Consider the following 72089-nt stretch of genomic DNA (forward strand, 5'->3'; position numbering starts at 1 on the left):
ACAGTGGTGCAATCAAAGTTGATGCATGGAAACATAATTCAAACAAATCTATTGATACAGCTAACAAGGATTTGCAAATCTATACAGACCCCTTTCCCCCACATTTGACAAATTTCATCTTTGCATCAAATCCTTCTTTGGATGATGGTCCATTTGTGAACATGGTCACCATCACTCCTATTGCTCACCTCCTAGTTAGAAGGGAAAGGTGTCTGATGTGTCCTTGTCTTTCACCCCTCTAGATTCTTCGTATTGTGGAGAGCCTACTCCTTTATACATCCCTTCCAAACTGTCACATATGTGATGGTTGACCTATCATGCAGAGTCAATGTCATTACGAAGGAGACTCTATTAGTAAACGTCTAGCATAGGCTTGGGTATGATGAGTGTCAAGCAACCCTAAGGATGTATGATGACTTTTCCATCCCTCCTTTGGGTAGTATCACCTTGACAGTCCTTGTGGGACCCAAGGTTGTATCCTCTACATTTGTGATCATTCTTGAATTGGACCTCTTTCGGGCTAAACTAGGCATTCCCTGGTTGATTGATATGGAGGTGGTCTCGTCTGTAATTCATAAATGTCTTAAGTTTCCCCATGAGGGTTCGGTGCATGTCATCCAGGACATTGGATATCGACCCTTGTTATCTCACGGGGACTTTTTGTTAGATCATTTTTGGTCTACTCTGGTGGGGCCCATGCTTCCCCATGATGATTTGATGTTTTGTGCATATTATCATTACAAGATGGGGGAGTCGGCTCCTAAATCAACGTAGCCTAGTTTTTTGCCGTCTCTTTCTGCATTGACCTTTGCTCCAGCTATTTCGGTGTTGGATTGGATGGTTCCTCATGTCCCCTCATTATAGGGGGATGAGGCTAAGCCTTCTCCTTTGAGTAGACCTTTGCATCCACCTAGGATTGCACAACCTGTAGTGGTGTCTTTCGTTCCTATGACTACACCTAGTGCAAACAAGGGAAATGCACCTATGTTGTTAAAGTTTATGGCCCACCCTCCTTTTGAGCTCCCGATCATGGCTAATATTTTTTGGCCCTCTCATTATGAGAAAGGGAAGCGTTCCTCTCATGCTCATTCGTTATCGCTCACTCCTACTTCGCAGCCTGTGTCGGCACCCTCTGTTCCCCCGATTGCTCCTCGAGAGAAGTGGGGTAGGGCGCTCGTTGTTGTGGATGTGGTACCTATTTCGATTGCACCTCCTGTTTCATTGGTTGGGCCTTCTTCTATCCTTGACATTGTTCTAGAGGCCTCTCCAATGGGGCATGATTCTCTTGAATCGTCTTGGGCTTCCATTGGTGGCCTTTATCTTCATCTTAATCAGTGTTCGCGTGAGCGTAAACGCTATTGACGGGCCATGGCTCGAGAGTGTGATGTTGCTTTGTAGGTTGCATCTATGACACCCAACTTTGTCGCATCAACTTCTACTTCATTCAATATTCCTATTTGTGCATCTTCTTCAGTGTAGTGTTTCTTCCAGCTACTTCGAGGCCTCTCCATGAACCTCCCTCTAAATGGGTGTAGGTTTTTATTGCTCCTTTGTTAGAGCCACCCCTCATCACCTCTTTGCTAAACATACCTCCACTCACTCAACCCATTGATATGTTGTATACGCAGGTGGTGTCTAGCGCAGCTTTGTCTGCTCCCCCTATGTCATAGCCACTTCAGCATCCAATCTTTCCAAGAGTCCTTCAGCCTACTACAGTTGACAGGAGACCCGCTTCTCCTATGTGACCTAAATGCAAGCTTGATTAGGGCCATGTTCCCAAGTTTCGATGATGAAAATTTTCGTAGGTATGTTCCTGATGTAGGAGCATCCCCGGTTCTTGGCAATCTTGCATCAACAAAAAACATTTTCTTTTTCTGTTTGTTTTCTGTTCAGTTGAATTTGTAGTTTTAACATTTCTTTTTGCAGTTCTTTGCATTTTCTCACCAGATCTTGCAGAGTTGGATTTTGTTCAAGGACATGTTCATCTACCTTATCCTAAGTCCACGAGATGTTTGGATTCCTTTCTAGCAATTTATCGCTTCCGAAATCTGAGACAGTTTTCTGGCGAACACTGGAACCACCTGGACCTATTTTTCTATTGGCAAATCTTGCAGATCATTTCCTTAGCTTGTGGAGCTTCAGTTCATTGTTTCCAACATTCCTTGGCATGTGGCTGACCTTCCCTTAGGTCCACATTTCATTCTATGAATTTTCCTGAAGGATCTCTTTGGCAAAGGCTGACCTGTTTGTTTTACATGTTTCATCTTGTTCATCGGCTATTGTTTCATCTTGGTCTGATACAGATCACTCTTGATCATATACATCAATGCAATTAAGTATTTATAAATCAGTTCTCAAAACATAGAAGATAAATCTTAAGGCTAGGAGGTTTAAAGTTGGCTCACATTGTTGCCTGAGCCTAGATACTGTATTTGAGCATGTATGTAATCAAGCTTGTGTGTTGAATCTTGTGAGCCTGCATGTTGCCGACAGTTTGTAATTGATTTTCATGATACAATAAAGTGTGTTTTGCATTTGCATTGTGTTGTTTCTACTATATAACTCTTGTTGCACGATCCAGACTATTCTCTTTGAGGACTCTCATGCTGTGATTGCAACAAGTGGTATCAAAGCGAGTTTTTGTTCTGGAGATTGCGTTGTCCTGTAATATTTTTTTGTAGGTTGGAAGATTGAGGATTCAGCCTATAGTTGTAGAGGACAGGGGTAAAGGTGGCCTGAAGAAATGCTAGAGGTGTTGGAGCACGTGGAAATAGAGACCCTGTTGTGATGGAAATGTTGAGATGAATTGTAGCCCAATTGGAAGCTCTTGAAACAGCTCAGAGAAGAGGTCGACATGTTGAAGATGTGAGTGATGAAGAAGAAGAGGAGGTAGCTAGAGAGCAAGGAGTAAATCCACCAGCGAACAATCTAGATGAAGAAAGGTTTATAAGAGCTTTGTCAAGAGCAAACACTAGACCACATTTTAGTCCATCGGATTACGATGACACATTAGATTCTGATGAATTGCTAGATTGGATCACAAAGATGGATAAATATTTTACTTTTAAAGACACAACTGAAGATAAGACGGTAAGATATGCTTGCACTAAGTTGAAAGGACATGCATCATTTTGGTGGGAACATTTGCAAGTATACATGCAGAGAAGAGGTAAAGAGAAGATAAAATCTTGGGAGTGGATGGTCAACGAGCTGAAATCAAAGTTTATGCCAACTGATTATCAAATGAATCCATTTTGGAAGCTGCAGAACCTAAAGAAGAAGGAATCTAGTGTGAAGGAGTATACCGAAGCATTCTACAAGTTGAATATCAGACCTAAACATACTGATGATGAGATTGAACAAGTTGCTAGGTATTTGAATGGGTTGCGGATGTCTATATAGGATGAACTATGTCTAATCAAGTTATAAAGTGTTGAAGAATCTTATCAATATGCCCTAAAGGTAGAGGAGAAGTTGAACAAAAGACATGAATAGAAGCAAAGAGGTAGAGGAGGAAGGTTTTCCAAAGGAAGATTTCAAGGAGGAAGAACCTATACCAGAGGAAGAGGACCCTATGATGATCAGAAAAAAAAACAAGGAAGTTAGCAAAGATGGTATTTCATACCGAAAGGATGACAAAAACTTTTACTGAAAGAAAGAATATGATGGTTACTAGAATGAGGGTTATGGAAAAGAAGACATAAGACATGATAAGAGAATGTTTAGAGGAACTTGCTTTAAGTGTGGAGGAGGATATCATCCTTTTGAATGTAGGAAGGAAGAGAGCAGTGGAAGAATAACATTGGTAGAAGAAGACCATACTAGATCGACTAATAAACTGGAAAATGGAGAACTATTGGTGATGAGGAGAGATTTGTGCCATACCAGAGATGATGAAGATCCCTTGCAGAGGAGGAATTTGTTCAAGATGAGATGTAAGGTATCCAGTAAGTGTTGTAAAGTTATAATTGATAGTGGTAGTTCAGATAATCTTGTTACAAAGGAAATGGTGAGTAAACTAAATTTGGAGAGATTGAAGCACCCTAAAACCTATCAAATAGAATAGATCCAGGATGATCATAAGATAGTAGTAAGTGAGAAATGTTTGGTAAAATTGAAAGATAGCATGGATCCAGGATGATCATAAGATACTAGTATGTGAGCAATGTTTGGTCTTATCATGATGAAGTTTTGTGTGCTATTAATGCCAATGGATGTGCTATATTTTGTTGGGTGGACCTTGGTAGTATGATAGACAAGCAATACATGATGGAAGGAAAAATATATACACTATTGTTGCAAATGGGATGAAGCAAACCATGTTACCCTTGGAAGAGCCTCTTAAGAGTGAAGTTTGTACCAGTGCGAGGATTTGTTTGACAGATGGACGAATATTCCTATATGGGATGAGACATGATAATGTATGTTTTGCCTTGATTCCTAAAAAGACTGAAGATCCTATTGGTTCTCACAATTGGAATAGTAACTGGGTTTTGAAACCTCAACTCAGGGAGTGGACATCCTTACTGAGCAACTACCTCTCATGTGGAAAAGATTCATTTACTTTATCGACCAAGGTCGTGAACTTGAAATGGATCGACATTGTATGCACATTAAGCTCAAGTTGAAGCCATTCTATCCTACTGCAGGAAAAGGAAATTTCTAAAAGAAATAAGTAGAAACATAATGACTTAACAATTTATCAAAACTCACAATTGAAAGCAGCTTAAGCAACTGCTACTAATGACAATGTTTTGGTTAGCGGATAGGAACTACTTTGTCTGCTTTGGTTGCAAGAACTATTTCCAGTGGCTGCAAGAATAGTTGAATACCAAAACAACAACTATAACAAAATGAAAACTAACTAACAAATGCACAGGAACTACTCACCAAGTGGCCCCCCTTGAGTGAGTATATCCAAAAATCAGATAACAATTGATAAGCTCAAAATACCATAATCTTATTTATTTCAAGTTGATTTCAATATACATAAGTTTGGAAACCATAATAGTACTAACTCTATGGTCACTTTGTCTACCCCTGTGAGGAGGTAGAAACCTCTATTTATAACAAAAACTTATAACAAACTTCCAATTGATCAGCCCACGTCCCAAAGGAATAGGTGAGCAGGATTTATTACATCAAAAGAAGAAGTCAAAGCATAAATATAGAACAAACAACTATCCTACTGCTGAGAAAATATAACACAACCTCCTTTCCTAGATTTATGCTTCATAAAGAACAATTATGAATGCTCCACTTAATCGCTTTGTTGAAGAAGCGGTCAATTGGTTATGAGCTCCTTCAACATTGCTCCACTTTGACTGGGTTTGCATCCATTGACATGATGACATGTCTCTTTAACCGCCAACTTAGTCATCCTCTCATCTTGGTTGTCCCTGCATCATGGTGTTAATGTGCACAAAAACATGCATATCTATTGATGCTAACATAACATAAATTAAATCATATTTTATGATTAATTCAGATAATTTGCATAGTTTGACTGTATAAAGATCATCAGATAACAACCTTAGGTCTAGGATAAATTAGATCCAATAATACTAAAAATACATCAACCAAGGGAGTTCTACGACCTAAACATTGTCCAAACATATGACCAAAACGAGAGTTTTTATGACAAAATCTGACAAAATGGAGCAATTATTTTGTCTCATCGGATCTGGAGCATGAAGAAGAAAAACCAGAGGAGATAAGGAAGTTGCTGACAAAGTATGAAGACATAATTTCAGATAATGCACCCCATGGATTACCACTTGTGAGAAGTATTAGTCATTGAATGGACCTGATTCCCAGAGCCAGATTGCCTAATAAAGTGGCACACCAGATGACACCGGTAGAAAATGAGGAATTGAATAGAAAGTGCAGGAATTGTTGAAGAAATGATTGATCAGAGAAAGTTTGAGCCCTTGTGCAGTGCCAACAATATTAGCACTTAAGAAGAATGGAGAATGGAGGATGTGTATTGATTCTAGAACGATAAACAAAATCATAGCGAAGTACATATTTCCCTTGCCTAGGATAGATGACATAATGGATTGTTTGAGTGGAGCCAAATACTACACAAAGATAGACTTGAAGAGTGGATATCATCATATCATAATCGGACAAGGAGATGAGTGGAAGACAACATTCAAGACAAATGAAGGATTGTATGAATGGTTGGTGATGTCTTTTGGATTGACTAATGCACCGAGTACTTTCATGAGGTTAATGAATGAGGTATTGAAGAAATTATTGGGGAAGTTTGTTATTGTGTATTTGGATGACATTTTGATATTCAGTAAGACAAAAGAAGAGCATATGTTGCATTTGAGACAAGTTTTGCAGAAGTTGAGAGAAGAGAAGTTGTTGATAAACATTAAGAAGTGTAGTTTCATGAAGGAGGAGTTAGTCTATTTGGGATTTGTGATATCTGTGGATGGATTGAAGATGGACCCTAAGAAGGTAAGAGCAATTGTTGAATGGCCTACACCGGACAGCATTGGAGAAGTAAGATCATTTCATGGATTGGCTAGTTTCTACCAGAAGTTCATTTGAAATTTCAGTTCAGTTTGTATCTCTATCAAAGAAGTAATGAGAGGAGATAGGAAGGATTTCAAGTGGACATTTGGAGCAAATAAGAGTTTTGATTTGTTGAAGTAGAAGGTGATAGAGCAGCTCGTGTTGGCTTTACCATATTTTAGCAAAGTATTTCAAGTGGACTGTGATGCAAGTGGGAATGTAATTGGAGCAGTGCTAAGTCAAGAGGGTAGACCAGTAGCTTATTTTAGTGAGAAATTAAATTATGCAAGAAGGAGATATTCTATGTATGATCAGGAATTTTATGATATATTTCAAGCATTGAAGAAGTGGAGACATTATTTGTTGCCTAAGGATTTTGTGTTGTATACTGATCATTAGGCTTTGCAATATTTGAACAGTCAGAGTAAGCTGAATCAGAGACACATGAGATGGGTAGAGTTATTACAGAGTTATAACTTTTTTTTGAAGCACAAAAGTGGAAAATCAAATAAAGTTGTTGATTGTTTGAGTAGAAGGAGGAACCTGTTGACAGAGATGAGAGTGAAAGTATTAGGTTTTGACAAATTGAAGAACTTGTATGAGGATGACCCGGATTTTAAAAACCTTGGAAAGCTTGTAAGGAATCGGTTATGGTGGATGGAATTAAGTGAATTGACTATTTCATTCAAGATGAGATGTTGTTCAGAGGAGTTCAATATTGTATACCTAAGAGTTCCAAGAGAGAGAGTTTGGTAAAAGAGAAGCATAGTGGAGGATTAGCCACACACTTTGGTGTTGATAAGACAGTAGCTTTGGTAAGTGATAATTACTTTTGGCCTCATATTCATAAGGATGTCAGGAAATTTGTTTAGAGTTGTAGGATTTGTCAACTTGCAAAAGGAAGCAATCAAAAAACTGGATTGTATAAGCCTTTGACAGTTCCAGAGAGACCTTGGGAAGACATAAGCATGGAATTCATACTTGGATTACCTAAGACACAAAGAGGAAATGATTCCATATTTTTGGTGGTGGATAGATTCTCGAAGATGGCACATTTCATACCCTGTAAGAAGACAATAGATGCAGTGCATATAGTTGACCTATTTTTCAAAGAGGTGGTGAGATTATATGGATTACCTAAGAGCATAGTTTCTGACAGAGATAGTAAATTTGATGAATATTTTTGGAGGATACTTTGGAAGAAGATGAAGACAAATTTGAGGTTCAGTGCTAATTTTCATCCATAGACTGATGGATAGACAAAAATAGTGAATAGAAGTTTGGGAAACTTGTCGAGATGCTTAGTTGGAGAGAAAACTAGAAGTTGGGACTTGATCCTTGCACAAGCAAATTTTTCCTATAACAATTCAGTGAACATGAGTACCGAAAGAACACCTTTTAATATTGTTAATGGAATACACCCTAGAGGCATATCAGAGTTGAGAGACATCAGTAATGAAGACAGGAGGAAGGCAGAAGAAGAAGAATTTGCAGACCATATGAAGATGTTGCATACTCAGGTTAAACAACATTTGGAAGATATGAATAGTAAGTATAAGGAGAAAGTAGATGAGAAGAGGAGACACAAGGAATTCAAAATTGGAGATGAAGTGATGGTGTATCTAAGAAAAGAAATATTTCCCATTGGAACCTATAGCAAGTTAAAGATGAGGAAGTTTGGACCTTGTAAGATCTTGACGAAACTTAGTTCCAGAAATGCATATGATGTGGAGTTACTTGATACTTTGGATATTTCACCTAAATTCAACATTGAAGACCTACATTAGTACCATGAGGCAGAATTCAGCGAGGACAGTGTAGAAAACTTAGAGAAACAGATACCTCGGAAGGCACTGACTTAGATTCAAGACATTTTGGCTATAGTATTGGGCATACCACCTAGAGCAACCAGTACAAAGAGAATCTTTTGAAATGAAAGGATAAAACAGTTGAAGATTCATCATGAATTTCTCAGGAAGAGGTAGCCCATATTAGTTTTCTGCTAGCCCCGACAAAGTGAGGGACTCAATTTTCAAACAACCCTAGATGTCTAATGTAGGAGCATCCCTGGTTCTTGGCAATCTTGCATCAACTAAAAACATTTTCTTTTTAAATTTGTTTTCTGTTCAGTTCAATTTGCAGTTTCAACATTTCTTTCTGCGGTTCTTTGCATTTGCTCATCGGATCTTGCAGAGTTGGATTTCATTCGAGGACATGTTCATCTACCTTATGTTCAGTCTATGGGACATTTGGATTCTTTTCTGACAATTTATCGCTTCCGAAATCTGAGACAGTTTTTTGGCTTAGAATGCTGAAACCGTCTGGACCTATTTTGCTATTGGTGAATCTTGCAGATCATTTCCTTAGCTTGAAAAGATTTAGTTCGTTATTTCTAACATTCCTTGGTGTGTGGCCGACCTTTCCTTAGGTCCGCACTTCATTCTATAAATTTTTCAGAAGGATCTCTTTGGCAGAGGATGACTTGGTTGTTTTACACATTTCATCTTGTTAATCAGATATTGTTTCATCTTGGGCCGACGTGGATCACTCTTGATCATATAAATAAATAATTTTAAGCATTTAGAAACCAGTTCTTAGAACATTAAATATAAATCTTAAGAAGAGGAGGTCTAGAGTTGGCTCGCATTCTTGCTTGAGCCCGTATACTGTATTTGAGCATGTATATAATCAGGCCTGTGTGTCGAATCTTGTGAGTGGTAGTTTGTAATTTATTTGCATGATAAAATAAATTTTGTTCTGCATTTACCTCCATCACATTGTGTTTTTTCTACTATGTAACTCTTATTACACGGTCCAGACTGTTGTCTTTGATGACTCTGTTGTCATGACTACATTAGTTCCTTACCCTCTTTTGTGCCTGTTTCAGTGCTTGTTGGATTTCTTGTTTCTATATGTGTGATTGAGAAGGCACTGCCTTCTCTTGAGTTTGTCACTACCCCTCTTCTGGAGGGCAGCATCCCTATCCTTGTTTCTTCCTCTCCAAGTTAGTCACCCGCTTCCTCTACAGAGGCTTGCATGTTTGACTCCTTAGAGGACATCCCAACTTGTCTATGATCTTCACATGATCGTGACCCTTGCCTCCTCCAAGCTTGTGGATGTAGTTGTCGCTGCTACTTCATCCCGTGCTCTTATTGTTGGTGAGGCACCCACTGAAGACCTTGCAGTGGTCCTTCTCTGAGATCATCCTCCTTCTCCCTATGATCTAGATTGGGAGGATGGTGATCTCCTCAGGGATGACCTTTAGGATTTTTATTTTTAATCTCCATATGTTTGCTTGTGTGTTTGATTGTGTTCCCTTGTGCTTGTGGTATATGTTTGTTCCCTCCTAAAGGACCCAGGTTGCTCAGTAGGTGCTTGGATACAGTAGGTTGATTTTCTTTATCTGTTGTGCTCTCCTAGAGGACTCAGGTTACTCTCTAGGTGGTCAGATATAGGAGATTTTATATCGTCTATCTTCTTCTATTTGTCTCTCTATTTCTTCTATCTATAGTATCTTGATTTTCGACATTCAGGAATGATGCAAAGCGTTAGGGGCCTTTTGCACCTTCTTCCATGTTTACCCAAATTTTATTTTATCTTTGTCTTCATGTGCTCTTCTTCAGATTCAAAAAAATTGGCGCTATGACGATATACCCATCTCGCAGTTGTATTACATATCTTTTATCACTACTATGGGTTATGATGTCAGACTATCAGATCCCCCTATCCTCTTGCATTTCATTGTCGATGTTGTGGACATTTATGTGTCACCACCTTATGGTGGCACTCCATAGAAACATCTTGCCATGTTAAAATGCCACAACTGCTCTTCTCCTGAGAATGACATGCCTTTCATGCATATCATTCTAAGGGGGGTCCATCATATCTGCATTCCTGCATAGTTTGCATTTATCATTTTAGCTACTTGCATCCCTTTTTCTTGTCAATCGCTTTTTCATAGGTGGGGGCCAAACCACTCGATCTTTTTCACCTAAATGGGGGCCAAACCATTTGATCTCTCTTTTTTTCGCCTTGGTAGGGGCCAATCTACTACTTACCAAATTTATCTATGATCGCCCATCGCATGGATATCTAGCGTATCGCTACCCATACTGGCAAAAATCTTTAATCGCCATATCACATGGCTATCTAGCATATCGCTACCCATGTTGGCAACTATCTCGCCCTATCATATGGTCATCCATACTGGAAAACATTGTTGCCCTATCGTATGGCTATCTAGCATAACACACTTTGTTATCCATACTAGTGCATCTTACATGGCAGCCACTTATCTTGTATCCTTTCGTAACTAGGGGCTTTCCTCCAAAGTGAGGCTCATTTCTGTTAGGCTATCTTATCCAAAATCTATCTTTTATCTTGCCATTCAACATGTTAGACTACAACTAACATGTTTGCAATGTATCAGTTAGCAATGTTTATGCCAAATCTTAGGTTCATCTTGTTGGGGGAAACCTTGTTTGATCAACAAATATATGCCTTCCTATCGTGAATCTCTTCTTTAGCTTCCTCTACTTTAGCTTCACATCTCTTAGCAAAGACATGCTCGCTAACGTGGGGGAAAAATGTGATATAAAAAATTACACCCTATGCAACTCAACGTAATAAATGGTGCCTTCCTCCACATCATTGAAGGTCGTGTATCGTCATCTTTGTCCTCTTGTCCACCAAGATCGCCTTGTCAGCTTAAAAACCAAAATTCTACCAACTATGTTGACCTATCACCTTTGGGACCTTAGCGCGGAGTGAAGACATCCACGTGGTACTCTAGTGTCACGTGAATCTGACAGTCCGCAGGTGGTCATTTGAGCATTACACCTACACCTAGAAGGAATTGTAGCACCCCTACATGCACCCACCAACATCAGTTTGCCTTCCAGGGCCTATATCTCTCCCATTTGAAGGCAATTTGGGGATCTTTTGGCATTTTGAGATTACTTCTTGCAGGTTGGAGCTCTTGGCAATATTCTTGAACGATAATCATAGGTTTTTTAGCAACCTACAATCCAACATTATTGTAATATTTTGAGCAGCACATAACACCATCTCCACAAATCCTAGAAGGGGGTTTATCTTGCCTTTCTCTTGATTCGTTGTGTGTTTGCATACATTTATTTCAAACCTATAAGCATTTCTATATTATCTTTCTCAGTATGTTTTTCCTCGTGGCTCTATTTTGGTTGCCCATGGCAGTAGAAACACCAAAATGGGGGTTTGACTTGGGTAGGCTCCAAAACACAATCCCCAATATTTTCTCTCGTGTGTGTGTAGGTTGTTGATTGTGGGGAGTTCGGCTAGCTGGAAGCTTCACAACTTGGACCCTTTGTGTGTTTATTTCTCACCTTTTACCTTGTTCTTTCATCTTATTTTGTTGTTGGTATTCACGTAATAGTCATTTCTTAGTTAGTTTTAACTTCTAGATAATTTCACAGACGTCAAAGTCTTTATGTATGGTTCTCTTCTTTATGTCTAGACAAGACGCTAGTGCAGCACGCTAAAGTCCCTTCCGCACGCGTTTTTCCTGTTCACAGAGAGTTGTTTGAATCATATGGGAGCTCGTCTGGTCTGCGATTTGATTATTTTGTTGTTTGATATCCCCTGGCCCGTCTTAGCACCAATTCGAGTGAGGTATCAAAGAGTGGATTTGTTCTCTAGGATTCATCATCCTTAAGGTAGCAAATTTTCTTTATTACAGGTGTTACCCTACCTCAAGGGTTTACTTTATTTTTGCATATATTAGATATTAGGGCATCTTGGCCCACAAACATCCTTTGTGTTATGTGAGATCTATCTGTTGTATTATCTTATTTCCAATTTTATACATGTGGATATTATCACCTTTTGACGTGACGTATGAGAGAGCTAATACAACTATGTGGTTGATGGAAAAAAGCGCTCATTATTCTCTCCTTTTTCCCTTTTAGTTTCAATCTAATAATATGTTAGAGATATACTTGGTATGAAGATATAAGTTTGTATTGAGACAATAATAATTTTTTTAGTTGTATATGTTCTATGGTATAGATCAAGTAGTTCTAATTACTACCTTGTAGTAATTCTATATTTCAAAGTATTATTTGAGAAGAGGAATTTGTTCATGATTATAACCCCACTTATAATGACAAAATAAGTTGTATTGTATATTTTTATGAATATAAAAAGAATGTGCATGCATGTATGTTGCAATAGCAAGTATCATTTTTATGTTGTTAAGTTATTGTAAATGATTGTTGATTACATTTTGTATAATCTGTCATAACCCCCCTTTGCCATTTTGATTTGCTACTACTATTTCTATTACTATTATATCATTTTGTGGTTATGTTAGAAATGAATTATTGAATATGGATGAAAGAGCTATTATAATAAAAAGATTAAATAATGAACACACACATACACACTTGAAAATATAACTTCATGAAAATTATTTAATTTCTAAATTTCAAATAAGCACATGTCGTAGGAAAAATTTGGAAGCTTCTAGAGGGAATCTTCACTCTCCATTTTCTTGCATGTAACTCCCCCATTTAGTGATCAATCAATTTTGCATGAAGATAATTTAGGAAAAAGAATCATTTCTTTCAATTAATTATCTTGATAGTCGAATTGAGGGATCTTTTCTATATAATGTATGCAAGTTCTCGAAAAGAGGGAATTGATTTATTTTTGAAGAAAAATTTCTCAAGTTTCTTGTTGAAAGTAGTAGGATTTCTTTTGTAGTCACATTTCATTTATAGAATTGTTAAGTAGTTGTTTTGAAGAATTTTCACCAAGTTGCAAGGAAGGATCAAGGAAGACTAGCTTGGAGATTTGGAGAGGTTACAACATCAAACTTTGTCGATCTAGGTTCTCTTCTATTGCTTTCCTTAATTTTTCATGTGAAATAATTTATTTTTTTAATTATGAAGAATATAGCTTCTATCCTTCTTTTAGATCCTCATTTATATAAAAGTTTTTAGAATTTGTTTTAAAACAAAGTTAAACTCTTTTTTATTAATTTGGGATAAATGCTATAATACATATCTTTATTATATATTTAATTTTCTTAGAAAAGAAAAAAGATAAAAATCAGATTCTTGTTGTCTTTTGCTTTCAAATATATATATATATTTTTTATTAAGAGTGCAAAAATCTTTTCGGGAATAGACTCTTTTCTCTATGATTGTATGATGTTCTTTATTTGACTATTTTCTGTGAATTAAACTTAACTCTCTTGGAATATGAGATTGATCATTTGAGTGAAATTTTTAAATCAATCTTACTCTTATGTGAAAATCTCATCTCTCTATGTTTATCACCTGTGGATTGAAGTTATTTTTCCTGTAAATAAATCCATTTCTCCTCTCTGAATGTAGATTTGATTAAATCTTAAATCCCCATCATTCCCCTCTATGATCAGTCTTACCTTCCTGTGAATGTATACTACTCTTTTGAGAAAGAATTTCATTTGTATTCATTATTCCTTGTGAGTTGAATAAAACAAATTTTCTCCCCCTATGAAGATGACAATATATATTTAGTTGATTTCTTCCTGAGAAAACCTTATTTGTCTTGATCCCAAGCGTATCGTGAAGATTCATTCTTTCAAACACTTTCTCAAACAATATATATATATATATATATATATATATATATACACTTCCTCTCTGTCTTTATGAAATTCTGTGAAATATATAACTTGCAATAAGCTTCCTCTCTATCTCTGTGAAATCTTCCTTTCTGTAAAAGAAAATTTTAAGTTGGAATGAAATCGTTGTTGCATTGCGTGAGAGGAAGGTGAGGTGGTGGGGGCCGAAGCTATTCTGGCTCCAAAACAGACCTTTCATACAACGTGATAGCGACGTGTTAGTCAATCACAACCATTTATTGCAAAATCGACAGTGTAAAACGCGCGACTAACACGCGTGTTAGTCAATCCGTACTATCATTTTAAAGTCAAAATAGACACGTCTAGTGGTGGGCACGTGGGACCCCACCCACCCCACTCCCTGCAGCCTCTGCTAGTGCAGTGACCCATAGGGGGTATGGGGTGAGCGGGGGCCCACAGGCCCACCCCCCAGTCCCTCTCCCTCAACCCTTAACTACCACTTTAAAAGCGGTGATATAATTTTTAAATTTTTTATTTTATATATATATATTTAAAAAATTTATTTATACCAAGTTTTAATTATAAAATGATTATTTTTTTTATAATTATATAATTAGATAAAAATAATTGTGTTAATAGATTTAGATTTATTTTAATAATATATAAATGATTATTAATTCTAGGTTATTAGGGGTTTAATTTATTCAAAAGAATGAAGTAATTTTTTGAAGAGACTTTTTTTTGGATTTGTATAATAATAATAATAAAATATAGATTGTGTTATAATACAAACCTAAATTATTTGGGGAATTTATACTTTCAATTGATTGAAGTTATTATTGAAGAAGCAATTAAATTTGTTAGTTGATTTGTGACTAGTTTTTATAGTTAGTCTCCTCCAAATGGCTTAAGATGTATCAGTCTAGCTAATCAACAATTAAGTTAATTTAATGATAAAATTTTCTAATGTCCTTAGGAACATTCCTTCCAAGAGATCACGTTTAGAATCATAGCCTCCTTAACCAATCGATAATTCAAGGAAACGGTTCAATATTTAAATTTCAAGTTACCCTCATTTAAGGAAACAATCATTTGTTATTCCTAAGTTACACATTTATTTTCTCCAAGCAAGTTACTCCTTTATTATTATTATGCAAATTGAGGAATTAGATGCAATAATCCTTCTCATTCTGATGGATAGTCTTCAAAATAGTGAATGAATGCTTATTTGTTTTTAATGTTACCCTACTTTCATGGAATTACTTATTTACATTTGTTGTAATAAGTTAATGATTATTTTGACTATTTCTTTCATAAGTTGTTATAAGCTTAGTAATGTTAAGCTCTCATTAGTACTTAGATAGATAACTAAACAAGAGGTGAAGGAAACAAAAACCTAGCAGCGTTTGGTATATATGGTGCCTTTGGGTCACACTTACAAGTAATATTGTTGTGTTGAACTACTGCACTTAACACCTAATAAAGCTACATCAACGGCGTTTGTGGCATCATCCCTATAAATGTCACATGGAAGTTAAAATACAAGGGGTGGGTAACCCCCCCTGGATTGATAATCTAATAAGATAATCTTTAAATGAATTTATATCCGCTTAGTTAAACCTTAGAAAACCCCTTTAGGGTTGGTTGAGTGAAATTCTTTTAAAACTTAGCTTAATCTTGAAGATTGTTGACGATTGATAATTGGGTCAAGGGTGTCGCTTATGATATGAATTAGGACCTAGTTGTTTTAGGCCACAAGCAATGGGCCACCTTGAGCCTTTGCTTAAAGCTACCATCGTGGGTAGCAACCACAAATAAACTATTTGGGAAATTGACCCTAGAAAGAGATGCATACCCACCGAAACAGTTTACATTAAACCATAGATTAGAAAACAGAACTACATACTTTACGCCTTGATCCCGTGCCGAAATAGGTATGTAGGTAGTCTAGGGATGAAGTTTTCCCTAGTACTCAAGCATTCGGGGATGGGGTCTAGGATTTTGGTTAAGACAAGAAGATGGTTTGTGAAGTCTCCTAATTGAAAGTTAAGGGAAATAAGGAAAAAGAAATTTAATGCATACTCAGAAGGAATCTTGTATGGATTCGCTTAACTTCTAGAGGCTTTAGGCCAAATTTTGAGGTGGAATTCAAGCTTGCATTATGTTATTTTTTATTTTCTCCTAAGGATAGCGACCTCGTTGCACTCCTAGTAGAGGAGTGTAGTTATTAGTGAGTGACTCAGGACCCAGATGGTCCCGATAAGTCTAAGTCTTTGGCCAGAGCACCTCCTATCCCAAGTTGGATAGATGCCTACCCTGTTTGGGTAGATGCCTATCCTATATTGGATAGATGAAACCTCCTTTCCCATATGGACAGATGCCTAACCCGTATGGTTAGATGTTCATCTCGGATGGATGAATGCCTAATCCAATTGGATCTATGCCCAGAGTATGCGATTGAATCAAACACAAATGATTAAATAAATGAATATATATTAAATAAATAAAAATAGTCAAAAATTCTTGGGTTATGTAGAGTGGGTTATTACATGTGGTATCAAAGTGAAGGTTCAAATATAGGCCTTGATCTTACTTCAACTTACACAACTGAGGGCATTTCTTGTAATGGTAGAGATTAAATTGTTAAATCTTAAATCAAGAACTAACTATATAATTTAAATTTCAGGTAAACCCTAGATGGCTAGAGGAAGAGGAAGAGGAAGAGGAAGAGGAAGAGGAAGAGGCAAGGGAAATGGAATTGCATGCTACCACTAGGAGTCAAAGGGAACCTAACCATGAAGAAAACCATGAAGAAAACCATGAAGAAAACCATGAGGAAAACCATGAAGGAAACCATCAACAAAACCAAGGGAATAACGAAGATGGGGTCGAAGCTATAATCAACTTGCTAACTGAACAAAGGGATAAGATCAAGTTCTTGGAGCAATCAATGCAGGACCATAGGACAAGGCGGAATGACATCAAAAATAGAAGTGGAATTGAAAATGGGAATCCTAGCAACAATCGAGGGAATGCAATAGACAATAGGAGGGAAAACAACATGTTGGAGCTTTCTAAGGATTTGAAGAAAATCACCCCACATAAGTTTGATGGGAAGCAAATTGGTGAAGGAGCTGAAAATTGGTTAAATGAAATGGAAAAGTAATTCTAACTAAGGGACTTTAGCAAAACAACCAAGGTCTTATGGGGTTCTTATCAACTCACAGGGGAGGAAACTAGTTGGTGAACTAACACAAAGGAGCAAAATGGGTATAGCAGGGATATTATCACATGGGATAAATTTGTTCACCATTTTCATAAAAGGTGGTTACCACAATTGTTCTTTGATGAGAAGGCTGTAGAATTCCATAATATTTGACAAGGGTCCTTATCAATCCAACAATATTGGGATAAGTTCGCTAAATTGCTTAAGTATGTACCTATGTACCAGAAGGACGAAGAAGGTCAAACTAGGAAGTTCATTTTGGGACTGAATACCAACATAGGGGCACTAGAGGTCGACATGCATGGACCCAAAAACATGAACAAATTACTTGAAAAGTTCCTAAGGCAGGAGAGAAAGATTCAAGCCCTAACAACAACAAGACAAAACTATAATCGGAACTACTCATTTAAAAGGAAGCAGGAATTCAAGGGGAACACCAACTTCAATAAAAGTCAAAGGAATAATTCTTCCGAAAGGAGGCCACCCCCTAATCAATATCAGAGGAATGGAAATAATAACAATAATAATAGGGGCAATTATAACATGATGATCAACACAACAGGATAACTTATCCACCAAGGACCAATGAAACAAGGAATGATCCTCCTAGGAATCAAGTTAGGAGGGGACCACCAGGAGGGTGTTTTATGTGTGGAGGAAACCATTTTACTAGAGAATTCCCAAGAATGCAAGATCGGATAAGGGCCAATCAACCACAACAAGGACCTCAACAAAGGATTCATGCAGCAGTTAGGAATCGAAGAACAATATTTCAGAATGTTCCTGTGGAAACTACAAGTACACTATTTGAACAACCAATCTCAATTCTAATTGACACTGAGTCATCTGAATATTTCATTTCACCTGAATTAGTTAGTAAATCTGCATTAAGAGTTAAACAAATGGAGTCATCATGGACGATTCAATATGGGGATAACGCAAATAGGGAAGTAACTAAGTGTTTGTCAAAAGCAAGGGTACAATTTTCTGAGTTTGAAACAAGGGTAGATCTCTATGTGGCACCCCTAGGGTTATATGATGTAATTATTGGAATGAGTTGGCTAACAGATCATCAAGCTAGTGTAGATTGCTATAACAAAGTGGTTGAGTGTTTGGATGATAGGGAAAAAAGGGTCAAAATCCAAGGAAAGTTTAAACCCATTAAAATAGAAACCATATCAGCCATGTAATTAAAGAAGGAAAGAAGAAGAGGAGGCCTAATCTATATGGTTGGAATTGACGAAGGAGAAGAGGAAAATACCCCAACCTTTGAAAATACCCCATTCTTACAAGAATTCAAGGATGTATTTCCAGAAGAATTATCGGGCTTACCCCCTAAGAGGAAGTTTGAATTTTCTATCGACATACTACCCGAAGCTAAACCAGTATCAAGGGCACCTTACCGAATGAAAACAACTGAATTACAAGAACTCAAAATGCAATTGGAGGAACTCTTAGCTAAGCGATTAATAAGGCCAAATGTATCACCATGGGGAGAGCCAGTCTTATTTGTTAAGAAGAAGGATGGGACCTTAAGACTATGCATTGACTATAGGATGTCGAATAAGGTTACAACAAAGAATAGGTATCCCTTACCTCAAATAGAAGATATTATTGACCGAATGAAAGGAGTGGTAGTGTTTTTGAAGATAGACCCCCGATCAGGATATCATCAACTCAGAATTAAAGAGGAGGACATTTTGAAGACAACTTTCAAGACTAGATATGGGCATTATGAATTCACAGTGGTACCTTTTGGTGTAACCAATGCCCCAACTGCATTTATGAACCTAATCAATAGTGTACTTCATGACTACTTGGACAAATTTGTCTTGGTATTTTTGGATGAAATCTTGATTTACTCTAGAAATGAGGAGGAACATTTAGTGCACCTACAAATAGTTTTGCAAAGGTTGAGGGGACATAAGTTATATGGGAAACTATCAAAATGTGCCTTCTTCGAAGAAAAGATTCACTACCTTGGGCATATCATATCAAAGGAAGGGATAGCAGTTGATCTAGATAAGATAAAGGAAATAGTAGAATGGTTGATCCCTAAGAATGTTTCAGAGGTAAGAAGCTTTATGGGGCTAACAGGGTACTATAGAAGGTTTGTGGAAGGATTCTCTAAGATAGATAACCCTATTACATCATTGCAAAGGAAAGGTAAAAAGTTTGTATGGACAGAGCAAAGTGATAAGGAATTTCAAATTTTAAAAGAGATACTAACTACAACACTTATCTTAAGGGTTCCGGATCCAAATGGACACTTCACAGTTGTAACAAATGCTTCTACTGAAGGTTTAGGAGGAGTACTTATCCAAGATGAAGGGGTAGTGGCTTACAAATATAGGAATTTGAAGACTCATGAAGTTAACTATGTACCACATGACTTCGAGTTAGCAGCAATTGTGCATGCCCTACAAAAATGGAGACACTTCCTACTTGGGAAGCCCTTTGAGTTTAAATTAGATAATCAAGGGCTAAAGAACATTTTTACCCAACCCCACTTAAATGTTAGACAATGAAGGTGGTTAGAATTTCTAAGTGAATATGATTTTGAAATTGAATATATTAAGGGGAAGGAAAATAGGGTGGTAGATGCTTTGAGTGGGAGGAGGCACTTAATGGCTATAGCAACATTCAAAACTACTTTTAAGAAGCAAGTAATGGATGAGCAAGAACATGACCCATGGTATGAGCAAGTCAAATTAACTTTAGAATATGATCCAACAGATCCTAAGGTTTAAGGGTATACGTTAGATGAAGAAGGGTTGCTAAGGTACATTAACAGAATCTATGTTCCAAATTCGAGGGACTTAAGGAAGGTAGTCTTATCTATGGCCCATAATACCCCTTACTCAGGGCACCCAGGGATTAATAAACTTTATGGAGACCTAAAGAAGCTATACTTTTGGCAAGGAATGAAAAATGCCATAGTTAAATGCGTGGCTAAATGTTTGGAATTTCAAAGGGTAAAAGCAGAGTATAGACATCCAGCTGGACTATTACAGTTACATGATGTACCTCAACACAAGTGACAAGTTATTAGTATGGACTTTGTGCAAGGGTTTCCCATGTCACCTTCTAGGCATGATACGATAATGGTGGTAATTGACAAACTCACTAAGGTGGCACACTTTATACCAGGGAATTTGTCGGATGATGCACCTACTTTGGCAAGGCGCTTTGTTAAGGAAATATTTAGGTTGCATGGGATGCCAGAGAAAATTATATCAGATAGAGATGCTAGATTCACTCAAAGGTTTTGGACAACTCTTCAATTAGCTTTGGGAGCTCAGCTAAATTTTAGTATTGCATACCATCCTGAAACTGACGGTCAAACAAAAAGGACAAATCAAATTTTGGAAGACCTACTTTGCATGTACTGCATGGACCAACAAAAGAAATGGGAAGAGTACCTACCTCTAGTAGAGTTCACTTACAATAACACATTTCAAACATCCTTGGGAATGACACCATTTGAAGCATTGTATGGTAGGCCATGTCGAACACCTTTGAGTTGGGACAGTCTTGAGGATAGAGTAATAATTGGCTCAAATATGTTCAAGGAAATGGAAAGGAAAACTAAGGAAATTAGGCAAAGATTGAAGGAAGCCTCAGATAGGCAGAAAAGTTATGCAGACAAGAACAGGACACCAAGGGAGTTTGAGGTGGGAGAGAAAGTCTTCCTAAGGGTTAGGCCACACAAGAGTTCCATAAGGTTTGGTAAAAAGACTAAGCTTGCACCTCGTTATGTTGGACCTTTTGAGATCTTGGAAAGGATTAATCCAGTTGCGTATCGGTTGGCCTTACCTCCCCAATTGAGCCGAATCTATGATGTCTTCCATGTATCTCTTCTTAAAAAGTATGTGCCTGATGAGAAACATATCTTGAATTGGGATGCCTTACAAGTCCAGGAAATGGGGAGAATAATGATAGAGCCATTCAGAATCTTGGAGAGGGGCTAGTACCAATTGTGCAACAAAGAGATTGATCAGTGCAAAGTACAATGGAATCGGTATGACGAAAATAATGCTATATGGGAAGATACTAGTGAAATGCAACAGTTGTTTCCTTTTTTGTTTTAGACTAATCATGAGCTATAGAATTTTTTATGGTTATATTGAATAAGTGCATCAGGATGATGCACAATTTAAGGTGGGGAGGATGTCATAACCCCCCTTTGCCATTTTGATTTGCTATTACTATTATATCATTTTGTGGTTATGTTAGAAATGAATTATTGAATATGGATGAAAGAGCTATTATAATAAAAAGATTAAATAATGAACACACACATACACAATTGAAAATATAATTTAATGAAAATTATTTAATTTCTCAATTTCAAATAAGCACATGTCGTAGGAGAAATTTGGAAGCTTCTAGAGGGAATCTTCACTCTCCATTTTCTTGCATGTAACTCCCCCATTTAGTGATCAGTCAATTTTGCATGAAGATTATTTAGGAAAAAGAATCATTTCTTTCAATTAATTCTCTTGATAGTGAAATTGAGGGATCTTTTCTATATAATGTATGCAAGTTTTTGAAAAGAGGGAGTTGATTTATTTTTGAAGAAAAATTTCTCAAGTTTCTTGTTGAAAGTAGTAGGATTTATTTTGTAGTCACATTTCATTTGTAGAATTGTTAAGTAGTTGTTTTGAAGAATTTTCACCAAGTTGCAAGGAAGGATCAAGGAAGACTAGCATGGAGATTTGAAGAGGTTTCAACATCAAACTTCGTCCATCCAGGTCCTCTTCTATCGCTTTCCTTAATTTTTCATGTGAAATAATTTATTTATTTTATTATGAAGAATATAGTTTCTATCCTTCTTTTAGATCTTCATTTATATAAAAGTTTTTAGAATTTGTTTTAAAACAAAGTTAAACTCTTTTTTTAATTAATTTGGGATAAATGTTGTAATACATATCTTTATTATATATTTAATTTTCTTAGAAAAGAAAAAAGATAAAAATCAGATTCTTGTTGTCTTTTTGCTTTAAAAAATAATAATTATTTATTAAGAGTGCAAAAATCTTTTCGGGAATAAACTCTTTTCTCTTGATTGTATGATGTTCTTTATTTGTGAATTAAACTTAACTCTCTCGGAATGTGAGATTGATCATTTGAGTGAAATTTTTAAATCAATCTTACTCTTATGTGAAAATCTCATCTCTCTGTGTTTATCACTTGTGGATTGAAGTTATTTTTCCTTAATTATTTTTCCTATAAATAAATCCATTTCTCCTCTTTGAATGTAGATTTGATTAAATATTAAATCCCTATCATTCCCCTCTATGATTAGTCTTACCTTCCTGTGAATGTATACTGCTCTTTTGAGAAAGAATTTCATTTGTATTCATTATTCCTTGTGAGTTGAATAAAGCAAATTTTCTCCCCCTGCGAAGATGACAGTATATATTTAGTTGATTTCTTCCTGAGAAAACCTTATTTGTCTTGATCCCAAGTGTATCGTGAAGATTCATTCTTTCAAACACTTTCTCAAACTATATATATATATACTATAAACTTCCTCTCTGTCTCTACGAAATTCTGTGAAATCTCTCTCTGTGAAATATATAACTTGCAATAAGCTTCATTTCTGTCTCTGTGAAATCTCCTTTTCTGTAAAAAAAAATTGCCCTTAAATCTCTCTTGGAATCGTTCTGTGAAGAAGCCCCTCTCTAAAAAAAAGTGTGTCCTCACTGTGTAAATTGTTTCCCTAATTTGATTAACTCTTGAATAATCTATAAATTTATATTATTATCATTATGAATACTTTAATTAAGCCCAAATTATTTTGGATATGTGATAACATAACTATGTATTTATTTTCTTTTATTAATATGGGGAGCTATCCCCACCACTGATAGCACTTACCAAAAAAAAATAAAAATTTAAGCCTAGATTAAATCTATTTTTATAATATAAATATAAACATATATAGATAGATAGATAGATAGTCTGACTTCGGCGTTATAAATTGCAATAAAAAAATTCAATGCGAAATTAATATTGTCGGGCGTTATTAAATTTTAATTTGGAATGAAATCATTGTTGCATTGCGTGAGAGGAAGGTGAGGTGGGTGGGGTCCCACGTGCCCACCTCTCCGTTCCCTCTCAACTACCGCTTTAAAAGCGGTGATACAATTTTTTTAAAAAAAATTATATATATTTAAAATTTTGATTTATACCAAGTTTTAATTATAATATGATTTTTTTTTTGTAATTATATAATTAGATAAAAATAATTGTGTTAATAGATTTAGATTTATTTTAATAATATATAAATGATTATTAATTCTAGGCTATTAGGGGTTTAATTTATTCAAAAGAATGGAGTAATTTTTTGAAGAGACTTTTTTTTTGGATTTGTATAATAATAATAATAAAATATAGATTGTGTTATATAATATAAACCTAAATTGTTTGGGGAATTTATACTTTCAAATGATTGAAGTTATTTTTGAAGAAGCAATTAAATTTGTAAGTTGATTTGTGACTAGTTTTTATAGTTAGTCTCCTCCCAATGGCTTAAGACTTATTAGTTTAGTTGGATGACATTTTATAATAGACAATTAAGTTAATTTAATTATCAAATTTTCTAATTTCCTTAGGAACATTCCTTCCAAGAGATAACGTTTAGAATCATAGCCTCCTTAACCAATCGATAATTCGAGGAAATGGTTCAATATTTAAATTTCAAGTTACCCTTATTTAAGGAAACGATCATTTGTTATTGCTAAGTTATGCATTTATTGTCTCCAAGCAAGTTACTCCTTTATTATTATTATGCAAATTGAGGAATTAGATGCAATAATCCTTCTCATTCTAATGGATAATCTTCAAAATAGTGAATGAATGCTTATTTGTTTTTAATGTTACCCTACTTTCATGAAATTAGTTATTTACATTTGTTGTGATAAGTTAATGATTATTTTGACCAGTTCTTTCATAAGTTGTTATAAGCTTAGTAATGTTAAGCTCTCATTAGTACTTAGATAGATAACTAAACAAGAGGTGAAGGAAACAAAAACCTAGCAGCGTTCAGTATATACGGTGCCTCTGGGTCACACTTACGGGTAATGTCATCGTGTTGAACTACTGCACTTAACGCCTAATAAACCTGCATCAATGACGTATGTGGCATCGTCCCTATAAATTGTCAGGGAGTAATAAGGGTCACATGGAAGTTAAAATCCAAGGGGCGGGTAATCCCCCTTGGATCGATAATATTTATATGAATTTACATCCGCTTAGTTAAACCTTAGAAAACCCCTTTAGGGTTGGTTGAGTGAAATGCTTTTGAAACTTGGCTTAATCTTGAAGATTGTTGACGATTGATAATTGGGTCAAGGGTGATGCTTATGATAGGAATTAGGACCTAGTTGTTTTAGGCCACAAGCAATAGGCCACCTTGAGCCTTTGCTTAAAGCTACCATCATTGGTAGCAACTGCAGAGAAACTATATGGGACATTGACCCTAAAAAGGGTTGCGTACCCATCAAAACAGTTTACATTAAACCATAGATTAGAAAACAAAACTACATACTTTACGCCTTGATCCCATGTCGAAACGGGTATGTAGGCAGTCTAGGGACGAAGTTATCCCTAGTACTCAGGCGTTCGGGGATGGGGTCTAGGATTTTGGTTAAGGCAAGAAGATGGTTTGTGAAGTCTCCTAATTGAAAGTTAAGGGAAATAAGGAAAAAGAAATTTAATGCATACTCGGAAGGAATCCCGTATGGATTCACTTGACTTCTCGAGGCTTTAGGCCAAATTCCGAGGTGGAATTCAAGATTGCATCATGTTATTTTTATTTGCTCTTAAGGACGGTGACCTCGGTGCACTCCTATTAGAGGAGTGTAGTTATTAGTGAGTGACTCGGGACCCAGATGGTCCCGATGAGTCTAAGTCTCTGGCTAGAGCACCTCCTATCCCAAGTTGGATAGATGCCTACCCCATTTGGGTAGATGTCTATCCCGTATTGGATAGATGAAACCTCCTGTCCCGTATGGACAAATGCCTAACCCGTATGGTTAGATGCTCATCCCGAATGGATGAATGCCTTATCAAATTGGATAGATGCCCAGAGTATGTGATTGAATCAAACACAAATGATTAAATAAATGAATATATATATATATATATATATATATATATATATATATATATATATATATATATATATATATATATATATATATATATATATAATAGTAAAAAATTCTTAGGTTATGTAGAGTGGGTTATTACATAGAGTGGGTTATTACATAATCAATGGTTGCTTTAATTCATTTAGTATTTGTTTAATCATGAGTAAATTTTATACCTTTTTAAAAATTTGCTACCTTTGAAATAATGTGTTATGGGTATTGGTAGATGTTGCATAATCTTAAATTTTTTAGTTTATTTATTTAACATTACACATAAAATTAGATACTACATAGAATTATTTAAACACTTTGACAAACTATATATAATCTTTACTATGCTCTCTTTGACAATTGTAGATCTTAGCTATCTTAAGCATTACATAGTACCATGAAAATTATATTATAAAGAAAATAATCATTTATTTCTATAGGGTTGTGATAGTTTAGCTTTCCATATCACATGTGATCTAAACATTTCAATCAAAAGATGATGACATTGAATGGGATAAAATAAAATGAATTTAAATCTATCACTCGTTACATTGGATTGAATCATATTATTCAAAAAAATTGAATTGCCCACTAACCTTTGAGCATATACCTATATTCATATCCTAATATTCAACACTTAGAATTGATAAACAACCTTATAAATTAGAATTCAAAATCTTAAGTCATTGCCATAAGTCTTTAGTTTCAAGAAAATACACAATCAAAGTTATATAAAGATATTGATTTATATTGAATGCATAGTTCATTGCATGATAAATGCATTAAGCATAACTTTTTTTAGATTTCCATACATTAGCTAGTTATCAATCCTTCCTATCACACTATTTTAAGAAAGGCAAGTTGGCTTTTGGGTTTGACATACATAAGATGTTAGAATATAACATATTAGAAAATACATCAAAGATGATCAATCATTTATTCTAGCTTGTTTTTATCTTCAACTTAAGCTGGGACTTATCCATTTTGTAAGACAACTTATTATCATCCATGTACGTTTTGATGTAAAAAATTATATTAACTAGCGGAAGGTATATATATGATCATTTTACTAATTCTTCCAATGAAGTGTTCTTGTCTTAGGTTAAAATACTATTATGTGATTTCATATGCCCATTTATAATTTCAACATCAAACATTGAAGATAAACTTAGATTCCTATAGCTACAAGATCACTAGGCCTAATCAAATGCCAGGGTTAAGAACATGAACTATGACTAAGGTGACTCATTATTGCCTTGCTTCTCCATGCAAGTGATACGGTAATATATGCAAGCACAACCCATATAGAAGTCACCATCATCATTTAGATGGTTTCCCTATAAATGGTTCCCCCTTGTTCCAATAAGTAAATGGGTGTGGTACCCAAGAACAATCATCAAAACAAAATTCTCTTATTGATTGGTAGAAATTTATATTAAGACACCTAACCTCAGCATAAAGAGATTAAGGTAGAGGCACTAGGACAACATGACATTGGAGAGGATTAGTCCCTAGCTACTCTTCTTATTAGGTGCCAAGGAATAAATGAAACCACAATCTCCCATTTGAAACTTATAAACTCTAATTAAGCTTCTTTATGTTTATTTGGTTCAAGCTTTTTGTGGTTTGCAATGTGAGTGGTTGGTAGACATTTCTGCATGTTTTATGTCCTAAATATTGCACAACCCTTTGTTGATTTTTTTAATAATAAATTTTGCTGGTGATGGCACACATATCCTATGATTTAAAGAGCCACTACCATATTGTCCAATTTTATAATTTTGTAATCTATGGGATTGTTTTATAATATTTTTATTAATAATGACAATGGAGTTGCTTAATTGAAATATTAAATACTATTACAATGCATACATAAAGTTTCAACTTATAATTTAAGACATATCTCGGGACTTCAAGTATGATACTATAGTGATAGTTACAAAGTGATTAAATTTTTAGTTGAAAAGTACGTACTTCATAACAAATTTTCTTCTTCTATTTTAAGCATTGAATAAAATAATTATTTAGATTTACAATGACTTGGAAATTGATGTTTCTCTCCAAATATAAAATTGTAAATGCATTTGTATGCAAAAAGAATTAAAGTTCATTTTAGATTCATTCCAAAATCCATCTTATCTTTGCCTTTGTTTTATATATGATAACATTCCAACATGTTTTGTATATGATAAATTGTTAGGCACATGACTCACATTTCTTTCAACAACATGAATTGAATACCTTATTAATTTTTTTGACATGAAACAAGTACACAAATTCAAGATTCTTTATATAATTGTGATTAAGGTTTGTTAACAATCATAGATGTGGCATATGGAACATAGTCTTCACTAGCATTTGCTAGATATGCAACTAATACAAAATTATTCATCTCCTATCCTATCAAATGAAATTTAACATTTCTTGTCATTTATTAGCTTTGCCACACACATGGATATAGTAGTCAATTTGACAATACTATGAATATAATTGAAACACTATTTTTCCTCTTATGGATGTCATTGTGTTTCTTTAGAATTCTTATATTTTAAAATATCCCAAGCCAAAGCATTAATGCAGTTGGAATTGGAATTTGCATCCAATGAAGCTAAAAAAATGAACTTTGAATGAGAACATCTTTGAAACCACTAGTGTTCCTATGCTTAAACACAAGTGCTCAAAATGATTTTTGAAAGGAATTTAATTGTGGATGATGATCTATATGAAAACGTTCACTCTTTTATATCCTCCACCAACATAATAGGTTGGCCACCGTGTGCACCCCTAACTTCAAATCTGGCAGTGAATGTGGATTGGAAAGAGTCCACTTTGAAAGTGATAGTGCCAAAAATATGAAGCATGCTAGGAAACTGGGAGGGGAATGGAAGCATAGAAAGAAATATTGGGGATTAGGGGTCTACCATATCACAAGACTCAAAACATAGGATGAGGTGCCAGGCAATGAGCAATAAGCATGTTGATAAGTGCAAGTCTGAAATTCTAACAAATACAACAGTGAGATGGGAAAAAGGCGAAAGGCATGACATGGATGAGAAGTCTAAAGCAAGAAGGGAAGAGTGAAGTTGGAAGAAATGGCATATTCAAGAAGGGAAAACACATAACAAATGAAAACAGAGAAGACATAAGTACAAACCTAATATCTATAGACTTAGATTGATTGGAAATGAGACATGACAGTCTTGATCCTTATGAGTTCTTATTTTAAATCTATATTCACTCCACAAACTTATTAAATGTTATTAAATGCCCTATTTAGCTCTCTCCCAACAACATTCAAACCCTGTGTCGTATGTATCAATTTATAAATCTCACTATACACAATCTTGTAATACCATAGATGTATAATTACAATGTAATGTGACTTGTGATTGTGATTTTATTGGTACATATACAAATGTTATTCTCTTTTCTCTATCATCAATTCATAAACCTCATCAGATGATGATCTGATTAGGATCTATGACAATTATAGACAAATGCTTAACAATATTACACAAGTTAATTCAAAGCTTTAATATGAGCGAATTAAAATAATAATGCTTAAATGAACAAAGCATAATAAAGGTAATGAACTGAAAGAAAGAGAGTAGAAAGATAGAAGACAAAACACAATTGATAACGGAGTTCGTCCGCGGGTCGGACTACATCTCCTAGTTCTGCTCCAATAGGGGGACCGATCCGATTAGCTCCAAAATCAATTACAAGTGTTACAAGATATTCCCTTCAAGCGCAATGGCAACATTATTCTCCAATGTGCAGGAATAATAAACAAATCTTCAAGCTCATAATCTCCTTCTCATCACCTGCTCCTCTACAAAGGCTTTTTACCTCCTTTTTATACACAAATTTAGCCAAAATTAGGCTAAAACAAATAACTGCAAAAATAATCTTCTCCCCTAACAATATACTACGAATAAATCCCTTTACCATTTTAGGGGTTCAATCAATCTTCATATTTTAGGGGTTTGTTTTTGCCAAGACCCCTATTTACATAAGGATTGGCTGATGAAGATTGTTTAAATAAAGTGATTTCCGCAATTAACTCCAAGGCCCTCAATGGTGCATCGGTTGTAGCCTATTTTGGGCCATGTGGGGTCACAGGCTCAACCCCCACGCGGGCCACACCCTAGTTTTGTCCCCATCCGCATTGCATAAAACAAACTTTACCGCTTAAAACAGTAAATAGGACATGTGGCATAGCGGTGGAAGTGCCGACTTGTAAGGAGGAGGTTACGGGATCAAAACCCATGGATAGCAATTTTGACAAACAGTTTGAAATGCTCTAATTTCAACATGCCATGTGTCAACCACTGATTGGTTGAGCTGATTTTTGGAGCATTGAAGATACTCAAATTTTAAGTGAAAAATATCCCTTGGATCAGGCCTCCCCACTAGAGAGCTTTTGGACCTCCGAAAGCTTGATTACTTAGAAAGTAGGTGAGGGTATAGTTCCCTCACTTTACCAATCTCCATCCATTTTGCCTTACCAGGATGCATTCCTTTTCGTCCCACTTTAAGGTACTCAACACCACCTCTTTTTGAAGATCTGATGTTTCTGTCTAGGATGACATCCTCTGGAAGCTTTGACATATACTCAGGTGCAAGGTCATCAACTGAAGGAACTTGAATATTAGCCTCTTCATCGAATATCATTGGAGGCTCGTACAACTTCAGATTTTCTACATTTACAACTGAGTAAATTTGCATATATGGAGGAAGATTAAGGTGAAAGGCATTGGTACCGATCTTTTCCAAGATCTCAAAGGGACCATATCTGATAGGCTTAAGCTTCTTACCTTCACCTTGCATCCTTTCCTTGTTGATATGTAACCAAACACGGTCACCAACCTGAAAATGATGATCTATGCGATGCTTGTCATGGCGAGCCTTGTATTTTGCTTGGCTCTGCTCCAATTGTGCTTCTACTGCCTGATGGATTGCTTGGACCTTCTGGATGAACTTTAAAGCCCTTTCTGCATCATGGCGTCCATCTATAACATCGTCCTTTCCAAAAGCAAAGTCCATTGGTGTCTTTGGCAAATAGCCGAAGCAAGTCTCAAAAGGAGACCTCTTTGTAGAAGAATGTGTTGCATGGTTATAAGCATGTTGCACATAATGAAGATTCTCATCCCACAACTTAGGATGCTTGCTACAGTAACCTCTAAGCAGATGAACAACTGTCCTGTTGACTACCTCTGTCTATCCGTCAGTCTGCGGATGGAAGGTTGTACTCTTCTTCAGCTTGGTGTCCATGAGTCCCCACAAAGATGACCAAAATTCCCCTAAGAATCGAGAATCTCGATCTGATACAATAGAAGTAGGTAGCCCAAAATGAACCCATACAAATTGGAAGTACATATGCGTTGTCAGTTCAGCAGTGACTTGTTTCTTACATGGCATTAAAATATACATTTTGTTGAACCGATCAACAACAACATACAAATAATCATGACCCTCCCTAGACATAGGTAAACCCCCCACAAAGTCCATAGACACACTTTCCCATGGACGGGATGGTACAGGTAAAGGTGTGTACAAACCCAATTTCCTGTTACTTGGTTTACTGGTTGCACACATTACACATCCTTTTATATACTTTGTAACAGTTTCCTGCATACGAGGCCAATAACAATACTTCTACAATTGAACCAATGTTTTACTTACACCAAAATGTCCTGCAATCAAAGAGGTATGTGCTTCTCGAATCACCTGTGCCTACTCATCTTTAGGAATACAAAATTTACCCAAGTGGTACAACAAGTTATCCTACACATAATAATCTTTTTCTTCTACATGTTTACCCTGGATTAGAGCTGCATATATGTCCTTAAAGTTCTCATCATTAGCATATTGTTCCTGAAAACTTTCATGAACCATGGAACTATTTTTAAGGATTATCAAAGCATTCTTAACTGGAGGCCTAGAGAGCATATCTGCTACTTTGTTATGGGCACCTTTCTTATACTTAATCACCAAATGAAACTGTTGAAGAAAACCCATCCACCTAAAATGCCTACTTTGTTGCAGTTTAGACTATGAGTGCAAATATTGAAGTGGTTGATGATCAGTGTGGATTACATTTTCTTTGCCCATTAAGTAGTGTTTCCATTTCTTAACACTCTGAACTAAAGCATAAAGTTCCTTATCATAAGTGGGATAGTTACTTACTGCTCCTGAAAAAGTTTCAGAGTGGTAGCAGACTGGTTTACCTCCTTGCATGAGTACAGCTCCCATGGCAAACCCGCTAGCATCTGTCTCGATCTCAAATGGTTGATGTAAATCTGGTAAAGTCAGAACTGGTGTGGTGCTCAACTTTTCCTTCAAAGTGTCAAAAGCCTTCTGTTGTGGACCTCCCCACTGAAAAGTTGCCTTTGTACTGGTCAATGTGTGCAATGATGAAGCAATAAAAGAGAAGTTTGCAATGAACTTCCTCCAGTACTGAACTGCACCTAAAAAACTCCTAACTTCTGTGACTGTACTTGGCTTAGGCCATTTTACAATACAATCGACCTTCGCAAGGTCTACTTTTAGTTGACCATTCCCTACGACATAGCCTAGGTACACTAAGGATGTCTTAGCAAATTCACATTTAGACATCTTTACAAAAAGTTTTTCTTTCCTTAATACATCAAGGATTTTTTTAACATGAATTACATGATCTTCCCAAGACTTGCTGAATACCAAAATATCATCTAGGTAGACTATGACAAAATCATCAATAAAAGGATGAAAGACATCATTCATGACTCTCATGAATGTAGCTGGTGCATTACAAAGCCCGAAGGGCATAACCAACCACTCAAACAGTCCCTGTTTAGTCTTAAAAGCAGTTTTCCAAATATCATTTTCTGCAATTTGAATCTGATGATATCCACTACGCAGGTCTAGCTTAGTGAAATAGATAGCATGTTTCAACTGATCAAGTAAATCATCAATTCTAGGAAGAGGATACCTATTCTTTACCGTTATCTTGTTCAGAGCTCTGTAATCAATGCACATTCTCCAAGTTCCATCTTTCTTTGGAACCAACACAATAGGAGAACCACAAGGAGAAGTACTAGGACGGATAACTCCTTTTTCAACCAGCTCTTGAACTTTCTTTTTAATCTCCTCATTTTGCAAGATTGATAAACGGTACATGCCATTGTTTGGAAGGGGCACATCCTGCTGCAACTGGATCTCGTGTTGTATCTCTCTCTTAGGAGGCAATCCTTTTGGTTCCTGAAACAAGTCATCGTAAGCGGAAACAACTTTGACCATTTCAGCCTTATGTTTAGGATCACATCCCTTAAATGCCTCAGATGTTTCATCTTCTTTGGCTTTTACAAGCATTAACACAAAGTTCTTACTAGAATTGACCAACCTTTTCATCTGACCAGCATTAACTAGTGCAAGATTAGTCTTTATCTTATGTGCCCATACAATGTATTCAATCTTATCTTTAAAAAGATGATACTTGTTCTCCCCCCTATAGAATATAGCCTGTAGATCATATAGATAAGGACTCCCAAGTACAAGACCACAAATATCTAAAGGGACTACATCAGCTTCTACTTCATCTACAAAGTTTGCAGTGATAGCAAATCTTATCTTACATTGTTTAGTTACTTGCAATTGTGCATCATTGCAAACCCATCCCAGAGGGTATGGTTTCGGATGAGGTGTTGTAGTCAAGTTAAGCTTTTTAACAATTTCTTCAGATATCAAATTAACTTGAGAACCTGTATCAAATAATGTATCAACTTTAGTATGTTTGATAACAACCTGAATATGAAATAATTCATTCCTTTGCTTATCATTCTTAGGAGTAGAATCTTTACTTGTACTTGCACTTATATTAGAAGAACTTGTAGATGATGAGAGAGATCTACCTTTTTCTTTACCTTGGGTTCCAGTAGCAACAATCTTTGTCTCATCTCCAGAGTCAGATCCAAGATCCTGTTGAACTATAGCAGCAGTCTTTTGTTTGTCTTTGTTTCCACCATATCTCTTTGGCCTCTTTTCAGGGTGTAGCTTCCAGCACCTAGAATCATCATGCCCTTCTTTCTTGCAATGTGAGCATGTGGGTTTTTCACCCTCTTTCTTCACTGTAGCTATCTTTTTCCCCTTCCCTTTGTTTTGGGATTTGTTCTCAGACTTAGATGGCTTCTTATCAGACTTATCAATAAAAGAACCCTTACCTCTTGACTCTAGGTGTGTGGCTTGGACACAGACATCATCGAAGTTACTAGGATTCAAGACCAAAATTGAATGTCTCAGATAAGAGTGAAGACCACCTATGTACTTAAGCAACGTGTCCTGAGTATACAATGGAACATTTAATGCAATAGCCTTCTTTCTGAATTCATGGGTGTAATCCTGGACAGACTGACCTTTCCCTTGCCTAAAAAGTTGCCAGCTCATCATTAGCTGTTGCATATGGCCTAGGGGATAGAATTGCTTCTTGAGAGCATTAACAAAGTCTGACCAAGTTAAGTTGATTTTACCATGTTGTGAAGACCCATCCCAAATTCTACTCTCCCACCAGGTTAGAGCTGTACCTCCTAACCGAAGAGTAGCTAACTGGATCCTATCGACATCATCTAAGAGGTTTTGGACTCTACAATAGACTTCAACCTGTTGAATCCAATCATCTAATTTTTCAGCATTTAATTCCCCACAATACTTTGGTAGATCAAATTTTACATCCAATTTAATCTTAGGCTTATGTGAACTCTTGAAAAGAGAAGAAGACTCAGAATGAGTAGAAGAGGGAGAAGACGGAGAAGAAGGAGAAGAAGGAGATGGGGGTGTTTTTGGAGGCTCATGGTCACCTCCTGGTCTTTTCCCTTTGTTCTCATGAGTTGCACGTCTTCGCATCTTGTCCTCTCTCTCTTGTACTAAAACTTGTACAATGGTTTCCAAATTTTGAAGAGTCTTCTGAATACTCTTATCTTCGGAACCTTCTTCACCACCTTTTCCTTCCATCTGTGATGGTGGATTAGTTCTTTGTTTTCCGATCTCAGGATTATATTCTTCAAGCTTGCCTTCGCCTCGTTGAATCTTGGATCTTGTTAGCATTCAATTCTGCAATACTAGTCAAACAAAGCTCTGATACCAAACTTGATCTGATTAGGATCTATGACAATTACAGACAAATGCTTAACAATATTAGACAAGTTAATTCAAAGCTTTAATCTGAGCGAATTAACATAATAATGCTTAAATGAACAAAGCATAATAAAGGTAATGAACTGAAAGAAAGAGAGTAGAAAGATAGAAGACAAAACACAATTGATAACGGAGTTCGTCCGCGGGTCGGACTACGTCTCCGGGTCCTGCTCCAATAGGGGGACCGATCCGATTAGCTCCAAAATCAATTACAAGTGTTACAAGATATTCCCTTCAAGCGCAATGGCAACATTATTCTCCAATGTGCAGGAATAATGAACAAATCTTCAAGCTCATAATCTCCTTCTCATCACCTGCTCCTCTACAAAGGCTTTTTACCTCCTTTTTATACACAAATTTAGCCAAAATTAGGCTAAAACAAATAACTGCAAAAATAATCTTCTCCCCTAACAATATACTACGAATAAATCCCTTTACCATTTTAGGGGTTCAATCAATCTTCATATTTTAGGGGTTTGTTTTTGCCAAGACCCCTATTTACATAAGGATTGGTTGATGAAGATTGTTTAAATAAAGTGATTTCCGCAATTAACTCCAAGGCCCTCAATGGTGCATCGGTTGTAGCCTATTTTGGGCCATGTGGGGTCACAGGCTCAACCCCCACGCGGGCCACACCCTAGTTTTGTCCCCATCCGCATTGCATAAAACAAACTTTACCGCTTAAAACAGTAAATAGGACATGTGGCATAGCGGTGGAAGTGCCGACTTGTAAGGAGGAGGTTACGGAATCAAAACCCATGGATAGCAATTTTGACAAACAGTTTGAAATGCTCTAATTTCAACATGCCACGTGTCAACCACTGATTGGTTGAGCTGATTTTTGGAGCATTGAAGATACTTAAATTTTAAGTGAAAAATATCCCTTGGATCAGATGATTACTTCGAGTGCCATGCATATGTACTGATTGCAACATCAATATAATTGTAATCTTTTTGTAGTTGTTCAAATATAAATGTGATAGTTTATTTCTAACGAAAATCAATAGATTGAATTCAAATTAAAAAAAAGTTGTGAATTTACAAATCTATTAGCCATCTCACCAACCAAAGGATGTGAAAGCGACATCAGAAACATCTAATCATAAATAAGATAAAATCTACATGCACTACAATACAATTACACACTTAATCTGGAATGTATCATTTATTTTCAAATGGTTAGGCTGACAGGCAAAAGATAATATCATTAATCCAAACCAAAAAACAATACAAAATGGCAAGGGATAGTTTGTGCCCTCCTCTCCCATTTACTTGAAGTGTTCCTTACTGTTTTTTTCCCCCATTTTCCACCTCTTCCAGCTTTTTATTTCATACACATGCAGGTTTCTGGAAAACAATTCAATGAAACATTATAGTTATCATAAAACAGGTATCTGACAGAAACCCCAATATTGTATATAAGCACTAATCTCCATTACACCAAATACATCGTGGTCTAGATTGCAAAACACTCCAAACAAAAACAACAAATGGAAAATATAACATTCTAGAAACTGAAAACAAAACATTGTCCCTTCAATATTGCTGTAGGTTTGACATGGTACACATTAGTGCATACCTATTTTTCAGATTATCTCATTTAGCATCACCAATAATCTCTGCAAGAACATTGCCCCTGTTTAAAATGATGGAAACGGTTCACATCTCTCACAACAATTTCTCTTGCAACAATCTCGGAGATAAATTTTGTTGCAGTGTGGCAATCAGCACATACTCGAAGGTTCTTAACAACTCTAATAGTTGTTCCAGGTGGTGTGTTTAACAAACCAAATGCAATTGCCAACTTTTCACTATGGTAGCCAAGAAATGATTCTTTTTCCTCTTCTTCCACATCATTAAATAAATGTCTTGGATCCGGAGAATACCCTGCTGCCTTCATCTCACAAGCCAGTTTCTCCAACTTTGCATAGATCTCTTGTGTCTGTGGATGTGATCTATCTCCTGCACAAAAAACATGTACCATTTTGTGGCTTTCAATCCAGCTACATCCAGGAATCTTTTTAATTCCTTTATCTTCCATCAGTTTCCTTACCATTTGAAACTCACCCCATCTGTCCACTTCTGCATAGATGTTTGAGAGAATAACATAAGTTGCAGCATTTTCTGGATCCAAATCAAGAATCATCATCGCTGTAAACACTCCCAAGCCTATATTCATATGTGATCTACAGGCACCAAGAAAACGCATCCACACAACCACCATAGGTTTAACTGGCATCTTAATAATAAAGTTTAGGGTGTTCTCAAGATAGCCAGCACGAGCAAGAAGATCAACCATGCACACATAATGATCAATGGTAGGGGTGATGTAATAAGGGTTACTCATATAGTTGAAGTATGTACAGCCCTCATCCACTAAACCTGCATGGCTACATGCACATAAAACACAAGAAAAGCTTATAATGTCAGGATATGTTCCAGACTGCTTCATTAATTCAAAGGTTTCGAGAGCATCTTTGCAAAATCCATTTTGTGCATATCCTGCAATCATTGAATTCCATGAGATGGCATCTCTTTGAGGCATCCTGTCAAACAGTTGATGTGCCCTGTCTATGCTTCCACATTTTGCATACATGTCTACCAGAGCATTTCCAACTATAATATCTGACGAAAAACACCCTTCAATTATGCTTTGATGGATGTCCATACCTTGTTCTAAAGCTCCCATTTTGGCACAGGCAGGAAGGATGCTGGCAAAGGTTGTGGGATTTGGCTTTACACCTGCAGATTGCATTTGCTTGAAAGTTTCTAAAGCTCTTTCAATAAACCCATTTTGTGTATATCCTGCAATAACCGCGGTCCATGAAACCACATCTCTTTGAGGCATTCTGTCAAACAGTTCACATGCCTTATCCATGCTTCCACATTTTGTATACATGTCTATCAGAGCATTTCCAACTCTGATATCTGATAAATATCCCCCTTCCATTATGCTCTGATGGATGTCCATACCATGCTCTATAGCTCCCATTTTGGCACAGGCAGAAAGGATGCTGGCAAATGTTGTAGAATTTGACTTCATGCCTTCCAATTGCATTTGCTTGAAGGTTTCTAAAGCCTTCTCAACAAATCCATTTTGTGCATATCCTGCAATCATTGCAGTCCATGAGACCACATCTCTTTCAGGCATTCTATCAAACAGTTCACGTGCCTTGTCTATGTTTCCACATTTTGTATACATGTCTACTAGAGCATTTCCAACTACAATATCTAGCGAAAATCTCCCTTCCAATATTCTTTGATGGATGTCCACACCCTGTTCCAAAGCTCCCATTTTGGCACAGACAGGAAGGATGGTGGCAAAGGTTGTAGAATTTGGCTTTACTTCTGCCAATTGCATTTGCTTGAAAGTTTCTAAAGCCTTTTCAACAAATCCATTGTGTGCATATCCTGCAATCATGGTATTCCAAGAGACCGCGTTTCTTTGAGGCATTCTATCAAACAATTCATACGCTTTGTCTACGCTTCCACATTTTGCATACATGTCTACCAGAGCATTTCCAACTATGATATCTGACAAAAAGTCCCCTTCCTTTATGCTTTGATGGATGTCCATGCCCTGTTCCAAAGCTCCCATTTTGGCACAGGCAGGGAGGATGCTGACAAAGGTGGTGGAATTCGGCTTTACACATGCTAATTGCATTTGCTTGAAAGTTTCAAGAGCTTTCTCAACAAGTCCATTTTGTGTATATCCTGAAATCATTGTAGTCCATGAGACTACATTTTTTTTAGGCATACTGTCAAACAATTCACGTGCCTTGTCTATGCTTCCACATTTTGCGTACATGTCTACCAGAGCATTTCCAACTATAATATCTGACAAAAATCCCTCTTCGATTATGCTTTGATGAATGTACATACCGTGTTCAAAATCCCCCATTTTGGCACAGGCAGGGAGGATACTGGCAAAGGTTGTGGAATTTGGCTTAACCCCTGCTAATTGCATTTGCTTGAAAGTTACAAAAGCCTTTTCAACATTTCCAATTTGTGCATAACCTGCAATCATTGCAGTCCATGATACTACATTTCTTTGAGGCATTTTGCCAAACAGTTCACTTGCCTTGTCTATGTTTCCACATTTTGCATACATATCTACCAGTGCGCTTGCAACTACAACATCCGACAAAATTCCTCTATCCTTTGCGCTTTGATGGATATCCATGCCCTGTTCCAAAGCCCCCATTTTAGCACAGGCTGGAAGTACGCTGGCATATGTGAACTGATCGGGTTGGAAACCTGTTCGTTGCATTTGGTGAAACAGTGTGACTGCCTCCTGAGGATACCCAAGTCTTCTGTATGCTGCAATAAGCGTGTTCCATGAGACGATATCTCGTTCATTCATGTGGTCAAACACTTTACGAGCATGCAACAAACTTCCGCAGTTGGCATACATGTAAATAAGTTTATTATGAAAAGTTGTGCCTGTAGTAAACGCATAACGCCTGTGAGCGATGAAAGAGTGGACATTTTTCCCTTGTGAAAGCGTGTTTTTGAAAATGCAGGTCTGCAATAATTGAAGATATGTAGAAGAGTTTTCGGGGGGGTTGTGTGTGGTAAGCAGAATGTGCAGCGCCTCCTTCAACTGGCCCTCTCTACATAATGCTGTGATATTGAGATGTGTAGTGGATGACAATATCATCTTATGATTGTAATTGGAGTGGAAGATGTGCAGTGTTGTTCGGTTTACATCTACCACTATAACCATAAATTTTCAGTCGATAGGATCGTTATAACTTTCCATGTCACCATTGTCGACTCCCTCAACATTGGTTGAACCTCTGCAGGAACAGAGATTCCCTGTAGCAGAGTACATAGAGAACCCTTATATTGGTGAGATTTTTTAAATCAGCATTAAGGAGTATATTGTGGGTATTAAATGATAATTTATTGAAAAATCTGTTTTTTTTTCCAACACTTCTTAACAAATTCTTGTTCAACTTGGTTTCTTTTAAGCCCTGTGCCTCTTTGCAGATCTCTTCTATAACCCATATCTTATGAATCCTCATCATTATGTCTACAATTGTAAAGGGAAAAGAACAATCGCTAAGGTTAGTTTGGATCAATTCAATAAAATGCAAACAAATAAGCTATAATTGAAATTATAACATTTTTTTTTTAGGTGGAGTTAGATAAATCTAAGTATGAACATTTATTGTTTTTAGGAAGGAAATTGAATAGAAAAAGAACCTTAGCTCTATGTTTGAAGAAGCATGAAAATCTAATATAGTGCCAAAATTAAGTCTTCTCAAGATCTAGGATATGAGATGATAGATGGATTGGTGGACGTTCATATTCACGAACTCAACAATTTGTAGCAAACTTGAACTCTGATACTTCTCAATCTTTACTCTTTTCTTGTTATGTCAATGGGTGTCTTGTCACATAAAAATCTAGTTTTATTTCTTATTGGTTTACAAGTGATACGGATAATCACTCTTTTGTACTGGATCATGTAAGATTGTCAATTCAACAACTACATAAATAATAAGAAACGTTACTCTTGACATACAAATTCTCCTATAATTCTCATGCAGATTTCTTTTTGTGCATCAATTGAACTATGAACATGAAAATAATCTCTTAAACTTCTAGATGATAAAATAAATGCATTGTGTGTCTTAAAAAATAAGAATATAACAACACATCCTACAAAGCCATTCTTGGTCAGCCTTAGGAAAGAAAGGTTATTGGGGCTAGCTAGTAAAATTTCTATTTTTTAATTAGGATAGGTTGAGTGTATCATTTACAAGGGCAACCACATGATTGCAAACTTGATATGGGAGAAGGGAGGACCAAACTCAAGGTAAGAACACATGAATATAGAATGTAAAAGGTGGGTGCATAGAATTATGTGATAACTAGAATGTGGCAAGGATGTGGATACATGAGAACATGTGACATGGATAAAAGATGGGATTAGGGATGTGTGTCAGAGGTGTAGGAAAAGGAACCCAACTTTGCACCAATATGTCTTTTGTCAATATACTTAGGTGTTAATAAACACTCTCCAAATACACACAAAACTAAACGAGAAATAACATGAGTATGGACTTTGAGGTGCTTGTGAATCCTATAATGATCATGCATCTAATAGAAGTTGCACTAAAAAACATGTATAAAAATTAAATATCTCAAACATTAATTGATATTGGCATGGGATCCATATAAAGTAATGATATTTAGAAATAGCAAAATAAAGAGGATGGATGAAAAGATTCAAATTTAGAAAAAGAAAACCAAGTTAGCCAAGATTATGAAAGAAGAAAATATTTTAGAAAAACTAAAATAGTGTTCTAAGTACTAAAGCAATCGATGTCAATAAATAAATACCTGTCAAGTAAGAAATGTGGGGAAAATTGCAAAAAATGGAAGAAGAAATAAGCATTGTTGGAAGTTGAATTAAATAGGAAACTAGTAAGGGAAGCACTACTAGAACTTGGAGTAGACACTAATATTATCCCTAAGTGTTAGGATTAATGGTAGTCCCAAAGATACTGAGAGGGGGGGGGGAGGTGAATCAGTATCTAACTGGTTTGCAGAATATTTAAATTTATTAAGAACTTTGCATCCCAAAACAGTGTACCGGTAAATAAGAATTAATGCAATAAACAGGAACAATAAAGACATCATAGAAAACACACCATAACGCAAGATGTTTAACGAGGAAACTCGGTGTGGGAAAAACCTCGGTGGGATTTGTGACCCATAATATTCACTCACTGGCCAATGAATAAATATTGCTTACAGTGAGGGGCTTGCAAATGCAGGAAGGCCAACTACCTAGAGCTCACTGTTCAATAAGAGTCACACTGACTGCAAAAGTGGATTATGAAATCCAATGCGATGCAGTGCTTCAAATCAACATCAACTATCCCAGGTTCAGTACCGGTTTAAGCTCATTCTATAACCAAAACCTTCACTGTCAACTATATATCCTTATACAAAATATCATCCATATATTCTCTCCATGCATATTACCTTAATACACAAAATGACCTATAAGATCTCATACATATACATGAGTCTTTTACAATATGCCATGTCGGCTTTTACAAAAGATAATTACATTTAAATACAATAATCAAAAGTTTATTCCCTGTCAGCTAGGGTGTCGATATGCATTATTGCCGTTGTTAGTGAAGTGTCTATCGATGTATGTAGATGTCTATGCCGGTGTCGGTAAATGTCGGTGGCTTTACCAGATGAGTGCCAGAAGGTTGCCAGATGGTTGCCATCAATGACAACACCAACTATTCTCATAAGATTGTAGAACGCCAACAATCTCCCCCTTTGGCATTGATGGCAACACTCACGAGAAAAATCAAAAAACTGTTCCAAAAACCGAAGTCCAAAAAGTTACCAAAACGATGTGCTCCCCCTGAGCAGATGATCTCCTCTGATTAATCATTTTTATCTGTCCACTACTCCCCCTTTGACATCAATGACAAAGGTTGTCAAAAATTGTCAAACGAGTTCAAAAATTTCACCTCAAAGTTTGTAACCGGTTGGTTACAATCTGAAATATATCTGCCAAAACCAAATTTAGACTCTGCATGAATCTGTTGTTGTCGTTCAGGGTTGCTTCAGTGTGTTGGATTGTGTCGGTGAGATGATGCATGTGCTCTTCCGGTGATCTTTCTCCTTGAAGTAATGCCTTAGAGATTTCATTTCTCAGAGAGATAAGGTTGTCCAACTTAGGACCAAGTTTATACTTAAGTTCTCTAGCATTAGCCTCAATCCTTGCCTTCTCTTTCTCAAATTTCTCCAATTTCTCCTCAAAACCTACTATTTCCTACTCAATAACTGATATAGGTTCAGATGAACCAATTATGTTATCAGCTATGTCATCTATTTCTTTCTGTACTCTGCTTATTTCCTTTTCTATGTCTGTAGCGTCGTAAATTGTACGCACTTGCTAGGGTGGTACAATTTCACACCTAGTTTAGCACCCGCCTTGGCGCATTTTGCATTTTGCATTGCATTTCCCCTTTAGCACTTAATTAATTAAATTAATTAGGTCTAAGGTTCTATTTTATCATCTCCCATATCATAAAGTTGGGCCCTTTTCATTAAAGTGTGCCCCTTTCATTTTATTCTTCCAATACATCATTTAATCAAAAACCTTGATTAGGTCCTATTTTGAACTTGGGGGCTTGATTTCGGGGGTCAAAACATCTCAAAATCAGCTGTAACTTCGGGATTCGCTCTAAAATCATCGTATCCGACGGCCCTGAAAATTTGGTGAAAAGTTGTCGGGACCATGGCGCCCGGAGTGCACATGGTCCTGGACATTTTTCCCAAAATTTTAGGAGCGCGATCCAATCATAAAATAAAGCTTAACCCCAAGAAATTGGCGGGATATTCAATCTCTAGGTCGGCCAAAAGTTGGAATTAAGACCTAGGGTTTCATACATAAGAGCTCTCTTTCTTCATTAGAAAGGATCCGAATTTGTTTTCAGGAACCTGATATGCAGCGAAAGAGCAGATCTTTGAAGACTTCAGCAACATTCAACATCCATCCATCAAGCATCTATCAATTTCATTCATCCATTTAGGGCTTTGAAGGCATTGAAGAACAATAAGGGATCACCGACTGAAGATTGGCTTGTACCCCTCCCTTGGGGTTGGGTTTCGGATTCGGACGACGCCGCAAGTTGCAGATCCAACGGAAGCAAACCGAGACAGAACTTCACACCAAATTGCAGAGCAAAAGACTAGGACTGGGGCGTGGGGCGCCCTGGTCCTGCCAGGACAGGGGCGCTGGGCGCCCTGGTCCCTGGGACAGGGGCGCTGGGCGCCCTGGTCCTCCTGACAGACAGCAGTTTTCAGCATTTTTGACAGCTTTCCAGGTTGCAAAACAGCAGTTTCCGGAGCAGTTTCAGGGGTAGAATCAGGACAGTGGCGTCCGCGCCCCCGTCTCGAACATTTTCACTCAGATTTTAACTCCGGGTACGCATTTGCATTCTTGTCTTATCTTTGTATTTATAGCCTTCCATTGTTTAAGTTCAATTCTGCAATCTTGTTATTAGTTCGTACTTGCACTTTGGGGTTAGGAATTGAACTTGCATCATTCTATCTATCATTTGCAACAAAGGAATAGAAATCCTAATAGGTAGCCCGTGGCTCTCTCTTCCACAAAAAGAAGTAGCCAATTGTGTGATACCTCTAGGCTCTTTCGTATTCCACAAATGTGTGATTGAAAGTGAGATTAGGGCATGTTTGCTTAGTGTCACTTTTTCCCCCACACATTTTGGTGAACCTGACATGAAACTCCAATCTTCTCTAATTCTGATTTATGTTTTCAAATTTGAGTGTTTATGCTATTTCAAATTCAAATTTGTATTTACAAGTTTTAATTTCTTGCAAGATTCAAAAATCTAGAGGAAATTTTTGCTAAAACCCTAATTTTTCAATTCAAAGTTGAACTTGTGGATAGCTTAATTAGGATCAATAATTTCAAATCTGATTTAGGAACTCATTTGAATCATAAATTTCATTTTCTAAATCTACATTCTAAGTGCTTGCATTGGTTAAAATTAAACATTTCCTTCTATTTTGCATGTGTTATCATTTGAAAGAGGAAAATTGTTGTCATGATGCATCCATTTCATACATGTGATAATGGGTTAGCTTCCCTTGTTTCAATTTTTCCTTCTCCTAAAGAACCTCCCCCCATCTATAACAACATTTTAGTGCCTAAAAGAGTTGCTACCAATCCCTTTGAGACTCTCCCATGCTCTAAGGATGAAGACTTTAAGAGTGATCTTGACAATTCTCCTAAAATGTGCCCTTCCTATTTAGCTATCCTAAAGGAAGAGAATGATATCATAAACACCTTTCTTAATGCTACTTCACCCTCCCTACATGATGCCTCTCTAAGTGAAAAGGTATTGATGGACATTGACTTATTTTCTCCTAAAGTTGGTCCTTCCAATGGGGGCATGTTAGTGCAACAAGAGGTTATGAACACTTCTTTCAAAGATCTCCTTCCTAAGCATGAATCTTTGGAGAAATATGTTCATGTTCCTCCTAAAAAACACTCCCTTCATGAGGATCCTTTTGTGCAAGAAGATGACATGATCCCTACATTCCCTAGTGATGGCATTTCCTTTTCCAACAAAATTCCTACTAGAGATGATGAATTAATGATAAATGCTTACCCTTCTCCTAAAGTTGGTCTTACCCATAAGCATCCCTTAGAGAAAGAAGATGAAATAATAAGCAATTTCCTTAATTCTCTATCCCCTAAAGATCATATTGAACATATTTTGAGGAAAGAGGATGAGTTTAACACATCTATTGATGCTCTCCCTCCTAAGGATGAGGAATTAATAAACAATGTTATCTCCTCTCCCGAAATTGACAATACTTCAAACATTCCTTTCAACAACCTCACTATTTGGGATGAACCATTAGAAGAAGGTATAGATTATTCTCTACCCCTAGCCAAAGGGGATGAAATCAAGATTGAAAACTCCCTTGATAGTTTCTCACCTTCCTTGAATCTCAATTATTCTCCCTCTAAAAATAAAGCATCTCCCTCTCCTCAACTTGGTTCTACTCATAAGGAAACCCTAGTTCAAAGCAAGATGGTTAACATCTCTTTCAAAGATCTCCCTCTCAAAAGTGAGACTTTAGAGAGTAATGTTGATCCTTCTCCTAGAGAGTTTATTCCCCATGTAGATCCTTTGATGATAGAGGATGATATGACCTTTCCTAGTATTACTCTTCCTACTAGAACATCAATGCCTACCCCTTGTCTCTCTCCTAAAATTGATTTAATCTGTGATGAGATTTTAGTGCAAGAGAAGACTATCAACAATTCTTCCAACACTTTTGTTCATTCCTCTAAACCATCCTCAATCAATTTGGTACATGTGAATGAAACACCTAACAAACCTCTCTTCACTATCCAAGGTGCTTGTCCTTCTCAAAATTATCAACCTTTAAACAAGCCTATCTTAGTGGTTCAAGGTGGTTATGCTAATGATTCTTTTTGCACTCCTAAGAAACCTATTATTACTGTGCAAGGAGGTTATTCTACTAAGAGCCCTTATGAGTATGCTAAGCAATTAACTAGAGAGAGTTATCATGTGGTTGCCCATACCTATAACACAAGAAACAATAGGCAACCTAATCCTCCTCCAGTTATCCCAACTTCACTTCCTCCTTCTCAACCTATTCTTTCGCAAGCTCCTCGTATTTCACAAATGCTTAGTAAGGACTATGATCTCATAGAACAACTTAAAGCTACCCCTGCTAAGATATCCCTTTGGGATTTGATCCAAACTTCTTCCGCTCATCATGGAATGTTACAAGATGCCTTGAAAGATTTGAATGTTCCTCCACCTAATACATCTAGTAATATAGTGTCTTTGGTTAACTCTGTGATGAATCCTAAAGCTCAAATTGTGTTTACTCAAGATGAGTTGCCTACTAGTGAAATTCAACATCAATATGATCCCTTGATGATTGTGGTTATCATAAATGACACTGCTATAAGACGAACACTGGTAGATAATGGTTCTGGCCTTAATGTGTGTAGCATTAATCTATTGCATAAGATGAATGTGGATACATCCCTTATTGAGCCTGACTCTTGTCCCATTCGAGGCTTTGATAATGTGGCTAAGTCTTCATTAGGTATTATCACCTTACCCATCACAGTGGGACCTGTTACTTTGCCTACTCCTATCCATGTTATGTCGGGAAATCTAACATACAACTTGTTATTAGGGAGACCTTGGATTCACAGTATGCAAGTTGTCCCCTCTACATTGCATAGACAAGTTAAATTTATTTATAATAATAAGACATATACCTTGATGGGTGATACTAATTTTCAAGCTTGTTTGCAAACATCTACTTCCAAAGGGAGTTCTTCTAAGCCTTCCTCTTCTAGTGATGACTCGTTAAACAAAATACCTATGGATGAATCATCACCCTCTGATAATCAAAATTCTTTGGATGAGTCTGAAGTTCCTGAAGAAGATTCTTCTCAACTTGAATCTACACATGAAAAGGCTTTTGATCCTGAGAAGGTTCTCGCAGAAGACGATTGGGGATCTCTTGATTTCAATCCCACCTTTGTAGGTGAGTATAGGGTTCCTCCTAGAGAGCTTAAAGTTAAAAAGAAGGAAGAAACTAGAGATCAATCAGCCTTACCTGAACCTATGAGCAATAATTTTGTGGCTGCTTCTCAAACTTCTTCTCTTCATACCTCTAATTCTAAAGAATTTGATTCTTTGTCTTATGAAAAACCACCTTTTCTTTCTGAAATGGCTAATCGTTATGGTCATGGTTTTCATATTTTGGCTAAGAGTGGCTATAGTGGAAATGGTTGTGGCGCAAATGAACAAGGAATTAAAGTTCCTTTAGAACATAACATGCATGAATATTCATTTGGACTTGGATATAATCTTTCTAAGCCCACCAAAGCATCTAAAAGACCATCTCTCAATGTGAATGCTATATTTAGTAGTGATGATGATCTCACTTCAACTAAATCATCTTCTACTTCTATCAACTCTCATTCCCCTCATAAGGAAATCTTGGCGATGAACAAATCTCTTTATGACTCCCCTCAAATTTCTAAATCCACTTATGAATCTTTATCTCCTATTCCTCATAAAGTCCTTTCCTCCAGGGATAAGGCTCTAATAAATTACACTCATCCCTCTTCTAAGATTTCTTGTGACTTTTCTTCTTCAATTTTTACCACTTTATACATGTTTTTTATCTCACTTATAGTTGAGCATTTAGCATGTCATATTCAAATACCTCATTTAGTCTATCATGTCTTTAAATAACATTAATGGCTATTATGTTGCTCATCATTATGTGACATTGGTAGCTCATTTACTGGGGGCTCATTGTCATTCATGATGGTACAATTTCAAGTGCAATCATATTTTTGAAGCAACATAATAGCCTAATTTTTCTATGTTATCTCTTGTTCCTATGGGGTAATAGTGTGGAAATATTGATCATCTTTTCTTTAGAATCCTCTTTTCCTAGATATGGGAGAAGATGTGTATTCTCTTTCTTATCCTACCCACTTCTTGTGAGGAGCATTTTACATACACTAATGTCTTGCTTGCATGAACTCATGTGAGTATGTAGTACATTTTGCTTATGTCTAAATCTCTCCCTAGAGGATTGTGTAAGTCCTTCTCATTGTCCTTATCCTTGGGAGGCAATGATCTTTCCTTATTTTTATCTAAGGATCCACTTTTTCCTATTTCGTGGATGGTGTGAACTTTATTACTTGATGTTATTCCTTGTATGCATTTGTTGTTGTTTGTTCAAGGATTCTCTCTTACAAGAGGTGTAAGTCCTTGACTACAACCTCTTTTGCCCTTGGTAAAATACATCCATAATGAATTCACTCTCTCAATTGCGTTAAAAAGAGCGTCATCCTTCATTAAGAATCACTTTCACCTCGCAAAAGAAGGAAGTATTGCATTCTTATTCTCTTCTTTGTCTTATTCTAGAAGATGTTATATTTGTCTAAGACAATTCCTCTCGGGGATAGGTGTCTTTTTTACAAAGATCTCTTCTCCTCTAAGGATCTCCTTTACACATACTACAAGATATCCCTTTTCAACTATCTTATCCTTGCTTAAAACTCTCTTGCTTGGATCTATGACATTGTTGCATTTTTGGGGTATCTTCTTTTGTGATGAAGGTAGGTATCCTTGTTGTACTTTGCTTATGACATAAACATTACACTTTTTGAGCAATGGGTCATTCTCGAAACCAGAGCACAGACTCTTAGAGCGAGATGTCTCCATTTTTCTTTTATGCAAGGTGATTATTCTCGGAACCAGAGCACAGACTCTTAGAGCGAGATGTCACGCTTTTGTACTATACATATACAGGTTGTAGCATACTTGGGCATAGACTCCTATGAGGTGCTTCTAACCTCCCTTACACACACATGCACGAGGTTGAGTGGAACTAGCGGCATAAGGCTAGACTTTTTCACTCTCCTCCCTTACATGGATCACCTAGACAGACTCTAGGGGCTAGTTTTCCATGTCCTTTTTCCCATGGATCACCTAGACAAGATCTAGGGGCGAGAAGTCCATGTTTTCTTTCTCACTATTCTTTTCATGGATCACCAATGTGTATATTCATGCTTTTTTCCTTTCTTTGCATTTTGTTTCCATTTACATCCTTCATCTTGTGTTAGAGAACTCTCGAATCCTCACACTCTTTGTTGTGTTGGAATTGAGGTTTAGTCCTCTTTCTTACCAAATGATTCTCCATTAGTTTTTGATCTCATATCAAATCTTCTTGCGAGCATTTGTCATCAATATTCTTTAACAATTCGAAGTGGTAAACATGATACCCTGTTTCAACTCACTAAAATTAGCAAGCCGAAACAGGGGGGGGCATATAGCTACCCTCGAATTTTCATCACCTTCCTTAGTAAGCATTAGGTGATTCTGTGATCTAACGTGTGTTTTGTAGGGTGCGGTTCCTAACTGTGTACTGCAGATACTGCTGGGGGCTTCGTTCGACAGACTTATGGATATATCCTTTTTCAAATAATGTTTACTTTTATGTACTTTAGCTTGCATATGCACGTAGTGTTCATATGACCGCTAAAGTGGGGGCTAAATGTAGCGTCGTAAATTGTATGCACTTGCTAGGGTGGTACAATTTCACACCTAGTTTAGCACCCGCCTTGGCGCATTTTGCATTTTGCATTGCATTTCCCCTTTAGCACTTAATTAATTAAATTAATTAGGTCTAAGGTTCTATTTTATCATCTCCCATATCATAAAGTTGGGCCCTTTTCATTAAAGTGTGCCCCTTTCATTTTATTCTTCCAATACATCATTTAATCAAAAACCCTAATTAGGTCCTATTTTGAACTTGGGGGCTTGATTTCGGGGGTCAAAACATCTCAAAATTAGCTGTAACTTCGGGATTCGCTCTAAAATCATCGTATCCGACGACCCTGAAAATTTGGTGAAAAGTTGTCGGGACCATGGCGCCCGGAGTGCACATGGTCCCGGACATTTTTCCCGAAATTTTAGGAGCACGATCCAATCATAAAATAAAGCTTAACCCCAAGAAATTGGCGGGATATTCAATCTCTAGGTCGGCCAAAAGTTGGAATTAAGACCTAGGGTTTCATACATAAGAGCTCTCTTTCTTCATTAGAAAGGATCCGAATTTTATTTTCAGGAACCTGATATGCAGCGAAAGAGCAGATCTTTGAAGACTTCAGCAACATTCAACATCCATCCATCAAGCATCTATCAATTTCATTCATCCATTTAGGGCTTTGAAGGCATTGAAGAACAATAAGGGATCACCGACTGAAGATTGGCTTGTACCCCTCCCTTGGGGTTGGGTTTCGGATTCGGACGACGCCGCAAGTTGCAGATCCGACGGAAGCAGACCAAGACAAAACTTCACACCAAATTGCAGAGCAAAAGACCAGGACTGGGGCGTGGGGCGCCCTAGTCCTGCCAGGACAGGGGCGCTGGGCGCCCTGGTCCTCCTGACAGACAGTAGTTTTCAGCATTTTTGACAGCTTTCCAGGTTGCAAAACAGCAGTTTCCGGAGCAGTTTCAGGGGCAGAATCAGGACAGTGGCACCCGCGCCCCCGTCTCGAACATTTTCACTCAGATTTTAACTCCGGGTATGCATTTGCATTCTTGTCTTATCTTTGTATTTATAGCCTTCCATTGTTTAAGTTCAATTCTGCAATCTTGTTATTAGTTCGTACTTGCACTTTGGGGTTAAGAATTGAACTTGCATCATTCTATCTATCATTTGCAACAAAGGAATAGAAATCCTAATAGGTAGCCCGTGGCTCTCTCTTCCACAAAAAGAAGTAGCCAATTGTGTGATACCTCTAGGCTCTTTCGTATTCCACAAATGTGTGATTGAAAGTGAGATTAGGGCATGTTTGCTTAGTGTCACTTTTTCCCCCACACAATGTCTTGTGTCAAAAGATGTGATTTGCATGTTTCTCTATCTAGCTCTTTGTATTCCAAAATTGTACTGTTCAATGCCGGTAATAGTGTATTCATGTGTTTCATGCACTTATTTATTGTGTCCTCAAAGAATATATCCTTTTCCTTTTCAACTTTCTTTTTGAAGGTGTCCTTATTCACCTTATAAACCGTTATTACATTGTCAGTAATAAATTTGGACAATGTGTCCAATTTACCTAAAGAATCCTTTACATGATCTATGTTACATTTCAGTGCAATCAATTTAAGAATTGGTATGGTGTCATCAATTGCCTTCTAAGCCAATGCATTACAGTCAGTTATCTTCTTGATAGAGTCCAGGAGTACCTCTATTACATTAGTAGGTCTGAATTCACTTGGTGAAGTACCAGATGTCTGACCAACTACCTTAATTACCTCTGTGCTTCCAACATTTGTAACCATTTTGCTTGTGTTAACCTCTAGTGGATCAGTCTGAGTTTGCATTTCAACCAGTAAAGGTTTGTCTGATTGCTTAGGTATCTCAGTGATTACCGGTTTCTCTGCTTCAATATGTACCTTTGCCTCTGTAGGTTTCTCTGTATGCTCAACTGTCGGTATCTCAGTCTCAATAGGTTTCTATGTGCATGTGCCTATATCTATACTTTCAGTATTCTGCCCAGTATCCAATGGTTGCTCTGTTTGTAATGATTGCTCTGTTGGGATCTCAACCTCAACAGTTTCTACTAGTTTATCAGCAATGTTGCCACTGTCAACATTATCATCCTTAGCCTCTATATTGTCCTTGTCCACAACAATATTCACTTCCTGAGTATCCTGATTCATGGTGAATAGTATTTCAAATTCAAGATTAGTGTTATCATGTGTGGTACCTTCACTTTCAGTAACCAGTGGAATGTCAGTATGTATCGGTGCAGTATCCAAAGGTGGTGGCAAGTTATCAGTTATCTTGATGTTCGATATTCCACCAACTTTACCTTTCCCTTTGTCTTTATCCTTCTGATAAACTTTGAATGTTTTCTTTGGTCGGTTCAATTCCTTTTATTTTTCTTTTTCCACAAAAGAGATATCCCATTTATCAGCAGTCTCCTTTGCAATCTCATTTACTCTATCTGCCATCAAACTTACTTGCCGGTGACCACTAGCAAAAATAGATATGTTAGCCTCACAAATCAGGTCATCAATCTCCTCTTTTGAGTTAACCGGATGTATAGCTAGAAGTTTTTCAACTTTTAGTTTCTTGTCCAATTCCATCACTGCAATCCTCTTGGCATCCAATCTTCTATATAGTTCATCGGGAAAATCATCCACTACTTCAATTAAAACTTTCTTGTATATATCCAGATGTAAAATTATACTGTTTTCAATGCTTTCCTTTTTTGAATCGTTGAATGTGTTATACAATTTTCTCACATTAGCCAAATTACCATCATCAGTTATTTCACTTAACAAATTATCTAATGAGGGTATGACCGGCTTCTGTTTCTTCTTGGGAGTTAGTTTCTTAGCTGGTTGCCTTACTGCCTGTTGTTTCTTCCTTGAAGTTTTTGTTCTCTTAGGTGGAGGAGAGGGTACTGGTGAAGGTTTTCTCTTCCTTTCAACTCTTTTGAATTCAGCTAGTATCTCACTGTCAGAAGATGTACCAACCAGTGAAATGTGTGCCTCTGGTTGCAGTCCTTCCAGCTCACTAGCCGTTATACCAGTAATGTTCATAACATTTTCTTTGATTTCCTTTACCTGCTTTGATGCATCTCTTATATATTTCTCTCTTTTCTTCCTTTGCTTCATTGTTTTCACATTACTTTCAATTGTTTTAGCACTACCAAAAACTTCTTCTGTTGGTTCTCTTAGTGCATCTAACAAAGCTTTTGCATAAGTCTCAATAATGTTGAGATCTACCTCATAGCCCATTTTAGTTACCCATACAGTCCTAGGAAGTACAACTTCCATCCATATCTCATCCTTCTTGATGACAAAACATATTTCTTTGTCATATTTATCCACTACACTTTGCGGTAGTCTTTCTCTAGTTTTCATTTTAGCTTGGAAAACTTTGAAATATTCAGTTATGTTACTATCTTTTGCAGTTCCCATGTCGGTAAAAGCTTCCTGTAATTGTTTTCCTACTGGTATGTCATATCCAAAGTCTTTATGTCCTATACCAGGGATTTCCTTTATGAAATACAACATTAAGCATAATAAAAGATTACAAAAGCGAAATGTCCCTTTCTTATCACCTTTAATCTTTTTCAAATTATCTATGAGTTCATCTTTCAACCATTCACACACATCTATTTTTTCATTGTTGTTCACCATTTCATAAGCACTATTAATGCAAAGATTAGAAACTGAATTAAGTCTGTTTGCATGAGTAGTCTTGTAACCTAAAACCATACTTATGAATCTCACATTGATGTCCTTGATGTCATTCACTCTTAGTGATCTACTGTCTGATGTTGCTGTAGTTAGGGTCATTACTTTGTTGTTAGGAACTTTCTTTGTTTTGTCTGGTCTGCTTCTGGTTGAGGGTAAACGTGTTACTACCCTAATTGCTTGTCGGGTAAATTTGCAGACATAGTCTAACCATAGAAATTCTCCATGTGCCCTACTTAGGACAATTCTCACTACATCTTTCGAAAATTCAGGGATATTCAGTATCTTAACAAAACCTAAAGTCTCCACAATTTTGTGCTCGGGTTTAACAGTGCCATTTTCATCACAAATTACGATTTTAAACATTTTCAACAATTCTTTAGAACCTAATTCTTCAATGTTGCAATGAATATATATCCTAGGGTTTTCAACATAAGCTACACCTTTAGGAATCTTCGAAAATGCTCCTATGGAATCATCTTGCTTAGCTACTTCGGGAATAATTTTAAACACGGGCCTAGGGCGTTTTATGTTTTCCACAATAGTAGGGTTCGCAATAAATTCGAGAGCAGAAGAAGAAGCCATTTGAAAAATACCTTTAGTTGCCTGATAATGTCTGAATTCTTGAAATAAATTGCTTCAAACCTTCGCCTTGAATGCCTTTGCTCAGATTTCGCGCTCTCTACTAATTTGAATGCTCGGTGAATCAAAAATGAGGGAAAACTGATGATTTATAAAAAAATGTCTCTCAACAACCACATTAAATGCTCGTCTGTTAAGTGAAAACTTAACACATCTATCGGTAAAGAAGAAATCTATCTTCTCACCATCGATCGAGGGTAATTTGCATGATATTCAATTTGTTGCAATACCCCCAAAGGGTTACTTCTCAGTTGGATGAAGAATCTCCTATCTGTGGAGTAATACTTTGTTCTGTCGGTGAAGAAATAGTCTCATCAACATTCTGATCTGTCTTTCTAATCCATTGTTTTGAAAATTCTTGCTTTACCTCGTCTACCTTTTCTTTGTCTTTCAAATTGGGTCCTTTATTATTTGTCGGTGAAGTCTTGCTTCTACAAAATTTTGCAATATGTCCAATTTTGTTACAAGCATAACAAGTCACATTATTCCTCTGAATAGCTTTTCCATATCCTATGCCAGTTTGTGTTCTGCATTGATTAGATAAGTGCCCAAATCTTCTACAAACATAACATCTTACATTCATTCTGTAGTTTTCTGAATTATGACCAACTTTGTTGCATTTGGAACATTGACCGATGGGTGCATTAATGTTCTGATTGTTTCTGAATCTACATTGATTTTCTCTATGAACATACTTGTTACAGTTAAATCATTTCCCATTAAATTTATAAGCACTAGGTTGTCTTACCGATTTACTGTGATCATGATTGTTTGCAGTACCGGAACTTTCTCCAACTTCAAATCCAAGTCCATTAGTATCTCCATTAGGTTTCTGACTTTTCAGCATGTTATCAAATTCTTCTGAGCTTTTCTTGAATTTCTCTTTGTGTTGATTTGCAGTAGCCAACTCATTTTCTAGAATTCCCTTTTGTCACGTGAGTTCAGTTTTGTCATGTTACATGTGAATCAGATTTGTCTTCAACATATCACCGAGTCTTAGATTTTCGTTTCCAGCATCATTGAGTCTCCTAGTCAAGTCATCTTCATTCTTCTTTCTATCTTCAATGTCTTTACAAAACCTCATAGTCATATCTTGCATTTCATTCTTCGTAGTACTGTTTTCTTGTCTCAACTTGTTCACAAGTTCATTAAGAGTTTCCTTTTCATCATTATCACTCTGCATCTTCTCATGAAGTTCTTTTCTTTTATTTCGAGCTATAGTAAGATTCTCTTGAAGTCCTTGAATGAATTCCTGTGCAGTTCTTAGATCATCTTCAAGTTTGATATTCTTCAACTTCTCTGCATCATAGTCTACAAGAGCTCCTTCCAATTGTTTTCTTAAGTTCTCCATGTGTACCGGTGTCAGAATCTTCCTCAAGCTGTTAGGTTTTTGAAAATAGAGGACCAGGCTCTGATACCAATTGTTAGGATTAATGATAGTCCCAAAGATACTAAGAGGGGGGGGGGGGGGATGAATCGGTATCTAACCGGTTTGTAGAATATTTAAATTTATTAAGAACTTTGCATCCCAAAACAGTGTACCAGTAAATAAGAATTAATGCAATAAACAGGAACAATAAAGACAACATAGAAAACACACCATAACACAAGATGTTTCACGAGGAAACCCGGTGTGGGAAAAAACTCGGTGGGATTTGTGACCCATAATATTCACTCACTGGCCAATGAATAAATATTACTTACAATGAGGGGCCTGCACATGCAGGAAGGCCAACTGCCTAGAGCTCATTGCTTAATAAGAGTCACACTGACTACAAAAGTGGATTATGAAATCTAATACAATGTACTGCTTCAAATCAACATCAACTATGCCAGGTTCAGTACCGGTTTAAGCTCATTCTATAACCAAAACCTTCGATGTCAACTATATCTCCTTATACAAAATATCATCCATATATTCTCTCCATGCATATTACCTTAATACACAAAATGACCTATAAGATCTCATACATATATATGAGTCTTTTACAATATGCCATGTCGGCTTTTGCAAAAGATAATTACATTTAAATACAATAATCAAAAGTTTATTCCCTGTCGGCTGGGGTGCTGGTATGCATTGTTGCCGCTGTTGGTGAAGTGTCTGCAAGTGTATGTAGATGTCTATGCCGGTGTCGGTAACTGCCAGTGGCTTTACCAGATGAGTGCCAGAAGGTTGTCAGATGGTTGCCATCAATGACAACACCAACTATTCTCATAAGAGTGTAGAATACCAACACTAAGTACATATAGGAGTAGCTATGATATAATAATATTTGAAGAACCTTAAGATATAGCCCTAGTTGATGTGACTCCTAGGTGTTCTTATGGGACTTGGAGATTTGCAGAAATACATACAAATTAAGATGATAGGGGATGGTGAACTAATAAGGGGACTATTTAGGGTAGGGAGGACCCTTGAGATTGATTTAGATGGAGAGACACAATTAGAAGGAAACATAGTGGTGGGCAATGGATAATCAACCATAAATTTAAGAGATGTGGTAAATTTGATCTAGCTAAATGAGCTAGAAAGTAAACTCTTATGTATAAAAAATATATAAAAAATGTTAGTGAAGATTACTTCAATTGAAGAAACCATACTATAGGTGGATACTAGAAGAGGTTACCATGTCAAAGGAGGCATATCACATATCAAAATACTGAGATACATAGGAGTGATTTAATTGAATTAGTAAGATGGATAAGACTTTCAAGAGGGAGAATCTTAAGATGCAATTCCTTGATGTTGCATTGTTAGTGTATGTACAATAGTGGTGAAACCAAATAAACATAACATTTCAACATTGAAAGTGCTACTTGTATCAACCAAAATAAGATACATGGATGAAGGCAAATTAGGAGCCACCATAAAATATGATAAAAAATTCAACTAAAGAAGACATATTGATGAGTGTGAAGACATTTTAGATGCAATAAGAATAGGGGATGAAAGACTAAATATTAGTTATTTAAATAAACCTTAGTTCTAATTATAAAAACATGATTACAAGATAAAATATGAGTTGGATAAAATGATTACAAGAGTAATTATAAAGATGGTAGAAGATGCAAAAAAAAAATAGTCTAATGGTTCTCTAGAATAAAAATGCTAGAAAATAAGGTTTTTTTTTTGTTTTTAGATAATTAAACAAAGCATGAATGCGGAATCCCTTTCCAACTCCATTCATAAAAAAAGGTTCTAGAGTCACCAAAAGAGAGGTGTACTTATTCATCATGGGATTATTAGAGTATCACCAAGTTTATAAAAGGAGGAAGAATACCCACAAAAAAGACTTTTACAATAATGGGGTTCATTCGTGTACATAGTCATACCTTTTGGGCTAAAGAATGCACATACAATATTTAGTAGAATTATGGTCAATAAATTTCAAGATTTCATACTTGATCTTCTAGATATGTGACTATAATTACAACCAATACGTGGTCAACCTTATTTTCTCATGTATATATATGCACATATATATTTGGATAAATATAAACACATACACATAAGTACCAAATTTATATACTTCATTTTAATTATTATGGGTCTATCGAATGAAGTTTTGTTGTTTTTATTTTAGCTAGACTACTACATAATTCCCATGACCTATGTATTCAAATGAATTGATTGGTAGATTTTATAAACATTAGCTTTTAGGTTTTGGTTGTATATCTATTCATATAACATTTAATGAGTCCACATTTCTCTATGACATTTTTTTTTCAAATAATTCACATATCTAATCCAAACATTCAATCCAATGATTTTTTCACTATAGAAAATCTTCACAAGTCATGAAATCACATCTCCTTACCTTATTTAGGTATTAGATCCACTAAATTTTATTGTATATATATTTTGTAAATATTACCTAGCTTGAGGCAATTTTTCTTGAGGCATTATGTCAAATAGTTTATGCACCTTGTACATACATATTACCATGACATATGTGTTCATGGTATCTACTCTAAGAATTATTTATTATCTATACATACATGTATGTATGTATGTATGTATGTGAAACTATACACATACAGACACATATTAGCATAAAAATATATTGTTTCTATTATATGCAGAGTTTTATATTTTTCATACTTACTAGGTTCAAAAGAAGAGAAAATAATATTTTGATTCTATTATATGTATGATTGCCATCTCCTATCTTAGATCCCAAGAACCATTAATTTTTGTGCTATATGAGATTTACTTGTCTTCTTTCATCATACAGAAGATTGATCATCTCTTCTCTATCCTTTCTAAAAATAGTAAATGCTTATGTCTAAAACCATCCAACTCTAGTTATAAACATATACAATTAGTCTATAATAATGTTTGAATATTTGTATTTCATTAGATTAGCCTAGAAAAAACCCAAGGATTGTTCTTTTGCCATTATAATTGTACATGTTAATATAATGAAGAATTTTTCTATGAACAAGGTTTTCAAAAATAACTTCCACTACTCATATGTGTTATCTACATGTGCAAAGATAACTAAAACAAAGGGATGTGTAGGAAACAAATAAATATAGAGCATGCTCATGACTTTGTAGGCCAAAGTGAAGATTTGCCTAATTGTGAAGGGAGGTGTTAAGCAAGCAATTCTATAAAACTTCAATAAAGGTAGTATGTTGCGAACAAAAGGAGCTATAAATGTGGAGGAATGATATATATTTAATATGTGCATGAATCACTCAATTAATTAATATCAATTGTTTCTTTGAAATTTAAGTAAATGTAATGCAGTATGAGGTTGTGAGCAAAAAGAGTCATAAATATGGAGCAATGATATCTATATTATACATCACTCTCAAGCAATTAATACATATGAACGTTCTATTGTCACTTGTATTGGAATGTTTTGTTTTGAAAAAAATAATTTAGATCTTCCATTAGCTTAAAAAATGAGGAAATAAGTTGGTGAAATTAATTAAAGAGTGATTCTAGCAATAACTATGTAGAATTGTTTTCATTAACATTTCAAATCATATTAAATGATCTATTTTTAAGATGAGGTTAAAACGAAGATTGATTGTAAACTTTGCTCCTTTAAAAAAAAGGGTATGTTAAGAAAAAATGAGAAAAGAGAGAAAAAGAAACACATAACAAAAACAAAACAAAAATTACAATAATTAAAAAAAAGAGGATGAAGGTATTAAGAAAAAACTTAAATTACATTTATTGTTACATAATTTTATTTTTTTTGGTGTTTACTTTCCATTACTTTATCTCTTAAATTATTTAATAAAGACTCGAATAATCTCCATACAAATATGGTTTTTTGCTGGTAAAAATATGTTCCGTAAGAACAGATTTCCCAATAACTTATGCAGACCCCTTGTCCGAATATTTATGGAGCAGCTCGCCTCACCAATATACAGAAACTTTTATCGCATTCAATCAATTTCCCTGTGAATAGTAGAACTATGGAACGATCATTTGAGTTTTCATTGTCTGTTATCAGGTGAAAATGTTCCTGGGTTTACCACAAGCAATGGAATTCTGGTAGACGTACACTTAATAACACTGCACATTTCGACGCCTCAAATGCAATCATAAAATGCCATTACCATCTACTACTGATCTCAATCTCACGGCATTATGTAGAGAGGGCCAGTTGAAGGAAGCGTTGCACATTCTCCTTACTACACACAACCCCCCTGAAGACTCTTCTACATATCTTCAATTATTGCAGATCTGCATTCTCAAGAACACGCTTTCTCAGGGGAAGAAAGTACACTCTTTCATCGCTCACAGGCGATTTGCATTTGCGACATGCACGTTTTTTCAAAATAGGCTTATTTGCATGTATGCCAAGCGTGGAAGTTTGGTGGATGCTCGTAAAGCGTTTGATCACATGAAAGAACGAGACAGGGTCTCATGGAATACAATTATATCAGCATACGGAAGACATGGGTATCCCGACGAGGCAGTCAGATTGTTTCACCAAATGCAACGAACAGGTTTCCAACCCGATCAGTTCACATTTGCCAGCATACTCCCGGCCTGTGGTAAAATGGGTGCTTTGGAACAGGGTATGAACATTCATGAAAGCATAAAGGATAGAGGACTTTTGTCAGATGTTGTAGTTGCAAGTGCCCTGGTAGACATGTATGCAAAATGTGGAAGCATAGACAAGGCACGTGAACTGTTTGAAAGAATGCCTCATCGAGATGTGGTCTCATGGAATGCCATGATTACGGGATATGCACAAAATGAATTTGTTGAAGATGCTTTAGAAACTTTCATGCAAATGCAATTGTCAGGTATAAAGCCAAATTCCACAACTTTCGCCAGCGTCCTCCCAGTCTGTGCCAAAATGGGAGCTTTGGAACAAGGTATGCACATCCATCAAAGCATAACGGAAGATGGGTTTTTGTCTGATGTTATGGTTACAACTGCCCTGGTAGACATGTATGCGAAATGTGGACGCATAGACAAAGCACGTCATCTGTTTGACAAAATGCCTCAAAGAGATGTCATCTTATGGACTGCAATGATTGCAGGATATGCACAAAATGGATTTGTTGAAAAGGCTTTAGAAACTTTCAAGCAAATGCAACCGGCAGGTGTAAAGCCAAATTCGACAACTTTTGCTAGCGTCCTCCCTGCCTGTGCCAAAATGGGAGATTTGGAAAAGGGTATGGGCATTCATCGAAACATGATAGAAAAGGGATTTTTGTCAGATATTATAGTTGTAAATGCTCTGGTAGACATGTATGCAAAATGTGGAAGCATAGACAAGGCACATGAATTGTTTCACAGAATGCCTCAAAGAGATGTCTTCTCATGGAATGCAATTATTGGAGGATATGCACAAAATGGGCTTGTTGGAAAGGCTTTAGACACTTTCAAGCGAATGCGATTGGATGGTGTAAACCCAAATTCCACAACCTTTGCTGGCATCCTGCCTGCCTGTGCCAAAATGGGAGCTTTGGAATGGGGTATGGATGTCCATCAAAGCATAATGGAAGGGGGATTTCTGTCAGATATTATAGTTGGAAATGCTCTGGTAGATATGTATGCAAAATGTGGAAACATAAACAAGGCACGTGACTTGTTTGACAGGATGCGTCAAAGAGATGTCATCTCATGGAATGCCATGATTGCAGGATATGCACAAAATGGATTTTGCAAGTATGCTCTCAAATTCTTTGAATTAATGAAGCACTCTGGAACATATCCTAATATTGTAAGCTTTGCCTGTGTACTATCTGCATGCAGCCATGCAGGTTTAGTGGATGAGGGCTGTGCATACTTCAAATACATGAGTAACACTTACTGCATTACACCTATAATTGATCATTATGTGTCCATGGTTGACCTTCTTGCCCGTGCTGGCTATCTTGAAGAAACCCTAAATTTTATCATTAAGATGCCAATTAAACCTGTGGTTGGTGTGTGGATGTGTTTTCTTGGTGGCTGTAGATCACATTTGAATATAGGCTTAGGAGTATTTACAGCGACATTGCTTTCTGATTTGGATCCTAAAAATGCTGCAACTTATATTCTTCTCTCAAACATCTATGCAGAAGTGGGCAGGTGGGATGAGGTTCAAACACTAAGGAGATTGATGAAAGATAGAGAAATTAAAAAGATCCCTGGATGTAGTTGGATTGAAAGTCATAAAATGGTGCATGCTTTTTGTGCTGGAGATAGATCACATCCACAGACACCAGAGATCTATGCAAAGTTGGAGAAATTGTCTTGGGAGATGAAGGCAGCGGGGTATTTTCCAGATTCAAGACATTTACATAATGATGTGGAAGAGGAGGAAAAAGAATTGTTTCTCTGCCACCATAGTGAAAAGTTGGCAATAGCATTTGGTTTGCTAAACATGCCCCCTGGAACAACTATTAGAGTTGTTAAGAACCTTCGAGTATGTGTTGATTGCCATGCTGCAACAAAATTTATTTCCAAGATTGTTGGAAGGGAAATTATTGTGAGAGATGTAAACCGTTTCCATCATTTTAATGAGGGACAATGTTCTTGCAGAGATTATTGGTGACACTAAATGAAGCAATCTGAAAATAATCTTACACGATAATTATGTGCACTCCATCAGACCTGCAGTAATAATGAAAGGACAAGATTTATTTTCAGTTTCTACAAGTTTTTTGTTGTTGTTGAGCAGTTAGCAATCTAGACCATGCTGTTGGCAATCTAAAATTAGATGGATAGAGCGTAATGCAGATCACTGTTTATATAAATTGTTGGGTATCTGTCAAAGATCAATTTTATGTTAATATGGATCTTTCATTGAATTGTTTTCAGGAAACCTGGATATGTATGAACTGAAATGCTGGAGGTGGTGGAGAATAAAAAAAAAACAAAAGGCGACAAACACTTAATGAAAAGATGCATGATTAGAAAGAAGTTGAAGAGGATGGGTTACAATCAACCCTTGTCATTTTATGTAGTTCTTTTGTTTGGAGAGAGAGCTAAATAGAGCAATTCATAAGTGTTTGGAGCGACAATAGGTTTGAAACAAGGGGAACTCAAAAGAACTATAAGAATTTCGACACAATGAAATATATCCGCGGAAAAAAAAAATGCAACAATTATATTCATTGTTGGGTCAAATTGACTACTTATTCATATGTAGCAAACCTTATAAATAAAGGATGCCTGAACAGTGTGATGTCTTTGAGCCAATAAGTAGTTATTACTCCCTGTAAAAAGTCAGACTTCGGACAGCACGAGCCTTCGCAGTGCATCCTTGCAGAAAAATGAAAGAGGGCATTTTTTAAGCCTTCATTCAATGACATACATATATTTTCTTCTATACATTCATCATTCACAATTTCTTCTGTCTGCACTCGTTATAAGCTGCTCAGCACGCTAAATAACTAACGTATACAATCTTCGAGTTTGAATAATTCCAAGCCTTCATTGAAGAAGAATTTATTGCTGTGAGTAAGCAGATGATTTTAAAGAATAAAACAGGCTAAAGGGTGCAGAATGTTGCACTTTTAGGGTTTCAGAGCTAAAACATAGGATCTCTGGGTAAGGTTTCTGTGGTCCAATTTTGGTGTTTTGTGATATTGAATCTGAAGGAGCTCGGAATATTTGGTGGTTTCCAGATGGTTTGGCGACATCGGTTGAAAATAGATTGTGGACATCTAATTGCCCTGGTTTTGGTTTTATTAGGTGTGCTCCACTCTTTTTGTGATTATTGGAATGATAGGTTGTGAAATTGATAATTTTACTCTTTTTCTTTTTTCTTTTCGTTTGGTAATTGCTAGGCGAGGCAATGGATTTGTGTAATCCTGGACAGCATTCTTGAGTTTTTCTAACATTTGTCTGACATCATGTACTACATAATTGTTATACCGCAAAATTTGCGACATGTTTGTTAGCCTTATGCATCTTATTGTTGGGATTGGTGGTTTGACTTTGAACTACTCTTCACACCAGATGAGTTATATTTTGTTATTGGCGTGGGCATTTTGAACAGTCATACCCTTACAAATGTCATCTTCAATCTTGGCTTCATAAAATTTCATTTAGAACAAATTACTATTCTTCCTTCAATATTATAGCTTCTTCAGAGCTGCTTTCTTCTTATAAAAGCAAAATAGAGAACACCATTAATTTAAATCAACTGACATTTCACATCAAATTCATAACATATTACACATTTTGCCCGCAGGAGAGCCGGATGCAATTTGTCTCTTGTTTGAACATAATCATTTTTTGGTCTATTGTAAATATTTTGCCTAAAATTTGCTACTGTATGCTAGCAGAGATGAGTTAATTAAGATAGTTTTTATTTTTTAATTTATCAGGGTTTATGTCTGGAAAGAATTCATTTGAAAAAACATTTTGGAAGCTTAGATAGGGTTTGAATGCATTGTTATCATATTGTTTACATCATGTTATTATAATTTTTTAATGCACTGTTATTGGTTAACAAGCTTTTTTGGGTTTTATCTCGTTGAACGGTCTGCAGAGGAAGTGGCCTCAAGCTTTTTGAGAAGTTAATTTGCCTTTGCAACCATGAAGCTAGATGTTAATGTGTTGAGATATTTATCCAAAGATGAATTTTGTGTACTCACAGCAGTGGAAATGGGCATGAGAAATGTAAGTTTGTCCATTTGTTGGTGTGAAACTACTGCATTATTGAGTTTCTATGTTGTTTTTGTATAGGCGATTGATAAAAAAGGGACCTCTAACCCCGCAGATAGAGCAAGAAAGCATTCATCACCCGAGTATTCATCTAAATTACACTTGAATGATGCCATAAAAACATAACTTTCAGAGGAGCAAATAAGAAAATATCATACATGAAAGTCTACAGTTTCATCAAAAACATTTTGCATTCCATACGTTCCCCTCCTATACGCCCTTTGTTTACATATCTATAAATGATAAAGCACTTGATTTTGTGACTGCTTTTTGGCATATCTCTTGCCATCATTGAAATTTATTTCGTGATGTCGGTCGTATCCTTCTAAACCTAGATAGAAGGAAGAGCTTAATGGAAGAAGCTCAATAGATTGCTCATATAATGTTTAAACAAACATGCCCATGAGTTCTTTTGCTCCTTCATCGAATGCCAAATCAATAAGTCTACATATAACAAGAAGAATAGCATCTTTGCATACCTTAAATGTAGATCTTCCACTGTTGCAAATGTGATAGGACTTTTAGTAAACAATGTCTTGAGCAGATATGTGGGTAAAAACCAAGAACTAGACAGAAAATTCACCCGAACAATCTTGTCTACAATAATTTCATATGTTGGGTTAGGCAAATATAGGCTTGCTTCTTTGGAACCATATTTTCTATAGCTTAGAATAGTAAAATCCTTCTGTCTAAAGGGTAATAATCTTCCAATACTACCCAAAACAACATTTCTATAATTCTTGGTTCCTGCAACATGTGATGCATTTTCCTTCCAGGCATCATGATATGATTCACCTCGGCACCTACATTCATTTGGAAATTGAATTTCTGTAGTTGAAGGTCTTCCTCTAAAGTTGAATGATTTGGGGATTGGATTTGACCGCATCAGGGATGACATAGCAAATTGATTTCGGCATTCACTTTTCACTATATTTAGCCTTATTAATGTTTTATGCCATAATTATAGTGTAATTTATGCCATAGTTATAGTGTAAAAGCCATTGCCCTAGGGCATTGGGGATTGGATTAAACCCGCTTCATATAGTTGTAGGTTTACATTTGTATTATATTAATCTTTCTTCTTCCACTGTCCATGGTTACTTATGCTTGAACTGCATTACGCATAGCATTAGGAAATTTTGAGACTGGTTTATGTTCATAATATAGTCTTGCTGGTGTAGTTTTATGTGCGTTCAACACAGAATAAAATACCCTGAGATATTCTATTATCTCTTGATCAAAATCTTCTATGTGCTAAACAACTAAATTGTGTGATCACAAAGATGACTCCAAGGTTCCCAAATGCATACAGATAGTCTCAGTTGGTCCATTGTGATTTGCTGGTACTCTCAAGGAGGACTTACATAATTGTTCGATGAGTTAATCAATCTAAGGATTTTGTTGATTCCCGACACTTGTAACTTTCTTGTTTTTTTGGAATGATTTTGCAATAAGCTCTTTCCAATCCTACTTCTACTAAGACTTGGAAATAAAAAAGAAAAAAGGGTAAGGGTTTAGGAAGATAATTCTAATCCCGAGCTAATCCTATGAACTCTAGAGACAAAAATTACAAAAGTGGAACTTAAACCAATTCTTGTTTCGCCAAATTCAACAACTACACAAGAACGGTGCTATCTTCTAAGGAATTCAAAAGATTTTCATATTACTTATATTCACCAACATATTGAACAATGAATATAGTAATATAAGTCAAGTTTTCATTTACTTGTTTAAGCTAACTTGCAAAATAATTGAAAATCATTCAAATATAAAAAATATGAACACGTCAACTCCACATTAAGCAATTTTATCAATTCTTCATTCATTCTATCAACTTGGAAATTAAATCTATTCTAATTGGAGCCAATAAACTTGCAAAAGTGGACAAAGATTCACCAAACTTCAATGAATTATGTCTATTACTTAAGTATCACTACAACAATTTCTCTGAAATCCCTCTTTTTCAAAATGAAAGGGAGGAGCCTTAAAATAGGAGTACAAAATAAATAAAGGGCTAGGATTAATTTAAGATCAACGACCAAGATTAAAACATTAAACCCTAATTAAGGCAAGCCACAACATTTATCCAAAACAGACCAATGACAAATAAACAACTATTAAATCCAACTTTCTTCTAGAAGTGGGTGTCCATTATCCTTTTCTTTGGCAGCAAATTCAATGAACATGGTCACTACGGTGTTGAGCTCTTCCATTGGGACACTTGGCATAATGTCAATCTTGTATTCCATCAAGTCCATCTCATCTTCACATGTGGCAAAGGTGGCTATCTAATCTATTTCCAATTTTCGAAAACCATCCTCAATGGATAGAAATGAGGATACCTTGCTGAAATGTTGCTTCTGGATTGGATTTGTAGAAGTAAAGAAGTCGCTCTAAACTTTGGCTTTCAAGTTCTCTACATCCAAGTCCTTGTCTCGGATTATTTCCTCCTCAAGCACATCAGAGACTGTGACGAAGACCTTGTATTGGACAACTTTGATTGTTTCTTCTATTCTGGCACCATCAATCTCTATATTCTCCAAGACTTCTCCTCTAGCCACCAAGGCGTGATACCATGTGTTAAAGTCATATGATGTCCTTGCATCAATTAAATTTACATTGACTAAGTTTTTTTTAGGGATTCCTTTCAACACCTTTAAACATGGAATTGTATTCTCTTGAATAGTTTGAAAATTTTCCTAGAACTCAACTATGCTTTGGATTTCATATATGAATGAAGAGATCCAACCATAGACCTGTGCCAATTCTTCCACAAATTTGATGGCGTTTTTTGCAACTTCTGCAATCCATTCCTCGTCTTCTTTGGCTACCATCTTCATTCCTTCAAAGCTCTCAACTGATTCTTGTGGAAGAGCCAAAGGCAAAGTGACTTAATAGGGTTTATCAAATGTTAGATATAATCATTCAATTGTTCATTCTCCACTTTGAGTTTGTCCTTATTTTCTTCCTCTTTCCTTAGCATTTCCTTGATGGCCTTGACTGAATCATCTAAAACCTATACTTCCAGTTCCTTTGTAGCAGGACCTAAGTTCATAGTTGTTAGTTTGTAATATTTGCCTTCTTTTTCACAAGTTGGCTCAATCTGGTTAAGAACTCTATTGAATCGTCCACTGGTTGGACCTCTATAATATCTCTCATTTTCATTCTTTCTATTAACCAATCTGGTACCATTGGTTGTTCAATGTCATCAACTTCTTCATTTGCTTCATTTCTCTTGAGTGGGGAAATCATTCCCTCCTAAAAATCTCCTTCTAAGATATCGACTTCAATATTCTCCAATTCCTCATCCATTACTGTCACTGGATTATCAAGGCTATCAAGAACAACTCATTACTGGACTAGTTCTTCACAAATTGGAGGAGGAATTTACATGTCAATTTGAACATTTTTTGCAACTAGAGCTTTATTCCTATCTATGGATGAGACAACTTCTTCAACCAAAGAAGTGTTGGTAGAGGAAGACGCATTGTTTGTTTTCAGCTTATTGTGTATAATCTCCTCATCTGAAGTCCTCTTTCCTCTTGGCCTTTGTGAACTCACTATTGTATCCTTCCTTTTCCTAGAATTTCCACTCTTTGGTTTCTTAGGATTGTGAGTCACTTCATCCTCATTGAAAGAACAAGAATCCATGCTTCCTATTAAATCATAGGTGAATGCAACTAGGTTTTGCTTCAAAAATTCTTAATGTCTCCTCTTTGGCCTTGTATAGGGTAGAATGGTAATCTAGAATGTGGAATGCTTCTTTGATAATCGTTTCTCCAAGGTAGGCTAGTACTCTACCATCGGGTGCCACAACTTGTCTCTCCTGGATGTTGTTATGTTTGGCACATTCTACTATCATCTTGTTGCATTGCATAGTTGGAGGAAATCCATCTGCTTGGACAATTCAATTTCTTATCATTCAACATGCTAAGGGTGAAGGAAAGCAATCATCGAGCCTGTGCATTCTTTTTTTGAAGTCTTCAAGATCCACATGGCCAAGGTTGGTATCTCCAAACTTCTTCCACTTTGTCACAATCTTGGACTTCAATTGTGGTCCTTTGTTATTGAACTTCATCTATACCTTTCTAGAAATCCTTCCTTAAGTCGACATCTACCACTTGAAAAACATGAAAAATTTCTAAGTTAAAAAAAATAGGGGATTTGATGTTTGTTTCCAGCTTGGAGTGCAAATTTTGATGGAATTTCAAAGGATAATTTTGATTTAACTTATGAAATTGTAGAAATTGTAGCTAAAATCAGACTTGTGAAATTTTGGAAATTGAAATTAAGTCTGATTGTGAAATTTGTGCCTCCAAATCTGCATAAAAGCATAAAAAGCAAGATGGTCTTGAGTAAAATTTGAAGAATCTGAAATGAAAGTTCAATTGCAAGTTTGAAAATTTAGAAATTTAGACTAAAAGTTGTTTTGAAATCTGAAAGAAATTGAAATTCTGAATGAAAATTTGCCTTCAATCCTTAGTAAACTTGAGAATTTCGATGAAATTCCTTAAATTGATTTAAGGAATCACTCTCAACTTTGTCTCCAAGTGTAGAAATTGACCTAAAATTCTCCTAGAAGTTGCCTTGTACCTACAATTTACTTCGAAATTTGCTTTGAAGTTTAGAAAAAAAATGTTTCTTAAGCTTCAACTTTTAGCCTTGAGAAGTGACTTGCGAGTAAATGAAATGCCAATGCTCATGTTTATAGAGAGGTCAAACTCTTGCTTTGTTTTTTTGTGTTTAATTGGAAACGAATCTGGTCTTGTTTTGAACACCAAGTTGAACCTTCTCTTGCTTTCTTGCTTTCATAATCTCAATGGCGATCTCTCACGCTTTCTTCTAGAACCTTCTCTTATTGGCGAACTTCATGCCTTGATTTGAATTTTCCACATTTATCAACACCTAGCCAATTTTTATCCACCTTGGGCGGACTTCATGCTTGTTTGAGGAATTTTTTGTTGATTCTAGGGGCAAACTTCATGCCAACTTGTGAATTTTTCACCTAGGGGATGGACTTCATGTGAACTTGTGGATTTTCTTCACGTCTAGGCGAACTTCACTTGCAATCATGGAATTTCTTCATGTCTAGGTGGACTTCATACTTGGTTGGGGATATTCCTTCAAGTGTGGACTTCATGCTTATTCAAGGATTTTCCCATCATGCCTAGGCGCGGACTTGGCTTGAGGCCAAGGAATTTTATCATTCCTAGGGCTAACTTCACTTGGAACTGAAGAATTTTATCATTCTTAGGGCAGACTTCACTTGAAACTGGGGAACTTTATCATTCCTAGGGCGAACTTCACTTGGAATTAAGGAATCTTGGCCCAAACTTCATACTTAGCCATTTTATTGTGATCATTCATTAGCATTCCTGACAATATCCTCTGGATTCGAAGGTAATTCCATATCTAATTCGTTCTAGATTAATTTTCTTGGCTTGACACTTATTCTGACTCAATAACTACCTGTGATCATGGGCAAAACAAAAAGCAACTTTCTATTTAAAAAAAAAAATAGAACAAAAAAGCAAGTACCTGAATTGGCCCCAAAATGCCAAAAATGAAAAAGCAAAAAGCAGAGAAAAGCAACTTTCCAAAAAAATAGGAAGTTATTAGAATTGATCTCAAAAAAATGCGTTTACTCCTTTGACTTGTCTAACATATTCATAGCATTTGAACATTCTTTTGATCATTCTTTCTCCTTATTGATTTGATGACTCCTACTTGACTCATCTGCGAAGGTGATGGACCAGAGACAAAACTTAAGATACTAAAACACTACTCTAAAAAGTGAAAACAAGGGGGTCCCCATTTGCAACGAGGCAATGTATGATTTATGTCACAATACATCTGAGTGCTCACTTTGTATTGTCCATTATTTTGAAACTATTGTTAGCCTTCAAATTCATAATGTATTTGGGTACTCACTTTCACTAGATTAAGCTTTCATCTTGCATTGTGTTTTAGGTAATTTTTTATTTATTTTTCTTTTAGAGGGATTGAAACTCACCATTTGAAGATTACATTTATCCTCCAACTTCATTTTATTTTGGGAGTTCATTTTGTATAATAGTAAGCTTTCTTCTAGCATTTATTTTAAATGTACCTTGCATTAGGTATTCTGTTAGGAGATTTGAGGATTGGATTAGACGATTTTGGGGATTGGATTAATCCATCTTGTGATTGAATTAGGCCATCATTGGATTGAATCAATCCTCCATTCTAAATCCATTTGGGTACTCACTTTGTACTATAATGACTTTTTCCTCTTTTGTTTTTTGGTACATGTATTTTGCATTAGGCTAACTATTAGCATGACCTAATTTTATGTTTTCTCAAGCTGGAATATAATGCATTAGGCTTAGAATTAGTATAATTTGAAATTGTGTTTCTTGCTTTGGAATGCAATGAATTAGGCTTAGCATTAGCACTGCTACATGTGATAAGCATCAAAAGAGAACTCTACAATGAGATTTTAATTTTCTAGAGTAGGACATTTGAAACGGAGCTAATGAGATTGCCTTTTGCATGGAATTCCTCTGCAAAACCTCCAAAAGTAATAGCAATTTTGAACCAATTCCAGAGAAAAACTCTCTGTGCACATCTTGATTCACTTTTGCATCAAACTATTTCATTCCACAGAATTTGGGTTCTTGCATTTGGTAGCCCAAATGAAAATTCATTGAGAAGCATTGTGGAGACTTGAATGATTCAAGGATTAGTTTTGTGAGCTCAAGCTATGATTTTAAATACAATGGAAGGTTTTAACTAGCATTACAATCAAAAGAATCTGATTTTGTATATGTGTTGGATGATGATATGATACCTGGAAGGAAAATGCTACAGATTTTGAGAAATGTTGCAGGAACCAAGAAATATAGAAATGTTGTTTTGGGTAGTATTGGAAGGATATTACCCTTTAGGGAGAAGGATTTTACTTTTTCAAGCTATAGAAAGTATGATTCCAAAGAAGTAATTTAGTTTTAAAAAATAAATATTAATAAGAGTTTTCATTCTATTGTAGTCATTTTAGAAAACTTTCCATTTATATGTTGTATTTAATAATATTATAAAATTAAAAAGAATTATTAATCATTTTACATTATTGAGAATTTAAATGATTTAAAAATTATTTTGCAATAAAATAAGACTAGAAAATGTATAAAATTATTTTATTGCGACATGTAAAATACCATATTTTATGAATTGAATTATGGTCCTCAATCGAATGTAAATATTAAATAATATATACCAAAATTAAATGATATGTACCATCTTTTCTTTAACATTAGGGTTTCAATTAGGATTGAAGTTGGTGATCCTAAGATTTAAATTAAGCAGAGACAATGTTAGGGTTAGGATTGAATAAGTATTAGGAGAAGGTTGGTATGTCATACTATAAAATATTATCTCTTTCTTCAATTTGTATCTTCCAATATATTAGTTAACATATATCGTACTATTGGCATAACTATTTCACCTTTTTTTGGTGCAAGTGCTAGTTACACATTCGTTGCATACCTAGCAAATGTTAGAGAAGATTGAATTCCATATGTCACATCTATGATTTACTTACAATCCTTAATCACACATACATTATAGTCTAGAATATTCATAGTTATTTCATGTAAAAAAATTATTATAGGTGACTCAATTCATAATGTTCAAAGATTAATGAATAATGTAGCTAATAATTTTTGTTTAGTCAATTTAAAAATGTTATAATGTTTTCATTAGCATTCATGTTTGTATATCATTAAGGTGTGCTTTTTTTTGGAAATAATCAAGAACGATGAACTTTAATTCTTTATCTCATGCAAATGCATTCAACAACTTTATGATTACAATGAAACATATATTTCTAAGCCATTATAAGTCTTCACAATGAGCATATAAAATATTTACTATTCTTATACAAGCTAATTGACTTTGTAACTATCACTAATAGTATCACACTTTGAGTTCACAAGGTACATCTAAAATTACAAATGAATATTTTTATGTAGCATACTAATAGTAAGGAACATTTGAATGGAAACAACTCAATAGTCTTTAATAATAAAAATAAATATATAAAATAATTCCATGGAATTACATTGTAAAAGTGGACAATATGGTGGTTATTTAAATCGAAAGGTATATGTGTCACCACCAATAAAATTTATTATTGTGAAAATCAACAAAATTCTAGATTACAAGATAGATCAATATTTAGTTCATTAAAATTCTGATGTCACAAATAAGTGGAAATGTCTGC

The 72089-nt window shown here is 36.0% G+C and overlaps 3 protein-coding genes across 4 annotated transcripts; 1 reads left to right on the forward strand and 2 right to left on the reverse strand.

The window, feature by feature from the left end:
- Nucleotides 1-29953: 29953 nt before the first annotated feature.
- LOC131858555 (uncharacterized) lies at nt 29954-30556 on the reverse strand. The gene has a single exon (XM_059211835.1). The coding sequence runs from the start codon at nt 30554-30556 to the stop codon at nt 29954-29956; it is 603 nt and encodes a 200-aa protein (XP_059067818.1).
- A 5283-nt stretch (nt 30557-35839) lies between these two features.
- Nucleotides 35840-39560, reverse strand: LOC131042842 (pentatricopeptide repeat-containing protein At3g24000, mitochondrial-like). The gene is made up of 2 exons (XM_057976166.2): nt 36261-39560; nt 35840-36028 (listed from the first exon to the last, which is right to left on the reverse strand). The coding sequence occupies exon 1, from the start codon at nt 39405-39407 to the stop codon at nt 36288-36290; it is 3120 nt and encodes a 1039-aa protein (XP_057832149.2). The 5' UTR covers nt 39408-39560; the 3' UTR covers nt 35840-36028; nt 36261-36287.
- A 19437-nt stretch (nt 39561-58997) lies between these two features.
- LOC131858198 (pentatricopeptide repeat-containing protein At3g24000, mitochondrial-like) lies at nt 58998-62920 on the forward strand. 2 transcript variants are annotated; one of them, XM_059211321.1, is made up of 2 exons: nt 58998-60838; nt 61234-61400. In XM_059211321.1, exons 1-2 carry the CDS (start codon nt 59262-59264, stop codon nt 61250-61252), a joined length of 1596 nt encoding a protein of 531 aa, XP_059067304.1. In that variant the 5' UTR covers nt 58998-59261; the 3' UTR covers nt 61253-61400. The 2 variants fall into 2 exon arrangements, with proteins under 2 accessions (XP_059067304.1, XP_059067303.1); XM_059211320.1 differs by having other exon boundaries at nt 58998-62920.
- The last annotated feature ends 9169 nt before the right edge of the window (nt 62921-72089 follow it).

Source organism: Cryptomeria japonica, chromosome 9, assembly GCF_030272615.1.
Source record: "Cryptomeria japonica chromosome 9, Sugi_1.0, whole genome shotgun sequence".
Lineage (NCBI taxonomy): Eukaryota > Viridiplantae > Streptophyta > Pinopsida > Cupressales > Cupressaceae > Cryptomeria > Cryptomeria japonica.

What these genes read in the sequence shown, in the direction of transcription:
- LOC131042842 (XM_057976166.2), bottom strand. Translation starts at nt 39,407, where the DNA reads ATGGTTATAGTGGTAGATGTAAACCGAACAACACTGCACATCTTCCAC.
- LOC131858555 (XM_059211835.1), bottom strand. Translation starts at nt 30,556, where the DNA reads ATGGACTTTGCTTTTGGAAAGGACGATGTTATAGATGGACGCCATGAT.
- LOC131858198 (XM_059211320.1), top strand. Translation starts at nt 59,262, where the DNA reads ATGCCATTACCATCTACTACTGATCTCAATCTCACGGCATTATGTAGA.